Source organism: Triticum aestivum, chromosome 7D (assembly GCF_018294505.1).
Source record: "Triticum aestivum cultivar Chinese Spring chromosome 7D, IWGSC CS RefSeq v2.1, whole genome shotgun sequence".
NCBI classification, from domain to species: domain Eukaryota; kingdom Viridiplantae; phylum Streptophyta; class Magnoliopsida; order Poales; family Poaceae; genus Triticum; species Triticum aestivum.
In genome coordinates this window covers 287,133,558-287,205,646 of record NC_057814.1, presented here as the reverse complement: position 1 = coordinate 287,205,646, position 72,089 = coordinate 287,133,558, and the positions used below count along the sequence as shown (strand labels likewise).

Sequence of the window (72,089 nt, the reverse complement as noted above, 5' to 3'; positions counted from 1 at the left end):
CAAAAGAAGAAGGAAGACGCATACAACGATCTGGCTCGCTGATCTCTACTTTCTTTATGCGCTGCAGGTCGCAGAGACTAGTTCTCGCGGCGGGCGATGATCTCTTTCATCAATTTCATGTCCTTAATACGCTGCTTGGCAGCATCCATGGATTCCTCCACCAGCCTGTTGCGCTCGATGCGGAGCATGGCATTCTCGTCCATAAGTTTCTTGATGATGATTCCCGTCCTCTGCAACAAGGCAGCGGTCTCCTCCACCTGCTTCGCTCTTCCGGCGATCTTCGCCCTCTCGTGCTCGCCCCGGAGCTTCGCATTGCCCTCCCCTAGTTGCCGGATGACGCTGGTAGCCTCGTCCTGCAACCTCGCCTAGCCGGAGAACTGATCCATCTGGCTATGGACCATCGCATGCATGCGCCTATAAGAGTCCTCGCCTGCCCGCGAGAAATTTTCCCAGGCCGCCGCGGCGCGGCGTGACCTCCGTGCTGCTTCGGCGGCGCGGCAGGACATCTCTGTTGCTTCTGCGGCATGGTCCGACCAGTCTGCTACATCGACGGCGCGGCGGGACCTCCGTGCTGCTTCGGCGGCGCGGCGGGACCTCTGTGCTGCTACTATTGCGCGGCTGTACATGTCGGCTGCTTTCGCGGCGAGGCGGGATATCTCTCGTGCCTCCTCTTCCATGCTCACCTCTCCCTGGTGGAGATCTCTCGACCCAGAACTCACGCTGGCCATGGCTTGATTGACTTGATTGTTTTTTGTGGATGAGGAGTTGAGAAGGAATGTACAGTCATCTTAGCATAGTAGTATTTATAACCGAGTACTACTAATACGCTCCTAAGTGGGAAACCGTTTAGGTTGTGATCGGTGTGAACAAGTTTGCAATTAAATATAGCGTGGTAGTAGTAGTAGTAATTTGGAATGTGACGAGACGCGCTCAAAATTTATTAACGGTTCTAGTTTTGGAGTGCGGCACTATTCCCGGATGGCGTAACGTCGGCATGTTTTCTCGGCCGTGGTGTAGCATATGCCATGGTACTAGTTCTTTTTCTATTGCTGTGTACGTGCAAAAACTGGCGCTGTTGGATACATATTTTACGCTTGGCGTTCGACAGGAATAGCCTCGTGGCGAGCTATAGACTAGTCTTTTTTCCAGACGCATTACACCTATCTCTCGGGACTTCTCGCATGCACCATCACTGCCCCCTAGGTCGATGCCACCCACATACACTTGTACTCTGAGAAGAGGTGCACGCACGCACTCATCCTCTCTCACACATGCATCTATAGCTACGAATTGTAGTGTTCTCAACCATCCGATTGGCTCTATCATAGATTTCACGTTGCTCCTTGGCCTTGAGATTGAGAAGTTTAAAACGCGGAGGCTAAGATGGAGGCGCGAGGTTTTGGTTAATGTGCGGGCCGCACACGGCACCAACACGACATGAGCTTCGTCTGCCTGGTGCGCATGCAGTCGGGTGAGTTATCCAAGTATAGACACAACCAGGCCCTCGTTGGTATCCACGCCTTGACTTTGGCTGGTCATAGTGGAGAGTAACATAGACTAGTTACTAGTCTATGTTACTAGTTCCTTCATAGTTGGTAGTGTCATATAGTATATGCATAATTTGGCGACGAGCGCTCTCTATATGTACCACCTTTTTTCTTTAATTTCATCTTGTTAGTTTTGCTCCATGCCGCAATCCATCGATACTACTGTACAAATGTATACCATTTTTAAAAGGCTAGAGGGCGGGGCAGTCTAGCTTGGTCCTTTTCACGAGAGGCGAGGGCCTTTGTGATTTGACGGCTCATTACTGTTGGAAGGCGGGGCCTTGTGATTTGACTGCTCGTATAAATGTGTCGACGACCTGAGGAGGAGCAAAGAACCGTGCGGTATACTCAAGTTTTCCACTTGAGTAGTACTACGATGGAGGAGCACGAAACATGGCAGCCCAGTGCCATATGGCGATAAAAATGATCTAATTTGCTAGTCATCTCATTGTTAGCATTGTTCTATTCATGCCTCGCAGAGAACGTGACACGTGCGGCGAAACACCCGAAGCAAAAGAAGAAACACAGGAGCAAAATAAGAAGGAAGATTATCACCCCAAATGATCTAATTTGCCGTGGAGTCATAACTGCTTCTTCATCGCCTCCACGACCTCCATCACCTTGCGCGTCTCCTCCGCCATCTTCTTCATTCTGTCCATGATGCGGGATTTCTCGACGCGATCCTTCATCATATGTTCCACGGCCGCATTGTGTACCTTGACAGCAGTCGGGTGCTCGATGCGGAGCTTCGCCAACTCCTCCTTCTGTTCCATGATGAGGGCCTGCAACATCTTCATCGAGGAACTAATACTCTCATGTAGCTTCTTCCAGCCGCGTTCTTCTCCTTCAGCAGGTCGAGCTCGTGGCAGAGCTTCGCCTTGTCCTCCTGAAGTTGCAGGATTTCGCCGGTCGCCTTCTTCTCCGAGGCAATGCTCTTCTTCAGCAGCATCACCAAGCCGGCGGTCAACTCCCCCTGCTTATTGAGCTCAGTGGGCATGTCGTCGAGGCTCTCCTTCAGCAGTTCCACCAAGCCGTCGATGAACTCCTTCTGCTTATTGAGGTGCTTATTGAGCTGATCGGGCATGCCGTCGAGGGATAACGAGTCCAGCGCCGCCAGCTCGGCATGTTCGCCTCCGCGGCTAGGGCGCTCCTAGGAGCCATCACCAGCCCGTGAGAGATCTTTTGAGGTCTCTGCGTAGCGGCGAGCCCTCTCTTTTTTTCCGCAGCCTTGGTTGCCACTCCCTTGTTACGAGTAGTTCTCGACCTAGAGCTCTACGCACCAGACATGGCAAGGACGGACGAAGAAGAAGCACTTATGAGGAGGAAAGGTAGATTAATTTTCGGTTAGGTAGTTCCCCTTTTTATAACCTAAGTACTAGCACTAGTACTAATACCTGCATAGTGGGAACACGTTCAGGTTTGGTATGTACTAGTAGGTGTGAGCAGGCTTGCACTTAATTGTAGTACTAGTACTTTCGAATGTGCTGGGAACAAGGTAAAGATAAATTGATGGGTTTTGGTTTCAAGGCCCGAAACGGCTCCCGATGAGTTTAGTGAAACATAAATTTCAAGTAGACTACACTGCTCAGATGCGTAAATATTATGTTACTGTAAAAAATTGGCACAAAATACGAAGGAGACCAATGGAAGTACTACTGGCAACCCATGATTTAACTACTCGCATGCGCGCAGTGGAGTAGTAATGTCTTCCTTCCGCCCTCACGTCCACTCAATTTGCATGCGCTGTATTAATTGACCATCAATAAAGTGAAGGACTTTACATGCGTCAAATTATCACATGGGGTGGATCTTGGTACAAAATTGCGTCCGCCCGTGTACCCGCGTGTGCGTGCGAGGGAATGAGTGTGTGTGTGGCGTGCGTGCACATCTTCGCTTCGTGCATGTACCGCCAGTGTGGCTCAGGGAGGACGAGTACATTCTTCTGGAACCAGCAGCACGTCACTGTGATCAATCCACACAAGGATGTCGCGACAACGCCTCCACATGTGCCACGTGGCTTCATGAACTGTAAGAGAGACACTGTGTAGCGTGCCATTGTGTTTTGCACATACTCAAAGTACTAGTAAGGTACACGTGCATTGCACGCGTCAGATTTGCAACCAAATTATGAATAAATACCACACTATAGCATGTAATCTCTGAGTCATATATGCCTGATGTAGACCTTCGTTTAATTCTTATAGTTCATCTCATTCAAAATCAATTAGTTTTTATAAAAAAACCTAGGGCCTCTTTGATTCGTAGGATTTCCAAAACGCGGGAATAGGAAGAACATGGGATTAGAGTGGAATTTCGTCTTGAATCCTACAGGATTGTACGAGTGTTTGATTGTGCATAGAAAAAACACAGAATTCTTTCAAAGAGGTTTGAGTGGATGGGATGTTTCCTATGAAATCTAGTGCAAATGAATCATATGGAAAAATTCCTATGGTTTACAATCCTACAGATCAAACAACCAAGATAGGAAAAATTCCTAAGGATTAGAATCCTCCAAAATTCCTTTGAGAATCCTTTGAATCAAAGAAGCCCTTAATCTATTTTATGATTCATGGAATTGTGCGTTGTAAATCATAAAGTAAAAACAAATAATGGCAATTCAACTAGAAAAAAAGTTTGGGCAGTTATGATACGGAAGATTCTAGAACAAAGGAGAACCACTGTTGTTTTGAGATTTGTGCATTATGCTTAAGTTCAACCATGGAGTCTGCTAGATTGTACATGTGGCAAAATCCAGTGGGGGCTAGAAGATGGTGCGAGGGGCCGAGTGGAGGGAGACTATGAAGGAGTGCACAACTGCGAGATCGATACTTAGAGAGAGGGGCGAGAACGTGCGCTGTTGCGCGCAGTGGCGGAGCCATGAAAAATGCCCCATGAGCTAGGGGGCCAAGCATTGCTAATCCTTCATGAGGAGGGCCAATTCATCAACTTAAACCATTTTTACCAGCAATTGTCTAATGATCACATTCATATTAGCCTCGATATATAGTGATGTTAGGGGGGCAGGGCCCTTGCTGCCCCCTGTCTTCGCCATTGTGCGCACATCTGAGAGATGAAGCGGAAGGCATGGATGATGAGAGGGGGGCGTTGGATATATAATTAATGTGGGTGTATTAGCTATATATGTAATCCTATATAGAGAGGTATAGATTGATCGATGTGGACGTGGGAAAGAGGGTGAGACCTCACTAGATACATAGATTGATCGGTTTATGTGGAAAACTATGAAAGACCTAGCTATATACACACACACATAGAGGAACATCGATCGTTGCGCATGCACGTGAGAGATAAAGAATGCCCGATATGATGGAGAGGGGGATGTGTGTGTGTGTGTGTGCCTTCATGGGAGACCGACCTGAAGAAAAAATTGCATGTGTGCGATGGATAATGCCAACTGGTAGTGTGTGTGCATGCATGCACGAGAGAAAGTTAGTGGTACAATTATAAAGAGAAGACCAATGTGTGGGTGTAAAAGACTAGGTGAGGTCATAATCAATGTAAAGTTGAATTCAAATATTTGAATAAGAGATCATGATGTTTGAAACCCATGCATGCATGAATATAACGGAGATCTGCGCGGTGTGGTTTGGAAATGAGCATGTTGTAATGTATACACATTGAACAAGGTCAGACCGGTTTGAATTTGAGATACCGATGACAGACATCGTTTGGCCACATTGCATCCGTGCATGGACACACTATTCTAATTGGAGATGATGGGTGGCTTTCACATCACATATCTATATCCATACCCCTATATGTATTATATTTTATATTTTTTATATAGTGTGCGGATAACTTTAACTTTGAAAGATGGTCATTGGATGAGGCCAATCCGATGGTGCAGAGCTAGCAAATTTGAGCACTACTGGCCGTTGGATATCATCTAGATTCCACCAGATTTTGCCACATGTACAATCTAGAAGACTCTATGGTTGAACTTAAGCATAATGCACAAACCTCAAAACACAAGCACTTCTTCTTTGTTCTAGAATCTTCCGTATCATAATTGCCCAAATGTTTTTCTACATGATTTGTTTTTACTTTATGCCTTACAACGCACAATTCCATGAATCTTAAAATAGATTAGCTTTCTTATAAAAACTAAATGATTTTGAATGAAATGAACTATAAGAATTAAACGAACATCTACATCATGAATATATGACTCAAAGCTTACATGCTATAATGTGGTATTTATTCATAATTTGGTTGCCAAATCTCATGCGTGCAATGCACGTGTACCTTACTAGTCTAATGGTGTCTGTGTGTGTTGTGCGTGTTAAACACATTGTACGTAGTATATCATACTAGTCTAAATTGTCTTTTTTTGGGTACACGTTAAGCTTGTTCTCCCGAAATTTCAAGCCGCGCCTTGTTATGCCGAAATTTCAAGCTAGCGTCTATGTCTATCGTGCTGCGAAACTCCCGCCTCTTCAACCCGCGTCTTATTACCCCGAAATATTTAAGATAAATCTTTGTCTCGTTGTGCTCCGACAACTCCCTCCATCTCAACCCGCGCCTTGCTATTCCAAAATTACAACGCGCACGAAAACTCCCACCTCCTGTGAAATCCCGACACGCGAAATGCCCGTGATACCCCTGAACCGAAAGAACCGCCTCAAATCGGTGGGGGTACTTTCGTAACTTACCCCACATTTCGGACAAGCGCGTCCCTAAGCCATGGTTCCCCACTCCCATCCCATCCACCCACCCATTCGAACACCAAGGCCGGGAAAACCCGTGAAGCCCCACACCCTCCTCCGTCCGCCACCCAGCCGGAGCCTCTTCCCCGACGACGTCGTCCACAGCAACACCTCGACGTCCCTCATCCACCGTACCGGATGAGGACCCGTCGTCGATCTGGTCGTCCCGCCGGTTCAGCCACCCCGTCCTCCACCTCCAAGGAGCTGCTCTGACATTCCCCTCGTCTTTCGCGCCACCTCCATTCCCACACCGTCGTCTTCACTTGCACCACCGGAAGAGCATCATCATCACCGTTTCCTTGGATGAAGCTGCGGCCTAATCGACGCCACCAAAGAGGTTATACACTAATGCCGCATTTTCTTCTTGATTCGATCTCACGGTGTTGCCGGCGCTCGGTCCCGAGCCGACACGGCGCGGCTCCATCCACGGCGGCGTCGCCGGCCACTTCCTCCACGGTGTCGCTCCCTCGGTGGCGACGTCCACATCAGTAGGAGCTGCTACTGCTTTAGCTCTCGCTCGGGCTGCTGCTCTGCTCTTGCTCTCGGTCCCCTACTTTGTCTGCTCTTGCTCTTGCTATTGCTCACGCTGCTGCTCTTGCTCTTGCTCTTGCTTGCGATGCTGCTCCAATTTAGCTACACTTCAGTCGACTTAATCGACTTTTGGGTCAGTCGATTTTCAGGGGGTGGGGGACTCGCCGGAGTTAAGGAAGAACCAGCCGCAGCGGGGAGGGGGGCTTGCCGGAGAGGTACCCCACTATCTATCTTAGGGTTCAGGGTGGGGGCAGTGGTCGCCGACGGTGGTGGGGCGGTGGCGTGGGGATCGCCGAAGAAAAAGCTTGGCACGGGGGGGCCTAGAGGGATGGCCGGGGCGGCGGCGGACCGGCGGTGGGTAGTGTTTTCGGGGCGGGCGGGGCGGCGCACCACCGGCCGCGGGCGGCTGTTTGGCCGGTGGTGGATGGCGGCTCAGGGGGGTGGAGGTTGAAGATGAACTGCAGGCCCTTGATTTCGTATCCAACGGCTGCAAAATCGACTGACCAGAGATGAAAAAGTCAGTCGACTGACGTGTAGCCTCACCTCTAGTGCGCTCAGTTTCGACAGTAAAATTCAGTTTCGACAGCAAAATTCAGTTTTGACAGTCAAGTTCAGTTTCGACAGGTAAATTCAGTTTCGACAGTTAAGTTCAGAGATGAGCGGCTGATGTATTTTACATCTAGCACTTTGTGGTTATGTATTTTACGTCATCTATTGGAGATGCTATTAGAATTCCACTCAGGTTAACATTGTCTCTCTTGTCCTGCTTCAGCCTCGGCGTCGTACAACTCACCGGAGCTGCTCCAACGATGAAACCCTCCATCACAGCGGAGCAGTACCTCGGGCTCCATCTCCAGACGCCTAAGATCTTCTTCCCCTCCTCTGACATCCAAGTCAGCTGGAGCATCCTCCCCGGCCAACCCAATCACGCTGAGATCGACATGGCTTCGCCAAAGAGGTTGTGCACTTGTTGCATATCTTTTTTACTCTACATGTTATATATATTGTCCACTGAGCACACGGAGTAACGGGAAATATGATTATTTTATCCTACTATATGACAAGCAGTGAGGTACCAGGCAACTTAGCTATCCGTGATGGACTCTCTTGAACGCCATCATTATTTAGCTTTGCGCGTTTGAGCTGTGCATTTGTCGATGGCCCTGGGAGTTGAGCTAGTAGGGCAGTGGCCTGGGTCCAAAGTAATAGAAGTAGCACAAAAACATTTTTTTAGTGTAGGCTTTTCCTTGCTCAAGCCTGCCTACTAGAATCGTCAGTACTTGAAAGGAAAAGTGAATGAAAAATATAGGGATTGGAAAGTTTCATATGGTACTACTTTTCATTAATTTGGTGCAAAGGAATGGAGCAAAGGAAAACTGTAGGATTTGTTCCTTTAGTGTCTCCTTGAAAGAAAAACCGTAGGAATTTTAATTTCCACTTGTCCTCATTTTCAAATTCCTATTCATGAAGCACAAGACTAAGAGATAGTAGCATAATAGCATTATAACCATACATTTTCTTGTGGTTTGACTTAATCTCACCATGCTTCTTTGCATCCTGTGATCTTCCAATTCTTGTGAACCAAACACCCAAATTGGCAGAAATCCTGTGTTTTTAAATTCTCTGTTTTGCACGTGCATTCTATCCTATTCCTGTCTATTTCCTATCCCTGCACTGTTAGAATCCTCAAATTCAAACAAGCCCTTACACAATTACTTTTGTTACAGATATGTGTCAAAGAAAACCTTGTGTGGTTTGTCCTGCTCCTGCGGTGCTGTGTTCCACCCCAGCTCAGCTGCTCCAACGACGGAAGGGTTCACCACAGCAGGGATCTGCTCTCCAGACTGTCTTTCGCCGCCTCAGATCTTCTTCCCCGCCGCCGGCAGCCACGACAACTGCATTACCATCATCAACTGAGCAGATGACCTTGAGGACCACACAGGTCCGCAAGAGAGGTCGCACTCTTCCGTGTCTGCTTACGTTATGCATCACTTAAAATAATGACATGCTACTTTATCGTCGTGTTCACCTATTAGACTCCGAGTCAGGTCCAAACTTATGTTGAAACTTGAGTTTTTAAATGGTTGTGGGGTACATATTGGGGCAGCAATCAGCACTCTGTCTACTATCTGGTTAATCTCGGGTGTCTACTATGAGTTTCATGTTGGGTGCAAACAAACATTAAAGGAGCCATTATCTGTATTTTTTAACTAAAGCAATTATCTGCCTGTTATCATTGGTTTTGGGTCTATCCACAGTTTGCTACCATCACTCTGGATTTGTGCATGCACTCCTTACATAATCTCACTATGTTTTATTCCTATGCATGTCAGTTATTGTACACAATGGAACTGAACATGTAGAGCAAAAGAGATGAGCCTTGTGTGACAATAAAATTTCATGCAGACGTCGCTCCATGGTGGGCGCAAAGGCAGCCCCCCTCCACCCATTTCGGATCGTAATCAAGAGGAAGATAACTGTTCCGAGGGGGATTCAAAAGCAGAAGACCACTCATGTCTACCCCATGAGGTCTTCGCTTTAACTTGGCATGCTGATGTTGGTAATATCATGCATATGGTGCCTTGCATTGCTTACTGTATACATCAAAGATGTCATCTGCTTAGTTTAGACATGCTTTGTGTCAATGCCATATGTTTAGTTTATTTATCATATATGTGAATCATGCAATGCCACCTTGTTTAGCCAGGCATCATATATGTGAATTTTGCAATGCCACCCTGGTTAGCCAGTCATCTTATATGTGAATTATATCATGACATCATATTTTTATTACGTGTTAAATTTGTCAACAATTTTAGTACATTCAATTACTCTTTCTGTGCATCAGCCATTCGGCACGGTCACGGAAAAATCTGGAGTGGAAACAAGGTCTTCAGAGCAGACAATGCTATCTGACGAAGCGCATGTCTTGCTGGTTACAGATAGCTCCTCAGAGGAGGATTCAGAGATAGATGACCAGTCCTATCCCCCCCGAGGTGCATGCTCTAACTTGGCAGGGTTATGTTGCTCATATCGTGCGTATGGTATCTTGCATTGCTATGTCATTTGCTTAGTTTAGACATGCTTTGTGCGAATGCCACCTGTTTAGTGTCTAATTACCATATATGTGAATTATGCAATGCCATCTTGTTGCAAGACATTATATATGTGAATTATGCAATGCTATCTTGTTGCAAGGCATTATATATGTGAATTATGCAATGCCATGCTGTTTAGCCAAGCGTCATATATGTGAATTATATCATGTCGTCCTTTTTTTGTATTTCTCATTGCTTTCGTCGACAATGTTTGTATATTCAACTGCTCTTCATGTGCATCAGCCATTTGAATTGGTGATGGAGAAATCTGGAGTGAAAACAAGGTCTTCAGAGCAGACAATGCTACCTGCTGAAGCAGATATCTTGCTGGTTACAGATAGCTCTTCAGAGGAGGATTCAGAGGCAGATGACCAGTCCTATTATCCCCCTGAGGTGTATGCTCAAACTTGGCAGGGTTATATTACTCATATCATGCATATGTTATATTGCAATGCTTAGTTTTTACATCATATACACGATATTAAATGCCATCTCCTTAGTTGACACATCATATATGCGATTGCCCTCTGCTCACTTCCTTAGTATATGAATCATATATTTGAATTATATCATGCCATGATGTTTACATAGACAGCATGTATCTGAATTATGGCATGCCAACCCATTTTCTAAAGACATAATATAGTTATATCATCTCATCCTGTTCACATAGTCATCATATTTTGAATTATGTCATTCTATCCGTGAATTATATCATGCCATCATGTTTCCATCGACGACATATTTGTGATTTATGGCATGCCAACCACTTTAATAGACACATCGTATAGTTATATCATGTCATCCTGTTTACATAGTCATCATATTTTGAAGTATGTCATTCTATCCTGTTTAGTTAGCCATCATACATGTGAAATTGTGTCATGCTATCCTGTTTAATTAGCCACCATATATGTGAAATTATGTCCTGCTATTCTGTTTGGTTAGACAACATAAATGTGAATTATCTCATGCCCTGTTTTCTTCCCTACTATCCATTGCACCTGTCTATCTTACAATGTCTGTACATTCAATTACTTTTCTTATTTATCAGCCATTTTGATTGGAGGGGGTGATGGCAGTATCTGTGGGAGTAAAACACGGTCTTCAGAAAAGATCGTGCTACCTGTCGATGGAGATAGAACCACAGTTGTACTTGCCCAAGAACCAGCCCCACCACACATAACCCACGCAGATTGTACCCCTATCCAGTTGGACAGAGAACCAGCTACACCCCTTCTAACCCCAACCCCAGCAGATAGTAACCCAGTTCCCGTTGACACAGCACCGTCTCCATCACAGAGCACCCAAACACGAGCAGTTAGTAAGGCAACTGCAGTGCCCAAAGCACGAGGACCACCACTCCGAACCCCAAGTCAACGCTTAAAGCAGAAGAAGAATTGTTCTCAGGTCAGGTTCCGTAGCTATGGTTCATACTACTTTGCTCTTGCATCACTGTATTTACTCATACCAACTAATTTCAAATTTGAAGGATGCAATTGAAACTCCAATGGCGCAACAGGTATGTTTTAAACCTGTTTCTTTAACGTGTTTGCTGTTTTAACTTGCTCTATGTTGATTTCAGTTTCAATTGAATAAACAGTTATGTTCTCATGCCATGCACATTACAAGTGTTGTTATTGCTGTGTAGTTTCCCACACTTATATTCTGTCTATGCTGCTTTGTCTTAAATAGATATGATTCAAACTGTATCTATCTTGATTTGGCAACATAAACTAGAATGATATAGACCATACAGTGACCATACTACATAGATATATGTTTGTTTCATGCTGTTATCCTGTCCACCTTACTACTGAACTGGTTTACCAAAATGAGTTTCATATACTACATTGTAAACCTGTGATGTGTTTGTTTCTCTTTTAGAACGCGGATAAAATATTGGAGAAGAGTACCCCGTTATGCAATGGTAAAGGAAATAATGCAGATAAGGTTCAAGATAGTGAGACATCCCTGTTGGTCTCCAAGAAAGCTGATAAAAACTATATTGAAGACACTGAGACAACCCCAAAGTCATGTCTTGATGTAGTGTTCGAGTTACTGGCTACTACTGCTGGCATCAGCTCTTCGAACTCGCTGCCTGAATCAGTCCGGCTTCTTGATTATAAACTTCAAGTTGAAAGACATCGATAAGATGTTATGCGACAGGAAGCCGAAGGACTGAGGAAGTCCCTATAGAATTCAGATGCATACTTTCTGGTGCAACAGCAAGTGCTGGAGGATTTAAGCGCCAAACAAGAGAAAGTTAATAAGCTTGCTAAGCATCTTGCCAGCATTATGGGTACCCAGGATATTGTTTCTTGAGCTCTTCTGAAGTGGTTTCAGTTCTGGACTTGTTTTGCTGTGGCGTTTATATGCTGCTTTGTTCCCTATATTTGCACTGGTGGCGAACTTTGATGCCCAGTGGATGTAATATGTGTAATAGCCGTGATAGCCTAGCGTAAGTTGCTTGCTTATTTATTTCCTTATTGTCTTGTTTATTTGTTTTCTTGTAGGCAGTGCGGTTCTTTTTCCGCGGTTTGCTAGTGGCCGCAATAACCTATTTTTTAAAACTAGGCCATAATAACCATGGGCTACATATTTACTGTAGTTAACATGGGCCTCCTATGGGTCGTAGAAACAATGCGCCTTCTAAGGGCCGTAGAAACAATGGGCCTTCTGCGGCGTAGAAACAATGGGCCTTATACGGGTCGTAGACACAATGGGCCTTCTACGGGCCGTATCATCAATGGGCCTTCTATGGGCCGTATGATCGGTTGGCCAAACATGGGCCAATAACAGACCACATTATGGCCGTAAATGGGCTAGAGTTGAAATCGTCCGTTCATGGGCCGACCATAACGGGCCGTCGTTAATCGGCCGTATTTGATGACGCTATGAAAACGGCCTAACATATTAACGGGCCAGAAACGGGCCGACTGTAACCACGGGCTGAATTTGGCCCACAAGCAGAAAATGACAGTAACGGGCCGTAAGTAAACGAATGCTGGAAATGAGCCCAAGAATAAATGGGCCCTGAGAAGGCCGAAAGATAACATGGGCTGGAAACGGCCCAACGGAATATTGGGCCGTTAATGGGTATAAAGTGATACACTGTTCATCAGTTTTACCACGGGCCATTAATGGGCCGAGAGTTACTAAGGGCCTCATATGGGCCGAAAGACGTCATGGGCCATACATGGGCCGGAAGTTAAAATGGGCTGGAATTATATTGGACGGCCCAGATGACGATATTGGGCCTAATTCGGATAGGCCGTAAACGGGCCCTGGGTTAGCGGGCTGTAAATGGGCTATATGCGAACAGGCCGCTAACAGGCTTGTCATGGGCCGGCCCGCCATCTTTTGACCAAGTCAAACGGGCCGGCCTTTTCACAGGAATGGGCCTCTGTTGGGCCGTGCCACGTGTCGACGTATCATAGGCGCTTTGGGTCCAATGAGTGGATGACATCTGTCCCAACGGTGAGCCGACACGTGTTTCCTCCAGCCAATGATGATTTTACACGTGGAAAATCTCCATTGGTCGGGGCTGTTAATGGGTTATCGGATCCAAAACCGGACCCGATAGCTTAACGGCGTTCCGTTACGGTGGATGCCACGTGTCAGTCACCCTTGACGAAAGCATTTATGTGACGCGTGATTTATCGTCATGGAAGTGGACACTTCCGTGATGATAATTTTTGGTAATGTCATGGAACACTTCTACGACAGCACAGGTATGACTATCTTGATTCTGTCATAAAATTGTCATGGATGTACATGCATGACAGAAAACGTGACCTACTATGACAAACACGTATCATCACGGAAGTGTATTTTTTTTATAGTGACGCTACACAGAGTGATGCCCCAAACTAATATTACTTCAGCATTTACTAGACCATGTTTATTCAAAGACTAGTATGACAAGAACTTTTGCAGGCGTGTCCTTCCCTTGCTCCATGTTCAACGGAAAAGACGATCAATATGATTTTTGTATGTAATTTAATTTTAACTGGTTGTTTATGCCTTTTTGTCTTTTCATTGTATTGAGACTTAACCAATATGATTTTTTATGTAATTTATGTTTAACTGGTCATCTGAGACTTGTTGCCTTTCAATTGTACCTATTACTATTTTCCTTTAGAGTCATCAGATACTCTCTTCATTCACAAATATACGCTTGACCTACTACTCTTTTCTTTTTAATTACTAGGAAATATGCCCGTGCATTGCAACGGGAGAAAAAAAATAACTCAGCCTCTCCCCACCCCCGCACACACTGGTGCACGTCCTATATGTCAACACAACGGCCCACCTACATCGTCGCTTACCCTCCTTCCGCCCTCGCCGGCCCGTGGCAGTTGAACTTTGTGTAGGTGGAACGACGAGGGCGTCGGCCATCAATAATGGAATGAGATCATCGGGGGGATGGCTCTGCCGCGTTGAGTGGGTGTCGTCGGTTAGCGTCTCGCCTATAGACACCTCCTTCATCAACCGAACTGGTGCTGGCATTTCAAATATAATTTGCCAAGTAAATCGGCAACCAAAATTAGAGGCTTGGGCACTAAGAATTGAACAATGATTCTAAAATAGTCACATAGATTCTTTATGACCGCTTATTTTGTGAGGATTGCCGGAAAAATAATTCCAGAATAGCCCACACGAACAAAATATATGCAACTTGAAATATACTGTTAAATAGTTAGATGCATGAAAGTATATATAACTAACTTATTTCCAAAGATTGCCCACTTGAGGATTCCTCAAAAAATAGTACACACTTGAGGCATTAGACATGTACATTATCCAAGATTCTCTATAGTCATTGTCATTTTAGGTAGGGAAAGTATATATATGCAAAACATTAAAAACCTACACAAACTTCGACGTACAAAAGGCATTTCACAGGGAGAATTGCAGCAAACTAAATGACTGTACCACCGATTTTTTTATTCATATATATTCATAGATGACAATGTCATTGCTGTTAGTTAACTACATGTTGAAAGCAAACAACCTAAGCTATGAATTGTATTACCAGCATTAAAAGATTGAAAAACTCTGTTCTATATTATATTGCAAGGGGGCTTACTTTTCTTCTAAGGATTTTATTTTCTTTACATAACATCTGTCCTTGCAAAATTATTCAGTCTGTTGTTGGGAACAGTGAGAAAAATTATCAATACAAATTATGATCAAATTTATTTTGTTAAGAGCATACCTTTGTCTGGAGATCAATGGGCCGATCAAGCATATATATGCTATGTCTGCATGATCGAAATTTATCAGCATTTTTTGTGTTGCAACATATGCTAGCTAGCATAACCTGAGAAGAGATATCCAGGTTGACTGTGGCAATATCAAACCCTACATCTAGTAGCATATTATAGCTTATGATCATCTACCAAAGAAAGAAACACAAAGTAGAAATTACCAGGAAACACCCAAAGCTAAACAATGACATAAAATGACAAGGAACAACCTGTACTATTTTTGTGATAATGAAAGAGATAGTGAGATAGTTCTCCTAGCCTCTGCATCATGACCATACGAAAACTAATAAATATCCCGTGGCACTGCTTCATTTTCCATCTATCCAGCTTGTTGTTGCAGGTCATCACCACGAGAAGCATCAATCCAGTAGCCAGCTTTGTGCATGTACCAGGGAGCAAATCAATCTTTTTCTCACATATATGTCTCTCCCCGTACAAGTTTTCAGCACCTCACATAGTAACAATTTCAAGACATTCTCCCACATTGTCTCTTCAGCAGCAGCAAACTTGGCCAAGCAACTGCACAAAAGGCAGTATACACATGCCCGGAGGAGCAACACACAGAAATTCATCTCAACCTCTCTCACTTTCTCTCTTATTCTCTAGGGGCGTGTTTGGTTGCCTGCATATGGCCCCGCCTGGCCCGCACGGAAAGAACTTGGCCCGTTTGATTGCCTACGTTTACTGTGCGGCCTGCATTACACGGAACTTAAAGCACGTCCAGGCCAGGCCCAGGGGAAACGCCCGAATCGGCGGTAGCTCGCGAGCCTGGCTCGGGCGACGCGCTTCTCTCCCCGTGCGACCAGGGAGATGGCGCGAGCTTGCCCGCGTCGCCGAAAAATCGGCGGGAGGATTTCGGCTCACCTCCCGCCGAGTCCACCCTAGCCCCCTCCCTCACCGCCCCAACTCCCGCCACCATTATCCCTCTGTTCGAGCTTTCCCGCCGACGCGCATCGGCACCGACGAGCAGGTAAGCGGCGCATCTTCATCGGCCAGCGGTCCACGGCGTCGACGCTTCTTCACCGGTCGGCGTTGATCGTCCACGACTGTCCCCCCTCGTCCTCGAGCTGCAGCCATGGCCTCTGTGAGTTCAATACCCCTTTCTCTTTGTTCCTTCTAGATAGATCTGAGCTGCAGTTAGGGTTTGATCTAGATGCATGGTTGATTAGTGGTCTGATCTGTGAGCTCATATGGTTGATTGCTATGCTGCGGTTGCAATTTGTGATAGGGCTAGATGTTCAAGCATGTGGTAGGCTAGATTAGTAGTAGAGTTTGAAGTTGAACCTTGTGCTTGTATTGATTCGTGCTTAGATCTATGATTTGTAGCTATTGGTGGTCCATTTGTAGCATGTTGTTTGTTGTAGATGTATGTTCGTACTCATAGATTGTTTGGTATGCTTAATATGATAGCGATGAACCATATGTGCTTAGTATGATAGTGATGAAACATGTGTTTGCTATGATAGTGATGAACCATGTGCATGTATGCTCCTGCTTTCATGGATTGTCCGGTATGTTGTGTGCTATGCTTATTATCAATGCGTGCTACGATTGTAGGACATGACCACGCAGACGCAAGATCTTAGTCAGGCCCTTGTCCTGTCCGACAGCCAGTTTGCTCCATCGTTTGTCGAGGACTCGCATCCTATGTCCGAGATGGCACCTTATTCAGAGGTGTTCGCGTCTGATTCCGTCTATGTACCAGTAGTGCTCGTTGAGCCAACTCCTACTGCTGCTGCCGCTACACTCAAGGTAGCAACAGCAAAGGCAAAGAAGGATGATAGGCCGAACAACATGAAGTGGCAGCCGTTCATGTCCACGTTCGTGCTGAACAAGATGTGTGAGCTCATCTCTAGTGGAGTTAGGACTGACAAGGGCTTCAAGGAGGTGCACTTGAACACCGTTGCGAAGCAGGTGTTCGAGTTCTGTGGGCAGGAGGTGTCTGCCACCCAGGTGTACAACCACCTGAGGAAGTGGAGAGGTCGATGGATCCAAGTGTCCAAGCTAAGAGACCTTAGCGGCGCCTCATGGGATGAGAACACTTGCTAGGTAGAGCTTGCTATGCCGTATGATCATGCATGCTTTACTTCTTCTCTTCTGCTCCATTGTTGTTTGTGTGCTACTTTGCTTGCTATTTGTGTGCTCCATTGATTTGATGCTTCAACGCTTGCTCTCGTGCATTGCTAGGGCAAGTGGTATGTCGTGTTCATTGGTAAGGCTCCAGGGGTTTACAGTTCATGGGAAGAAGCCAGTGCACAAGTGGCATCGTATAGCAACAGCAGTCATAGAGGGTTCAAGACTAGGCAGGCAGCAGAACAAGCTTACTCCGACTGGGTGCGAAAGCACGGAGGCAGCAGTGTTGACAGTGGCAAGGTTGGAGGTGTTAAGGTGGATCGTCAGTTTGGGCTGAAGCTGAAGAACTTCATCATCTTCGCCCAGTTCATCGACATTGCTGTGTTGTAGCGTTGGTGTGCTAGGTGTGATCATTGTGGGTAAGCTCACCAACTAGGGTATAAGGTAAGCACAACATGTACGTCGTATGCAACCAAATGTCGTATTCATGTGCCGCTTGGGCCAATGCAGGCAACCAAACAAAGTGCACTTGCGTATTACTTAATGCAGGAACACTAGATGCAAACAACCAAACAACTTGCAGATGGCGTACTAGGGCATGTTTTTTGCTCAACCAGGCTGGGTTGAGAAGTGTATGCGATGCAGGAATTGTTCACAACGGTAACCAAACACGCCCCAGCTGATCCTCTTCTTTTCACCGCACAAAGCAGCACACAAAACAAATTCAGCATAGAAACAATAGCGTCGCCAAACTGAAGAGATCACACCATCGGAACAAGTATCCACTGAAAGTTTGTGAGGTTTCTGGGCTTGATCAATCGTGGTGGGCCAACGTAGCAGCATGGTCGCCATCTACGCCGATGCGACCCACCCGTCGACCCCAACATGGTCTTTGGATCCATCCAGTCGTCGTCCACTGTTGTACACCAAGGCCTTTGCCGTAACCATCGTCAGCGACCAACCTCACTGGGAGGCTGGGGCTGGGAACTCGCGCACTGCCGCCCACCTCAGGTCAAGAACGCCGCCCCCATCGAGTTAGTGCGCCCCTTCCAGAGCTTGTACGTGCAGCTCTCCCGCTACAGCCAACGCCGCCGCCTCGGCGATCGCCGCCAGCCGAGCTCTCAGGGGAGCAAGGCCTTCTCCACCGCCTTATTTTCCTTCCCTCCTCCTGCTACTCCTCCCTGACCTCCCCCTCGTCTCGTTTTCTCTGCACAGGGAGCCATGGCGCCGCCCGAGATGCAGCTTCGCCACCATCCCAAGCCGCTGCCGCCGCTCACCTGCAGGTCGCCCCATCGACCGGATTCAGCCCTCTGCCGCCCGAACCTGCCTCCTGCCACGGATCCCACCCAACTCGAACAGCTGCACCCGATCCTGTCGTTTCGCTGCATCACCTGGAGCCGACGCCCCCTCTGCATCGAGCCCATCCGCGTTGACCGGGCTGCATCGCCATGCCTCGCCTCACATGGGTCGCCATGGTTGCGTTTACAACAAAATTCAACTGCCATGACTGCGTTTGTGGATAGGTGAACCAGCGTGGCCTAGGAAAAAATCAGGCGTAAAGCCAGGAGGCATACTGTGCGTACGTGCAATAGGAGTATAGAGGGAGGACAGACCAAAGGAACCGGATGGAACTTAAATCTTCTTTTAAATACCATTCATCAATCTTTATGATCAACATAAAATCAACAGATATAAAAGGATGACGTATGAAGAACTATGAAAGCTTCCTACCTTTAATATTAGGTAAAAATAAAGATCAAATACTCCCTTCATTCACAAATATACAATGTTATAATTTTTTTTTTCAGAATTGAATGTATATACACATTTTAGTGCGTCTATTCACTCATCAGTCAATATATAGTCCATATTAAAATATCTATAACGTCTTATATTTGTTAATGGAGGGAGTACCTTTTAGTGTCTTTCTTTAAAACTAGAAACTATGGCTCGCCACAATTTGCTAGCCCATGGCTCACAATTGGTCTTAAATTCGTGGCCACAATTGGCACATTTGTGGTGACTATTTACCATGTGCTATGTGGCGGCAACAATTTGAATAACGGAACACATGAATCTGGGAATTTTATTAAAATTACGTCCAAAAGATTACACATTTACAACGATCAAGAATGAGCGTTTCAGTCAAAGCACTACAAATTTACAGTGAATGAGACAACAAATAACACATTACCTACACCATAGACATCAAAAGAAAAAACCAAACAGAAATAACAAAATTAACTACAACTACAAAGAAAGCCGAGAAAGATACAGTGAGACATCTGCCACCAGTTATAGCTAAAATCATCTTGCCCAATTCAATTTAATGACTCAAAATCTGTGAGATACGTCGTTCAGCATCCATTGGTATCTCTCTACCAGGTACATTGACCTTTAGTATGCTCAAGTATCTACACAAACAAAGTAACATCAAACTAAATATGGTTAACCAAAAAAAATGACAATGTAAATCAAAAATATTCGACACGCCTACTCTTTTGCAGAAAAAATATATTCCTGTTCAGCAATGAACCCAAGCAAAGACTGCACATTGAGGAATAGGGTGATTAAAGCTTCAAAGAAAAACACAACTACATTCGCAAAAAAAGAAAAAAAAACACGACTATGGGTGCGTGGTATTGTTATTAGTGTACCTCGAAAGGCAGGTTTAGTAGCTCATAGAATGTCCGAACACGATCTAATCTCTGTTGGACTGCCTCACTATCAATGGAAGGTATGGCTGCAAGTGCCTGCATAGAGAGAAATAATTTACACATGTGACTATGGAATCGGCCATCTACTTGATCTATCAAAAACTATTACTGCAAATGAAAGTACTACCTGTTCTAGTGCTATCGAGTTTCTGCATATTTGTTGAACTCCCAACAGGTTGATGGACTTCATTAGTGCGAGTGCCTTTCATAATTGAACAACCGTAAGTAGGATATCTGGAATCTGCTTTGACAGTACAGGCTTATAACAAGAAGAATAAGCAGTGATTCGGAACAAACCTTTATTGATGCATTAGCAGCAACACTAGAAATCCCACCAAATACATAGTTCCTTTTTGATTCTGCGATGTAAGGAGCCATTTCTTCATCCCTACGTGCAATCTGTCACATTGTAAAGCCCAGCACATGTTAAAGGGCCCAATAATATCAGTAAATTGAAGAATGCAGCATTACTTAATGTGCACTATGTGATGTGTGAGTACAAAATATAAACTTGAATTTTTATCTAGATGCATATGGATCCAAATCGATACTCCTGTTTCACTTTTAATAATGTACCTATTCAAAAATTTAGCCTAAACAAACTCTTATAAATTTCGGTAAGGATTAAATTAAGAACTAAGCCAACTACATCCTCTCACAGTGTTTTGAGGCTCTGAACCATTCGATCCGCTCATTTAACGCTCCAGATCATCCGATCACCCGATCCTCCCACCACGCCCCCGTGAGTGACGGCTTTGCACCACGCGGTCCTGGTGTCCCGGCCAGCCCAACTTTATTGGACTGCTGCTCCAGAAACTGAGTTGGGTGCCTTCTAAACTCTACGCGCAACACAGATCCTCCGAGACCTTTTCTGAGTCTTTCAGTCAGAGGCTGCACTGACTGGTGAGTGTTCCATGGGTCTCCAGCACCTTCCCAGATGTTGTCCTGCCAGCTGCAACGGTTCAACCCCATGGTATACAATGCCTCCTGAGTCAGGTAGCGGAAGAATAATGGCAAGGTAGCTCGACTATCCGACTTCCGTTGCAGTTACTCTTACTGAAGAGTGGAGATGCGTTACTGTCCGTCTGCCTCCTTTTTCTAGCTCCACCCAAGGTTTGCATCTGCCTTTCTATGTGATAATTTGGCCAAGAACTATCAGTGTAATCCATCTCAATTTTGTTTTTGTCCTCCTTTGTTTACTCAGGGTAAGGCATTAAGAGAGAAGTCTGGCATGCCTCCTTTGCTAGTGGAGGAGCATCTCCTATTGAAGCAACACAAAGTTTGTGGAGGAGCAACTCCACCTTGTATGTATCTCTTGCATATGTAGGGTTGGGTGCTCTCCGATATGCGTAGAGATTTGGCTCTTCAAGGGCATCATCATATTCTTCACCTTCAGAAGCCTCAACATAAATTGGCCTTCTTGAAGCACGTTGAACAACATGTTGTCGTGGCGGTCTTGCTTCAAGATTACCTCTCCTTCTTCCTTGATGAACATCTTCCTCTTCTTTAGATGAATCTCCTTCATTGGTAGCAGGGGGGACACCCTTTCTTATCATCTCAACCAGCTGGTCAAATCTCCTATTAAGATCTTCACGCAGCTCTTTGATTTGTTGTTCAGCAGCATCCATCCTCTTCTCCAATTGCTCCATTGCTTGCTGCAACTTACTCTCGAAGAGGACAGCAAGAACTAGTATGGGTCAACGAGACTCTGATACCACCTGAAGCAGCACAAAGTTTGTGGAGGAGCAACTCCACCTTGCTGCTACAATGTGTACAGCACAAGTGTTGAAGGAACAGCTTCAACGTGCTGCGCTAGATATCGCTCTAGAGGCGAATGTAGGTTGATAGGCAGCAAGGGTTCAATCCAGAACTCCTAGGGCACAAGATCTACTCCAAGATCTTAGATAAAAACAACAAGTTCTATTATAGGTAGGGGTACATAGTCTGCCTCCAAAGTAGAGGCGAGGACCTCTATTTATAGGGCTTTGGGAAGCCTTCACATACTTCTACTTATAGCTGGAATACTCTAGAAAACATTATGTAAGTTTCACCATTCTACTCATAGCTACTCACAACTAGAAGACTCTAGAAAACAGTAGATAGGATAGAAAAGAAAAGGAAAGAAATACTACACTAGAGTGGAAGCATCTAGAAGTAGCCAAACAGATCTGGCATGTGTTTTCTTTCTTCTCATCTAGTGTTCCTCATCACCTATCAACATGTCCGATGACGAAGGTGTTGATAAGTTGGGTGATCCTACGGGTGACATTGACACCGAGAGAGACATGAGGAGTCCAATATGAGAAGTTAGTGCTCACATTTCCTATACGTAATCCTTCGGTTGGGTGATCCTACGGGTGACATTGACACCGAGAGAGACATGAGGAGTCCAATATGAGAAGTTAGTGCTCACATTTCCTATACGTAATCCTTCGGTTGTTTCTGTACAAATATTAATCAAAACTAAAGCTAACACTAATGATGACTGGTGGAAAAAAGCCGGCGAAGTAAGTCATGTTCGTAAGATCAAACTGTGTTTTAGCTAATATTGCACTAGATTTTATTTTTTGACAAGTGTCAAACAATTTATTCAGTCAGGAAAACAAGGACTTCTTGCAGTTACGTAAATGTGGTCTGAAAATTTGGAGCAGTTGAGTATCATGTAGAACATCAATGTTACTATAGAAAGTTCTATGATGCCAGGTTGTGAGCATGCTGAAGTGCACAATGTTGAAGATGACGAAACCAAGGAGGAAGAAGTGCAAACTACCCAAGCCAAAAAGGCAAAGAAGGAGCCTGGAAAGATATATGGAAGCTCCAACAAAAAGAATCCTGTTCAAAGGTATTCAATCGCATGGTTGACCACTTGATTAGTGAGGATGCCGCAATGAACTCAAACAGAATAGTATTGCCATTGAAATTGAAAAGATAATGGAAGAACTTGTGGCATGTGGAGCAGATGAAGGAACTGATGAGTACTTCACAGCAACCAAGTTGTTTGCTAAGTTTGAAAATCGTTGCTTCTTTAACAATATGAAGACTAGCGAAATAGGTGTTAGGATCACACTTTAGACATGTGATCATGAAAGTGTTATTTCCTTCCTTTATGTTATGTCGCTTGAGATTTGTTGAACAATATTTCCCTTTATGTTATGTCGCTTGAGACTTATTGAACTATACTTCCCTTTATGTTATGTCACTTGAGACTTGTTGAACAATATTTCCCTTGACGTTATGTCACTTGAGACTTGTTGAACAATATTTCCCTTGACGTTATGTCACTTGTGTTTCACTTGCAAATTTGTGAATCTCTTTCAACATTATTGAATCTTACTAACAATTGCATAAATTTTGTGCCACCATCCTCACCAAGCTACTCCAAAAGCTTTATTTGTGTAAGTGTGAGAATTGACAAGATTCGGTACCAATTGTGCTATTTCCATAATACCGAATTGGATGATCATTGATCCATCTTCAACATCGGATAAGGTACATTTGGTCTGGTTCTTTCCTTTCTTTCACTAACATATTTGCTTGAGACGATGGATAGACCGAGTACTTCTACAAACCCTCTCTTCGACGAGCAAGAAGAAGAGCCAAACAACTACGTCACCAAGAATCAACTATTTGGTGCGCAAAGAGCTTTGTATCAACCTAATGAAGCTTTGAGCGACCGCGTCGAGCAACTCGCCACCGACTTGAGGCACTCCGAAGCAAGAACAAGAGACTACCTCGACAAGAAGCTGTCATCACAAATGGACGAGTTCCGCACCTTGATGGTCAACCGTTCTTCTACAACTTCATCATCATCATGACGGCGCCACTCAAGCCTACATTCTTCGGATTCATCTTCGGACGCAAGCCTCCCACAAGTTTGTTCGCCTCGTCGCCAAGCGCATCAAGATCATCAAGCTTCCGACAATCCTTTCCATGGCAATGGTTTGCAAGACCGCGTTAAGGAGCGTGAACGTAACCGTCGCCAAGAGCAAGTTCCACAGCGCCAAGAACAAGAAAACCAAGACGGCGACGCTCTACAACAAGAACGACAACACCGTGAGGAACAAGCCCTAGAAGCTCAACGTGCCCTGCGCAAAGCCACAAGAGCCGTCAACGACCGCAACCGCCGTGTGCGTGAACAACAAGAGCCCCTCCGACGAGAGCGACAAGACGAAGCCGCACGCCTTGAGGAGCGCCAAGAGTTGAAGAACCGTTCAAGAATTCCACGCCCTTGACGTTAAGTTAATCAAGCAGAGCACGAGGAGCAAGCAGTTCAAGACCCTCCACCAAGACGAGAGCGTCAACACCATCGTCACCTACACAATGAAGAGCAACGCTACGAAAAGCTCAAGTTCAACATGCCAAAGTTCTCAAGTAGCAACGACCCTGAAGACTACCTCTCATGGGCATTGAAGGACGACAAGATATTTCGCCTTCACAATTACGACTAAGAGAAAAAAATCACCATAGCCTCACTTGAGTTCCAAGATTATGTCCTCATTTGGTGGGAGCAAGTCATTGAGTGGCGTGAAGCAAAAGGTGACCCACCCATCACAACATGGAATCAAATGAAGGAGGTCATGAGAGCGCGTTTTGTGCCTACTTACTATAGTAGAGATCTCTTCAAGAAACTGCAACTTCTCAAGCAAGGCACCAAGTCCGTTGAGGAGTACTACAAAGAGATGGAGATTGCCATGATACGAGCCAATGTCACCGAAGATGTGGCACAGTTCTTGAATGGACTCAACCACCCTATCAAGAAGATCACCGATTTCCAACCGCACACAAATCTTCTCGAGCTAGTGCACCAAGCTACCAAGGCGGAACGACAAGTGCAAGACAACAACAAGTACGCCAAGTATTCCTCCAAGACCTACTGTTCATACAATCAAGCTTCAACGACTACGACGCCTTCTCCCTCGACTAAAGCATCACCAAGCAACGATGACAAGTCAAGCTACAAGAAACCTTCGACATCTTCAAGTCGTCCTCCTACTACAAGCAACTATAAGCCCTGAGCTTCATCATCACCTACTCAAACGGATGAGACCAGCACCTATGACTCTATGAGTGAGAAAGAAATGGAAGCACTTGAGCACATGATAATGCACCGTCAAGTGAATGAAGATGAAGACGATCAAGTCTTTTTGTGACAGTGACTTGAGCCCTGCTCTTGTTGTCTTCAAGGTCTTGACACTTCAACACCAACAAGACGAAGACCAACGTTGTCATATCTTCCACACCAAAGCAGGCATCTACGGACGCTCCGTCAAGGTCATCATCGACGGAGGAAGTTGCCACAATTTGACAAGCGAAGAGCTATATTCCATGCTACAATTGGTAAAGATAAGATATCCTTGCTCCTACAAGGTCCAATGGCTTAGCGACTCCGGCACCATTCAAGTGGAGCACACCGTGCAAGTATCATTCAAGATTGGACCTATGAAGACACCTCGAAGTGTGATGTGGTTCCTATGTCCGTGTGCCATCTCCTCTTAGGTTCCTATGTCCAACATCTCAACGGTGACGCAATTAAAACTTGGCCACAACAAACCAATCTGCAACAAGTGCGTAGTTTTCTTGGTCTAGCCGGTTTCTATCGTCAATTCATCAAGTACTTTAGCACTATTGCATCACCATTGCACGCATTAAGAAGAATGCACCATTTGTTTGGGGTCCTTCCCAAGACACCGCATTCCATGAGCTTAAAAACTTGCTTACGCATGCTCCATTACTTGCCTTACCCAACTTCAATAAAACTTTTGAAGTGCATTGCGACGCTAGTGGTAATGGCATAGGAGGCGTGTTGATGCAAGAGAAGCACCCTATAGCATACTTTAGCAGGGGGGAATCCGAAGCACAACTTAACTATCCCATTTATGACAAAGAGTTGTATGCTTTGATTAGTCTTGCATATTTGAGAGCATTATCTTCGTCCTCATGAATCTGTTCTTCATACGGATTATGAAACGCTTAAATACCTTAAGGGTCAAACGAAATTGAATAAGCGACATGCCAAATGAAGTGAGTTCATTGAGTCATTTCCTTATGTGATCAAGTACATCAAGGGTAAGGAAAATGTTGTGACGGACGCTCTTTCACGCAAATGCATGCTTGTAACCCAACTTGAATTGAATGTCATAGGATTTGAGCACATTAAAAACTTGTACGCGCATGATGCTTCATTTGTTATTCCGCATAAAACTCGGGAGCGATTTATACCAAGGATGATTATCTAATGCAAGCTAACAAGCTTTGTATACCCGAGTCTTCTCTTCATTTGTTGCTTCTGCAAGAGGCTTACGGCGGAGGACTTATGATAAACTTTGGACGCAACAAGATGTACGTAACGCTCTCCAACAACTACATTTGGGCCAAGATGTTCTGTGACGTCTCACGCTACACCAACCGATGCTCTACATGTCACAAAGCTAAGTCTAAAGCTCAATCCCATGATCTATATATGCTACTTCCTATTCCATATCACCCATGGGAAGATATTAGTATGGACTTTGTGCTTGGTTTGCCTAGAACTCAAAATGGAAAAGATTCGGTATTTGTTGTTGTGGACTGTTTCTCTAAGATGGCACATTTCATTCCGTGCAACAAGATAGATGATGCTTCACATGTTGCAAATCTCTTTTGCAGGGAAATCTTAGGATTGCATGGAGTGCCCAAGACTATTGTGTCGGACCGCGACGTCAAGTTCCTTAGCTACTTTTGGAAGACACTATGTGCCAAGCTCGGAATCAAACTGCCCTTCTCATCGGCATAACATCCGCAAACCGGCGGGCAAACGGAGGTCATAAACTGAACGCTATCTACTCTCCTCTGCGTGCTCATCAAGAACATCAAGGAGTGGGAGGAATGCTTACCCATCGCCGAGTACGCCTACAATCGAGGTCGAGCAAGACATTCTACTACCGGCAAGTCCCCCTTCGAGGTAGTCTACGGATTCAACCTGTTATCCTCATCGGACATTCTACCGCTACCACTACAAGAGCGCACTAACATGGACGTGAGGACATTCTATCGCTACCACTACAAGAGCGCACTAACATGGACGTGAGTGCACGAGCAACTTATCTCAAGAAGGTGCATGAAGAAACACGACAAGCAATCGAGCGCCAAGTACAACGACTCGCGACCAAGCTCAACATCAACAAGCACCCCATGATATTCAACCTAGGAGATCTTGTGTGGATACACCTTCAGAAGGACTGTTTCCCGAACGAGCGCAAGTCCAAGCTACTACCTTCCGCCAACGGACCCTTCAAGGTGCTAGCACGCTACAACAACAATGCATACAAGATCGCCATTCCACGCGACAAGTACAACGTGAGCGACATCTTCAATGTCAAGGATCTATCTCCCTTCCATGGTGATGAGATTTTCGATCCGAGGTCAGATCTTTCCCAAGGGAAGGGGGGAGACGACGCGGAGCATCCTACGGTCATCCCCATGGACCTACCTTCGTCTCCCCACACACCACGTGAACCAATGACTAGAGCTCAAGCAAGGGCTATCGAAGCCGAGGTGAACTCGCTCCTCTCCGAACTTACATACTCCACATGTGAGACATGGCTACTACCTCAAGCGGAGACCTTGTCTGTGATCAAGTACTTGGAGGAAGGCCATGAAGCTGCTACCACCAACGTTTTAGGGTTAGCATTGTGATAGCTCAACATTGAGATAGAGCTTTGCTCATCCACTTACCCCTACTCCCATGGAGATCAAGGCCTCCATGTGAGAAGATCTCCCAAGTGGATTCAAGACCCCCTTGTGGGAAGATCCTCCAAGGATTCAAGACCTCTCTCCTTCAAGGATTGGGATGAACTAGCTACCCTTTGTACCCTCTTGTGTTGACTTTGGATCTTGTATCTCCCCTTTGTGTATGTGGATCTAGCACATATGTGATTGATTTTTGTCTATTTGAGTGTTTTCCCTCTCGTGTTCTTCTTGGGATCCCCCTCAAAATCGTGAAAGATCGGCCTTAGGAGTTCCACTCCACATCAACTATCCCAATTGTGATGGATTTTTAGCTACATACAAAGGGCAATAGTACCATGTGTCGGAATTTAACTTTGCATATTCATCTCTACGCAAAGTCATTGAGCGTGCATTTGGTGTGTTCAAGATGAAATGGCATATTTTACTAAAAATGCCAAGTTACCCATACATCCCCAACCCATAGGCCATGCTTCCAACATTGTGGTTGGTGATGATGCGACCATGCAAGCAACTCGCGAGGCGATTGCTAATGGATTGTTGGCAGATCAAGTATAGTTTCACATATTAGTTGACAAGACTACGATGGTAAGTGTATATTTTGGATGATATGTGTACGTATGCAAGCCTATGATGGTTGGTCCATATTTTGGATGATATATTTCGTATATAAGACTATGATGGATGTTGCTTATTTTGGATGTTATGTGTCATTTTCATATATCGGATGGTATATTCCTACCATCATGACAATTCTAGAAAAAATAATCCGTTTTTTTTTACTGACATTTCACAACACCCATAGCTCCTACATCTGACCAATAACTGGGTAAACAAACAGCCAGATTCTGATTCTCAGGAATCCAGAGCCACAGCTGATTCTCAGGAATATAGAGCCAGGGGATTCTAGGGAATCTGCAGCCCAAACAAAGGGGACCTTAGTACATTGCATGTTGCCATATAGCCTAGGATATGCAGATATGGCCCTGGTTAACCTCTAGATGAATGGGTTACCGATAAATTCAGTTAAATGGCCGATTCACCGATTAATCCCTACTCAACACCCAACCAATAATGACTATTTGAGCGCAAATTCCTGTGAATACTAGGGTTCTATTTTTGAAGAATGTATTATCTGCCGATCTAACTACAGGCAAAGAACAAATAATCAATATGCATTCCTATGGCTTGCCTGTTGGCAAATTTGGACGTACCCCTGTGTCATGTTTACAGTGTTGAATTTAGCTTTTTGCAAGTTGCAGGGCTAAACTGATCACGGGTTCCTAGTGCAATTTACTCTTTTATATACAGTTTGGCATTGTGGTAACTTTTCGCAAGTGCTTACTTATTTCCATTTGTGGATATAACGGTTAGTTGAAAGCATCATCTTTAGATTGTTTTACTTAAGTCAGTAAATACTCCCCTATGTAATAAGATTCTACAGTAAAAACAATCATATGTTGGCTCTAAAGAACACTAAAGTTGTACTCATACTAACGTGGGCTGGCCTACCTGAGTTGTAAGAGAGATGATGAAGTCATCAGGATCTTCAGCGTCTTGATCTTCTACATATTCTCTTTTTGTCATTTCCTGAATGTTTGCAAGAAAATTATTGACATGTGATAAATCCATCAATAACAACAGAGTAATACCATCATAAACTTGAGTACTATTACCTGCATGTGATATATTGTCTCCAACTGCATTTCCAATCTCAAGACTCTAACACAATCAGTTGCTAGCCTTCTGTACTCATTAGCAAGAGACGCAAGGCTTTTCGGAATTGCACTAGTTGTGCGAGTATGGTGACTTTGGTGTATGTCACTTTTGTTTTCTGAGATGGTGGATGGACTTATAAATGACTCACCAAGCCTGAAAGTTCAAAGGAGGCAAAACCATAAGCATGCAGCACAGGAATTCTCGCGATGACAGATCATAAGCGATGATACAACCAAGAAGATCAGCAAAAAGGATTAAGTATTATATGATTGCTAACTACTCCCTCCGTCCCACAATGTAGCTTGCAAAAACAACTTATGTTGTGGGACAAAGGGAGTATTCTTTAATAGGGTGTGACTGGAATCAGATGTATTCGCACAATGTTCTAGTGCACTAACTGAATCTACCCTATTTGCCCCTCTAGTGGATATCAGTGGAATGGAACTGTAGTTCAACAAGATGGGTAGCTAAACGAGTGAAACAATAGGTTTACCTTTCAACTGAATCTGCTAAATATTCCAAGGAGTCGCTAAGAGATGCCAGCAATATCAATTTCTGGTCATCATGGATCAAGTTTTCCTGCATACCAAGAATAACAGTTAACAATTAGCATTATAATCATATACTGCCCAATGTCTCTCACATTTCAAGACTATAATAACACCTCTTGAAATAAAAAAGTTCAAATTGTCCCTTCCACAGTAAATATTATGTACAAGTAATAAGTATGTATCTTATATGAGACTGTATTTTGTGCATGTGTTTGAGCTCCTCAGCCACGCGGGTGCTTAGAGATATATGCAGAGATCTTCGGAACAGAGTAGAGAAGGTAAACATCAAATCAAATCAACGTGTGAAATTGGTCATCTCCGACTATCTTTCAGTACTAAAATATATAGAACCAGTGTACATCAGCACGAATGATGAGAAGGCCATGGCGTGTAGGTTCATACAATCTTGACCCCGCATGTAATTGAGAGAGAAGAGTACATCTTCACTATATAATACTCCGTATCAGACAAGACACGTGGGTCTGTACAACCAGTTAAAAACAAAACACTGCATGCATCTTTGTCCTCTCTTTTCTCCTGTTCTATTCTATTCCATCTCTCATTCATTCAAATCCAGAATCCCTTTCTCTCATTTGTCTGACCCTCACTCCAGGACATGCTCGCTGCTGGTACGCTCCTTCTCCACATTCTACAAGAGGCAATGCCTGGAAAGGTAGGCCATGTGAAGTGGCTATTGGGCTGAAGTGGGCTTTCTAGATTAGCAGCAATTTTGGTTTTCTATTTAAGAGAAAATGTCTCATCACTTTTAGAACTTGTTAAGCGTAACTAATCGGACTACCAAATGGGGAGCTACTGAATCAGAGTAATCTGATTCATGAATCAGTTATCAGATTCGCGAACCAGAGATGTATACCCCCCTCGAATCCGAATCCAATTCGTAGAAAGTGATGGATCACAACTTGCGAATTGAGCACACTGCGAATCTGGTAACATTGTCAGCTTTCAAAGATAAGGCGTATCAGCCAAAAGTCTAGAACATTATCAGCTTTGAAGACATGATCAAACTAGAATTGTGGTGTATATCTTCTTCTCTAACATCAACAACTGGAACCTGTTAGTGCATGCCTCAGGAGAAAAAAACCATGAAAATATATCGACTAGCAGAATAATAGCACATAACTTATGGATTAAAATGCATGTGCATGCAAATTCACACCCCCCCCCCCCCCCCCCCACCCACACACACACACCAAAAAAAGGAAAATGCATAAGTACTAAAAAGTTTGAACATGACAAAATATACCTGTTTTATCGGGCACATATCCAATAGGAGATCACTTAGTTCAATCTCCACTTCGATTCCTGCATCTGGAATGTCGTTATCAAGTTGACCAAAAGAGTTTTGCAAAGAAGCATTTGCAGGGTCCAGACACATTAAACTTTCAACATCACTCCGTGAGAGGAGAATATAACTTTGTTTCTCAAGAACAGCCTGCATTTTGCCAGAATATAAAAGGATCATGGAGAAAACAGAGAGTAGAAATACACTTGGACTGCAAAAAAAGGACTTATTTTTATTAATTTAGCACCAACGGAGTTGAGCTACAAGAGCATCCCTGCATCAAAGTATCCTGTGATTGCTTATAAAATTGCTAGCAGAACTCACCCAATAAGATTAGTTGTTAGCCATGAGTTACTAGTACGAACGGTAAATGTAGACATTGCAAAAAACACTTGCTTTGCCTGCTGATTTTGTTAGGAATAAGCAACTTGTATTCCCATGAGGCCATAGGCCGATATATATACATGTACAGGTGTGGTACATATGCAGGAAACCCCTTATACTACGGGATAAATACAAAGGGGTATACATGACTTATATTATAACTCTAACACCCCCCTCAAACTCATGGTGGAGGAACAACACTGAGTTTGGAGAGATGAAAGCCATGTTGTGCTCTAGTCTGGGCCTTCGTCAGGAAATCCGCCAACTGTAACTCGGAAGGCACATACTGAAGAGCAACGACCTGATCCTGCACAGCAGCGCGCACATAGAAAGCATCAACACCAATATGCTTGGTGAGCTCATGTTTCACAGGATCGCGCGCAATGCTAATAGCACCTGTACTGTCAGATAAGAGCATAGTCGGTGTAGTGACAGAAACACCAAAGTCCTGAAGTAACCACCGTAACCAAGTCACCTCTGCCGTCAAAAGAGCCATAGCTCGCAACTCAGCCTCAGCACTCGAACGGGAAACTGCAATCTGTTTCTTCGTCTTCCAGGCAATGAGAGAACCGCCAAGAAAAACACAGTAAGCAGAAAGCAAACGGCGATCAGAAGGATCACTAGCCCACGTAGCATCCGCATAGGCCTGAAGCTATAAAGAACTGGAGCTAGGAAAGAAGAGACGGTGAGAGATCGTGCCCCGAAGATATCGGAGAACACGAAGGAGATGACTATAATGAACCGATGTGGGAGCAGAAACAAACTGACTCAGAATATGAACCGGATAAGAGATGTCCGGACGAGTGACAGCTAGATAGACAAGACTGCCAACGAGATGACGATAACACGTCGGGTCAGGGAGAGGATCACCATCAGTAGCACGAAGGTGAACATTGAGCTCCATAGGAGTCTCAACAGCGCGCTCGTCAGAAAGAGCAGCACGAGCAAGAAGATCCTGGATATACTTTTCCTAGGATATAAAAAAGCCATCAGAGGTAGAAGAGACTTCAATCCCAAGAAAATAGCGAAGAGGTCCAAGATCAGACATAAGAAACTGCTCACTAAGACGGGCCTTTACAAAGGCAATATACTCGGGGTCATCCCCAGTGATGACCATATCATCAACATAGAGAAGAAGAAGAGTCCGGCCACGAGGAGAAAGGTGAATAAACAATGCGGGATCATGAGCACTTGCTGAAAAACCAGCAGTAGTGACCACAGAAGCAAAACGCTCAAACCAGGCGCGAGGGGCTTGTTTAAGGCCATAGAGAGAGCGACGAAGACGACACACCATGCCATCAGGAACAGAATACCCAGGTGGTGGCTGCATGTACACCTCCTCACGCAGCTCACCATTAAGAAAGGCATTCTTAACATCAAGCTGAGATATAGACCAGTGGCGTGCAGAGGCAACGGCAAGAAGTGTACGAATAGTGGTCATATGGGCCACAGGAGCAAAAGTCTCGTCATAATCACGACCATGCTCCTGCTGAAAACCACGAGCCACGAGACGAGCTTTGTGACGCTCAAGAGAACCATCGGAGCGAGTCTTAACCTTGTAGACCCACTTACAAGTGATGGGACGGACTCCGGGAGGAAGAGAAACAAGATCCCAGGTACCAGTGCGTTCAAGAGCAGCAATCTCCTCCGCCATCGCAAACTGCCATTCAGGATGAACAACAGCCTGACGGTAAGAAGTCGGCTCAAGAACAGCAGCACCAGCGGTGGGAAATCCAAAGCGATCAATAGGCGGACGAGGACGAGAACGAAAGCCATAAGTAGGCTGAGAGGAAGAGGACGACTCATCGAAGGAAGCATCCACAGGTCGTGAACGACGAGTGTAATGCTGAGGAAGAGATGGAACAAGGGAAGGACACCAAGGTAGAATCAGGGGGTGGCGACGAAGAAGTCACCGGAGATGAAGGTGTAGAATCCGGGGACATGCTGGGTGAGGAGACCGGGGAAGATGGTGGCGGTGAATCGACGAGGGGTGGAGAAGCAGAGGGAGTGGGACGAATAGGCATAGGCGCGACGGGAGTGATAGGGGAGTCAGGAAAAGTGAGAAAAGAGATATCCTCCACTGAAAAGACCGAGGAAGATGGGCGTGGGTAAAAAGGACGAGACTCATCAAAAGTCACATCTCAAGAGATACGCATCCGACGACCGACAGGATCCCAACAACGATAGCCCTTATGCTCATCACTGTAGCCTAAGAAGACACACTCAACAGACTGAGCGGTCAGTTTGGTGCGTTCGCGAGGGGCAAGAAGAACATAGCAAACACAACCAAACAAGCGAAGCATCGAATAATCGGAAGAGCGATCAAACAGACGCTCAAAAGGAACACCACCCTGCAAAGCAGCAGATGGCTGAAGGTTGATGAGATAGACAGAAGTGGAGATAGCCTCGGCCCAAAAATGAGGCGGAAGAGAGGCGGCGATCATCATAGCACGAGCCGTCTCAAGAAGGTGACGATGCTTGCGCTCAGACACACCATTCTGAGCATGAGCACCAGGACAAGAGAACTGGGCAAGAGTACCCTGCTCAGCAAGGACACCACGCAACATCTTAGAGATATACTCACCAGCGGAGTCAGCACGAAAAACACGAATGGGTGAAGAGAACTGAGTATGAACCATGGCAGCAAAACGCTTATAAATAGACAACACCTCACTACGTGAAGTCATGAAATAAAGCCATGTGTAACGAGAAAAATCATCGATGAAAATAATATAGTATTTATGACCACCTTTCGAAGTGAAAGGAGCCGAACCCCATACATCAGAATGGACTAAATCGAAAGGACGCTGAGACACTGACTCACTATGAGAATATGGTAGCTGAATCTGCTTGCCAAGACGACAACCCTGACACTCTAAAGAGACATCTCCTGAGACAGACCCCAGAAGACCTCGATGAACTAAAGACGATAATCGAGAACCACACAGATGACCAAGTCGATGATGCCACTGCTTGAAGGAACCAGTAACAGAAGCGACAGCAGCGAAGGAACTGGCGATGGTGGTGGCAGCGGAAAGAACATGAAGCCAGTCCAACTCCCAAAGACCCTGAGAATCACGGCGGCGAGGGCCAGCCCCAACCAGAGTGTGCGTGCGACGATCCTGGACAGAACAAGAGTCAACATCAAGGATGACACGACAACCAGAATCAGTAAGTTGACCGGCAGAAAACAGATTCATGGTAAGTCGAGGAACATGAGCAACATCAGGAACAGAATAAGGAGTAGAAAGATGGCCTCTACTAGCAACAGAAAGTGGAGTACCATCAGCAGTGAAGACATGAACAGGAGAATCCAGCGAGCGAAGAGAAGACAAAGCGGAAGAATGAGAAGACATATGAAAAGAAGCTCCAGAATCCAGAACCCATGGGGATGTACCTGACTGTGTAGAGGGCGGGTGCTCAGTGCGGGAAGCATCAGTCACAGAACCAGCAGTACCCGTCGAGGAAGAACCTGAAGCCGCGAGCAGACGCTTAAGTCTCAGAATATCCTACTCGGTCAAAGCAATGGCTGAAGCTGGCGAGGGAGATGACGAAGTCCCTGAGGAGGATGATCGCGCCTTGCGCAGGTGTTTCCGCTTTGTGTAGCACTGGGACTCAATATGACCATCATTGTTGCAGTAGTCACAATGTGAACGGGGCCGACCTAAGCCTCCAGAAGGAGTGGGCAAGAGCGGCGGAGCACTCGAGCGAGAATGGGGCGGTGCAGCCGGCGGAGTGGAAGAAACCCGAGTAGCGAGCACAGAGGGAACCTCCAGCAAACCAGCACCACGTAGGCGAGTCTCCTCAGCACGAATCTCTGAAAGCGCCTCCATGAGAGAAATACGGCCACGAGCAAACAACTGAGCACGCCGGGGCTCAAACTCCTTATGGAGCCGAGACAGGAACTCATAGACGCGATGAAACTCCAAATCGGCCTGGACAGCCTGGCAGCAGGGGCAAGTACGACAACCAGCACTGCGGAGAGAATCAAGCTGGCGCCAGATAGCAGAACTCTGTGCATAAAAGTCATCAACAGTAGTGTCACCCTGCTGAAGAGCATGCTCCTGACGAACCACAGAAAGATATAAGGCATCACCAGAGGGCTCATAGCGCTGACGAAGACAGGTCCACATCTGGAAGACAGTAGGAAGACCTAGAAACTCAGAAGCAAACTGAGGCAGAACACTAGCAGTGAGAACAGCTGCAGCACAAGCATCATCATCAAGCCACTGAGTGTAAACAGACAAAGCACCATGATACGTCTGAAGAGCCTCCTCATAAGCCAAAGCCCTCTCATCATAGGCACGATCAGCTGCCTCATCAGCAATCTTAGCCGCATCCTTGGCGGCCTGATTAGCATCCGTAGGAAGAACCAGTGGAGTCGGCGGAGTAGACGACAGCAGTAGACGATCGGGAGGAGAGGGACCTGGCGATCCACACAGCAGGAGACGCGGCTGCGAGCCTAGCGGGCCTGGCGAACAGCACCTGGGCGGGAACGACGTCCTGGCGGGAGCAGCGCTGGGCGGGAGCGGCGTCCTGGCGGGAGCGGCGCTGGGCGGGAGGGAAGGGCGCCTGGCGACCGCGAGCTTGCGGGAGGAGCGGACGACGGGAACGGCGCCGACCTGGAGCGGCGCCTGGGCGAGAAGGAACAACGCCTGGCGAAGAGAAGACGCGGCGGCGGCGAGATGGGATCGGAGCACGAGTTGCGTGTGCGAAAAAAAAGACCTAAAGCTCTAATACCATGTTAGGAATAAGCAACTTGTATTCCCATGAGGCCATAGGCCGATATATATACATGTACAGGTGTGGTACATATGCAGGAAACCCCTTATACTACGGGATAAATACAAAGGGGTATACATGACTTATATTATAAGTCTTAACAGATTTGACCCCCTTCATATAAGGTGTGAACATTCCCACCCCTATCCTCCAACTACCCGTGCCAGGCTAAAATTTCCGTGAATGGTTCCAGATGATTACGGAGCTGTACTTGCACATTGAAAACGCTATACAGGCCCATGACCCATACTTCAAGCAGAAAAGAAATGCGGCTGGGGAACTTGCGTGCGGAAATGTGATCACATATGGTGTCCCAGCTGATTCTATTGATGAGATCATTCAGGTCAGAGAGCACAACCATATTGAGTTTATGGAGAATGGTGAAAGCTGTGGTTGCAGTCTTTTGGGAGTACTTGCGATTACAAAATGAAGAGGACACCACAAAGGCTTACCTGTGATTGCTTATAAAATTGCTAGCAGAACTCACCCAATAAGATTAGTTGTTTGCCATGAGTTACTAGCACGAACGTTAAATGTATTGCAAAAGACACTTGCTTTGCCTGCTGATTTGACCCCCTCCATATAAGGTGTGAACATTCCCACCCCTATCCTCCAACTACCCGTGCCAGGCTGAAATTTCCGTGAATGGTTCCAGATGATTACGGAGCTGTACTTGCACATTGAAAACGCTATACAGGCCCATGACCCATACTTCAAGCAGAAAAGAAATGCGGCTGGGGAACTTGCGTGCGGAAATGTGATCACATATGGTGTCCCAGCTGATTCTATTGATGAGATCATTCAGGTCAGAGAGCACGACCATATTTACTTTTTATATATAAATAGATGGTGAAAGCTGTGGTTGCAGTCTTTTGGGAGTACTTACGATTACAAAATGAAGAGGACACCACAAAGGCTTATGACAATTGGTGCTTAAGAGGGTTCACAAGGATATGCTTGGACGCATCAATCGCATGCATTGGAGGTGGAAGAATTGCCATGTGCCATGGCACGACAGTTCTTTTGACATGTCCATTAACCAATAATCACTCCACAGTTACCAGATTCTCTCAGTTTGCTATTCGGGTTCATGATTCACGATTCACCAATTTCCATGAATCGAATTGACAGGGGGTATACATCTCCGATTCGTGAATTAGGCGAACTAAGGAATCTGTTAGAAATGTTTTGAAATGGATATTGTTCTCTCTTTGATCAGGGATTGCTATATGAAAAGAAGTGGAGTTTGAAAAAGGGAACGGCAAAAGTAACTTTCGAAGGTTTAGTTACGGAAGCCCTACCCAATGGAATGTTCCGCGTTCGGCTAGAGAATGACACCATCATCCTAGGCTATTATTTGCATGTGTATTTGCGTTCGGCTTTGCTACTTTCCTTCTAGAAAAGAATGTCCGCGGAAGGGAATAGTCTACGTGGCCCGGGGTAGTCTTTCAATTCCTTTATCGGGTGGCGTTCCGGGAGAATAAATAAGGTCATTTAGTAAGTTCATACGTAGGATTCACGAATCGGTTGCATAGGATTCGAGATTCTGTTCTATTTGTGAATCAAAGATGAAATACATTTTAAGAAATAAAAGATATAGAAAGAAATGACCCATCAGGCAGTTCGGCTGGCTCAGCTAGTGCCACTCCCTCTCCCATTATTAAGAACCATTGGACGCTCAAATAGTGACCTCCATTCAAATTAATCCCCTCCTCATTTCTGCCCTAACTCCTTTAGAAGCTGAAACCAAAACCACCAGCCACCACTCCTCACTTCCTTCCTCCAGCCAAGCCACACGACCTGCTGCTCCTTCTACTTTACTGCTGCTGCCTGCTCCCATCTTTTCCAGTGTCATCTCGATGCTACTCCATGCTGGCTGCAGCTCCCTCCCATCTCCTCCCAACAGCACGTCCAGGCTGCTCCTGGTTGGCTGCTACTCCCATCTCGTCTGCAATTAATTGCGATGATAGCAGAGTTGCAGCAGCAACAGAGGTGCCACATCAGGCAGCAACAATGAGGACACAAGGGACACCCAAGTTCCTGTTTGTTCGTCCTCCAATCACAAATCAGACAGCAAATCAGGTACGAATCGAATGAATTCAAACCCCAATCTACAATTGATCTAGATCAGAGTTCGACGATGGTTTGAGCGAATCCGGTAACTATGAATCATTCTTGAAGTTGTTGCTTTCCAGGATCTATGGATTTGTGAAGCAGCACAAAGGTTGTGGAGGAGCAACTCCACCTTGCTGCTACAATGTGTACAGCACAAGTGTTGAAGGAACAGCTTCAACGTGCTGTGCTAGATATCGCTCTAGAGGCGAATGTAGGCCGATAGGGCAGCAAGAGTACAATCCAGAACTCCTAGGGCACAAGATCTACTCCAAGATCTTAGATAAGAACAACAAGTTCTATTATAGGTAGTGGGTACATAGTCTGGTTCCAAAGTAGAGGTGAGGACCTCTATTTATAGGGCTTTGGGAAGCCTTCACATACTTCTACTTATAGCTGGAACACTCTAGAAAACATTATTTAGGATTCACCATTCTACTCACAGCTACTTATAACTAGAGAAATCTAGAAACAGCAGGTAGGGTAAAGAAAAGAAATACTACACTAGACTGGAAGCATCTAGAAGTAGCTAAACAGATCTGGCATGTGTTTTTCTTTCTTCTTCTTTTTCTCATCTATTGTTCCTCATCAATTTGGCATGCATACTTTGTGTTGTCGGGGTTTCACAATGACATTTCCTCTCTGTGCAAGGCTAGCAGCTAGCCACAATGATCTCACAATGACGTCAATGTTCCACATCTAAAGTTGACCGTCCATATCTATGGGTCTCGTCTAAACCAAACAGATGTGGGATATATAGCTCGGCAGCCGAGTTTCAGAAGTGCACAATTATTAGTTTGTATTTCAAGTCAGCAGAATTAGAAGAAGAAGAAAAGGATACGGCCTGCCATATAATTAGAACATAAAAGTAGTAGATTTAATTCACATATAAGAATTGCATGTTCCTGAAACCACAGACAAGTGCATAATTATACCTCCATATATGATGCCCGGCATCTTTCGTGTGTACGTTCCAGAAAGGTGCGAACATACTCAACAAGCTCAGCAGCATAGATCGGCATCAATTGAACCCAACCAAGAACCTAAGGAGACAATGAGAGAATAAATATTATTAAGTACAATTAAGGGTTTAAAGAAAATTCATGTTTCAATTACTAAGGCATTACCTCTTTGGCAATTATATCAACAGCCAGAAGCCCTTGTAGTACAGGGCGGCCATTCTCCACTAGTGAGCTATATACTGAGGTTGCATTTACACGTGGTCTAAATGCTGCTGGACCTGCCAAACGACATAATAAAGTTGTTCGAATGTGCAAGGATGAAAATTTCAGGAACAGGTTACTGCAGCCAGCCAGCCAGCCACCATACATGCAAACATAGTTTTGGACACCAAATTCCACACAATGTTTAAGCGCACTTCTGATGCACAATAGGGTCATGATATCGTGTAAAGGATGATTTAATGTTGGACTGTGTTATGTGGGGGATGTGCCCCCCAGTGTCTTATGTGGGAGACTACACTATAAACTTTTATCTCTTAAACCATCAACCCGATTGATGATCCGTTTTATCATTGGCTTCATTGTCGCGAGATCTTCAAAACTACATCCCGTGTTGTATGTTTTGACAACATTTTTTTGTCAGTAATTACGACATTAATTTCACTTACTTACCGGATTTATATACCCTTAGTTACCAAATTTATATAACTTAGTTTGCAGTACAGAGTGTCATTCATCCGGTTACTATAATATAGTAACTAGCCAGAGAAAAAACTGACGCGGATCTTTGGAACATGGGGGCCAATGCACCCAAAATGGAAAAACAATTTTAGAAAAATCAAAAAGAGTTGAAAATTTCTGAAACTTCTTTGTAACAAACATGGTCAGAGTAATACTCATGTGAAAAGTTTTGCAGAGGAATGACTCATGGTATCCTTGGTGGATCGACATTATAAAAGTTACTACTCACGCTTTCTGTAATCTCAAATTTGTTTTCTTGGTGAAGGAGTCGGTCGAAGCTTTTCACACGAGTGTAATACCTGATCAGGTTTGATTCCAAAACGCATCATGAATTTTTTAAGCTTTTTGAATTTTTCAAATTATTTTTTCCAATTCGGGTGCAATGGGACCTGAGATCCATTGGCTATTTCTGGAGAAAAAAATCTAGTTATCTCAGCATTTAATCTAAATAATCTGGCAACTGGTGGCCACGGAATAAAATCATTGAAACATGCCAACATGAGATCTTGTTTTGAAGCCCTCGTTGAGGATGAAGAAGGCTCGCTAAACAAATTAAAGATTTGTGAGATAAATCATTTCAAAAATTAAAAATTAGCAATTAATGTGATGATGCTAGCATGAGGTGGGAAATTCCTGCATGCATGGACGCGCTCTCTCCTATAGGGATTTCCCCACTAGATACCCATAACCCACGTAAGACTAAGTGGGGGCACATCCCCCACTTCGAATTCCACTTGAATGTCTGATGATGAATCTATATGTAAGCAATAAGAATGAGTAAGCAGGCCCTATCCTTCCAAATAAGGGAGCTGAAGTCTCTCATTAGTAAAGGGGTCATTTACTATTGTTCAGTAAGTGTGAATTAGTTAAGATTAGATACTCCCTCCGTCTAGGTGTATAAGTCACCTTACGAAAACCAAATAATCCCAAAACACTTGGGCGCGGTGCATTAACTCCCATCTGTTTCTTGTTTCTTGGCATAAATAAACGAATCAACCAATAAGAGATGTGGGGCATGTATGCATTTAATGACTTGAGACTAGCAAACACGACATGCAGTGGTCAGTTCATTGCATGCAATGGTATTAATTAGCAAATAACCATTAAGTTTTCTTGTTTTTCCCTCCGCCTTGGTCGCGGTGCACAACCTAAGATATACACCTGGACGGAGGGAGTAATACTGTTGGGGGTTAACCATCTTATAAGAAATACAAACTGCATTCTCCAAGATCAATCAATCAATCAATCAATCAAATATGCTCACTTCAGTTATCTCATGAACCTTGTCTCAACTACATGATCTGACGATCATAACTCATCTCATCTTTAACATATGTATATACAATTACTCATACGCCTCTAGCTCGCAGATACCAAATAAGACGTCGCTTAGGCGAAGATGATTTGGCGTCAAGGTGCCCTGCCATCATCGGACTCGCCTTTAACAACTTCGAAAGGCACCTTAAGCACTGAGGTATCTCGAGCGTCGGACTAGGTGCGCAAGGCAACGGTTTGGACCAAATCAGACGTCGTGGGGGCTTCTCGGGCAGGGTGAGCAGAGCTCCAAGCGGGAGCCAATGTCTCGCGGGGGAAACAGATGTCTCACGCGCAAAACGATAAGAGAGAAGGGGGAGAGAATAAAACCAGTGTACAGTCTACGCTTGGGAGGGATGGCTCTCTCCATGGATCTTGGCAGCGGCAGACAAATAAAGAGTGAAGATCCGACGGCCTCCTCACAAGTCTCCCCATCATCTGGCGTAGGCACGGAGGACTCCCCAGCAACTACAAGGTGTGGCTTCTCTCTTGTCCTCTCTCTCTCACTTCTCCCCGCCTTTTCTTCCCCACCTTTGCTTTTTCTCATCTGCATCTGGTGGCTCCTCCTCGGCATGTTTACTCACAAATCTGCTTCTCCACCCACAAGGTCGTAACCCCACCATCACTTCTCTCCGTCCCCATGTTTAATCTGGTTGCTCAGCTGACTGGCTCTTTTCTTTCCTCTCGCGGCCGATGGCCCTTCTCTTGGTGTTGCTGCTTTAGCCAAGTGTGACTGCTGTGATGGATCTTGTGGCTGGTACAGATCATGATCGGTTCAATGACCCTAGGAGAAGAGCTACATCCAATGATCCAGCTTGGGAGTATGGGTTATGGCCGAAGGAAAGTTATACTCCAATGTACATTTTTTATAATGCTAGCTGTTAAATCTCCTAATGGAAGTATTTCTAAGGCGTCGCCTCACCTTTCGCCTGAATGCTCCATAAACCTGTAAGTGCCTTGACATGTGTGGCCAGACACATGGAACTCTTCAACATACTCCTCGATAAAGTCATTGGTGTCAACATACAAGTCGAAGACCTCAATGTTGAAGAGTTGATCAGTGAGCACAACGATGACCAGGCGCAAACTAGTCATCGCAACTGAAACAAAGGTCTTGCTTGCAGCGTTCGGCAATCTCTGTGGACGAATTCAGTCAAAAGATGAAGATGTCATGGTAGGTGTCATAGAAGTTGCTAGGTGCCCCTAGACCTGACTTGGCCATGGGGTGCATACGGGCATGTGAATGCTCTGCAGGAAGAGCAAGCTTGAGGGGTAAGGGTAGCCGTAGGGTGAGTGCGCTCATAAGCAAGCACTAAGCAACTGTGAGGCTGATCACCTCATCCAGACCAGTTGGATAGGAGTGTTCCAAGTAGGTGTGTATGGGCTCGGGCCCCCATCATGAACAACTCAACTCCTGTTCCATCCAGTTGTGGAGGCGACGGAGTGCGGAAGGTGGGAGAAGCATTAGCTGTAGCAGACGACTGACTGGTCGAACGGGCAACAAGAGACCGCACCCAGCTTCTTGTTAGGGTGGACCAAATTTTGTGGTGCAGAGCTTCTTGAACAAGTCCCATGGAGGCCGTCCTTCGCTTCCGTGTACTAGTAGTACCAAAGGTGGGCATCACACGTCACATGGAAGGACACAAGCCACATCACATTGAATCAGCCAAACGAGAGGATCTTCTTTGCCATCAAACAGGGGAAACTCCAATATAGCAAACTTGGCCAGCACCAGAATAGAGGCAGGTTCGACATGTGGGTAACAGAGTAAGGTGTGGTAATGAATTGAGCAACGGGCATTCTAATTGGTGGTGGGTAAGTGTGGGGGTAGCAAATGGTAATGGTTGGTGGCGTAGGAAAAGCGTCTGATCTAGGTGGCAAGCCATGCAAGAGGTGGAGGAGGTGTTACAGGCTTGGCCCATGATGCCCGTGGCTGCGAGGCTAGCATGTTGTATAGTGTTGGGGAAGGCCGGATCTCGTACTTCACCATCCACCATCCGAGTGAACATGTAGGGAAGCTGCTCCCGGGTGGCTACAAGTGCTCACCCGTGCTGCTAGATGGTTGCAAGGGCTTGCACCCAAGGTGCAACAGCTTCGAGCGAAACGTCTTGGTTCACTTGGTGGTCATGGGCCTTTTCCCCAGGACCAAACATGGAGGCTTATACCAAATTGGAAGAGCCCTTGCTTCGTAGGGCTATTCCGTGACCTAGATGGGTTATAGGACCGGAGAGCTTCCAGCGGGGAGAAGTTGTCGATGGTAGCAAAGGGTAACAAGGTATAGAGACAAGAGAGGAAACTACTCCCTCCATTCGAATATCTAGTGCGTATAAGTTTTTTAGGAATATTCCAGTTTGTGGTGCGTATTACTCCATAAACACTTCTCTCGACCAAAATAACCTTCCGCAACACCACGGGCGCATCGCCTCCCTTTCCTCTCAAAAAGAACACATCTCCAGATCGAAGGGAAAAAGGTGCACGCGCTTCTTTCTTCTGTACGAAAAATCCAAATCGATCCCAATCTTCTCGTATCAAGCACCCTTGTCTGCCTTCGATGAGATAGATGCGGGGAGAAAGGTGGTGGAGGCAGCGCCACCGGAACGGTCAGGAGCATGGTGGACAGAGGTAAGGGGTTGTGCCCTGCTTCTCCGTGTCCACCGACGGCGGGCAACGTCACTGCATACATGGCCACGTTCTCTGCACCGTTGTCGGACAGCGTCACCACATACGCGTCCGGCTTCCCCACGTCCACCGATGGCGGCCGGCGGTGCCACGCCCACCACCTGCATCCCCACATCCATGGCATGTGTTTGCGTCTGCGAGGGCATGGGACAAAGCAACCGGGTGGGGCTATTCTCATCGAAGTTCGCCTCCAGCGCATCCGTTGGTATTTGAGCCCCATGCTCGCTAGATAGAGGAAAGAAGGGAGTGGAACGTTATTAATTCTCCCTACCTAGACTTCATGTGGCTGCCTCCTTATGTAGAGGTTTGCCTTGCAAACTCCAAATAGAAAACGACTTACGCTTTCCTAATACTGAATGATTCCAGTACCGCACAACTAGGACTTTCCATAAGTGATTATTACTTCCTTAATTAACTAGGACCAAAACCCTAACTAGATTTGCTGCCAGCCCTAGCCTGGCTCGTATGTCCTCCACCTACTCTTCAATTTCAAAGAGTTGTCAATGGCATTTATCGAATTAACTTGTAGTTATAACATTAGCAGACAACACTTTCTTCAGTATTATTGCCTACGCACTATTAGAGGGGGGGGGGGTACTAGCCTTATTTTCCCCAAATATCTCCATTTTTCGTAAGAATATAAACAGTTGTTCTCAAAAATTGGGCAAAACAGGGTACAGCTATGAACTTCAATCTTATGATCTTTCCCTGAATTTAGCACCAAATAAGGATTCCTTCTTCTTAGGAAGAAGGATATTTATCCAGTCTGCTCAAAACAAAAACTAATGTCTAATAGATGCAAAGCTTACTCAGTGTGACAAATATATAAAACAAAATAGAATGTAAATACCATATCACAGCTCCAGCAGCTGCAACCTTTCGAAGCATGGATAAGCATTGCACCAATGTTCTTAAGTATTTCACATTGAGGGGAGCATCTGCCTTTCTCATTGATTCCTAAAGCAGCATTAAAAATAAATAAATAACTCAGGTAATTTGACCCCAAAATAATGTTAACCCACAATGTACAGAGAATAAGCCATACAAGGAACTCGTCTGGTGTAGCGCAAGAAAGGAAAATCGGAATTTCACAAGAGAAACTTTTGGAATCCTTCCGACCACACCCACCACCTAAGCTACTATCATCGTCTGGGCCATCAAATGAAGAACTGAAAATATGTAAACAAAAAAAATCAAAAATTAGATAACAAGTACTAATTAGTTTATTCCATACATAAACAATGACCTTCTGACTATTTGATACAGATGCAAACGACAAGAAATGGCTAACATAGTAATATATTTCACTGAAACAACTCAACAAGGATAACACAGTAGCTTAGCAACTCCGTATACCTATTTTACTGTTTACATGTGCAGTTCTGGTAGATTCACTAAACATAAATAGAACTGATTCGAGGAAATAATTAATGAATTTGACGGACATTACTCTGAAGCGTATAATTGTTCACGTCTTGCAGGTATTCGGCAACTTATCATTTATGATAGCTATATGATATATAATGCATCAAAACTTTTGAGCACAAGGATGGAATTACCACAATCTAGTTTTTTACGTTATGAGATGCAAGGATATCATTAGCTCCATCATAACTTGGAATAAGCATAGGGAATGGAACATACCATCCAACAGAACTAGTTTTTGTTATCCCATCTGCAGTAGCTGGTCCACTAAAGTGATTTTCACCTTTAATAGACATTGTTCTCCTGGACAGAGGCTGCATGCTGTTTACTAAGCGACCAGTGGCTCCAGAAGTTGGTATGTCCTCACTGTCAACCATGCTTAAAGTCACCAAGCTGGAACATAAAAAAATACAGATGAAGAGCTGATGATCAATGACAGAATTTGAATCGAGAATCAGTTGACACGTATGGTGATCATTGCCAAAAGAGTTACCGAGAAGTCAAAATCAAAATAAAGATTCTCAAACACAACTTACTCACTGGTGTTCACACTGTCATAGTAAAGTGCGTGTAAAAATGTGATTGTAAAATAGTTATAAGACATAAGATGGCTACAGAAAAAATGGGGAATAATCAAAACAAGCCAAAAGGAATTGAGGACAGGAAATGTACCTATATTCACCATTGTTGTATAGGTGGCAATGCAGCTCTTCCAAAATTTTGTAGAACAGTGCACCACGCAGCTTTGTTAGATCAGATCGAACATCTTGAAGAGCACCTACCTTTAAAATTTTGTCAATATGTGAAAATGCTAAGATGAAAGAAAGAATGTGTCATCATAGGATAAAGAGCTATTTTGAAGTACAGAGTGTATTAAGAGGGTGACCAGACCAACAGGCATATAAAAGATAAACTTATTGATCTCTCATACATCACCAAATGGAACTGCACTTTTATGTGTTACCGACCGGAAGTGCATATTCTGATAAACTAGCACATGATGCAGACATTGTAAATTGCAGCAGGCATATTGCAAATAAGTACACTGGCCTGTTACAGAAGTACTTGCATGTTAAGACTAACCGCTTGAAGGCCTTCCCGCTCTAGCATCAGCATTGACTGAACATGCAACTGCACTGCGGCGTATAGCTGCTTCTCTGCCATCAAGTTTTCAATCCGAGCAGGAACCTGCAGAGATTCAGTAACTTAATACGGAAATAAACTCTTGGTAGTTGGGACATAAAACATGCTAAGGCTGAAATGAGCACTTAGGAATGTACACTGTAAAAGCTAGAAATTAGATACATACTCCAGTATCCTATAAGGAAATATTGCTTAAAATCTCTCCACTATGAAATTTTGACTGGACCAAATGATTGATGCATTAAGCAAACATTTCATTTCAAAGGCAAAAACAGCAAGGAATTGTGACTTTCACATGATTTGTGTCGAACAATACAGGTTTACTTCAACCTCCTTTCTACACTTCAGCTAACGATTCGAAAGAAACTGCCAACAAAGAATTACAGACCAGTCTCATCCAGTCACTGATAATTATTCGAGGTAAGGATGAAGGAGAAGCAAACCACCACGAAGACACAATTTTTTACATACAAGAAAAAATCACCGGGATTTATGTTCCAGATGTTTAAATAAAACAGTAAAAACACATATGAAGGGTACATGAAATAATAGCTTCGATTATTCTCGTTGAGACTTCAATCATACAATTCTGACTAAAGTTCAAACGCATCCAAATATGTCACAGGGCATGTGACTTCAAGATTAGTTTCTTGGGACGTCTTAAGATAATGGTAGGCAAGAAGATTTTGCAGCATTTTCGACATAGCACTATCCTACACATGCAATGCACGCTTTTTGCAACGTTATCCTACACATGTTGAATTAGCCACCGATGAAATAACCACCCGACAGATGCTTGGAAGAATGATACACGATTGACAAAAAAATAGCTCCTCCGGAATCAGCCTCGCTGATAATATTAATTTTCCTAAATTGGCACTAAAGCGTGCCATTGAGCAGACAGAGAAAGGGAAGAGCATCCGTCTGTCGAGAGAGATAGAGGAGGCCATTATTGTGAGGGGTTTTAATTTGGGAAAATTTGATATATGCCACTATAAAGTTTCCGGTTTTGAAATATGACATTACTATTTTTTGATTTAGAAACATGCCACTACAGAGTTCACATGCTTTGAAATATGCCATTGCATACCCTTTTGGAGGATTAGACATCATAATATGTATGTATACCTCTTCATAATTTGTACATGGACAAAAGTACCCCTTGGTCAACTCAACGACACCAGCGATTCATCAGATCAAAAAAGAAGAAAGAACAGCCCCGATCCCCTTTTCCTATTGTCTTTCTCTGTCTCCTCGCCCCTGCTCCCGGCCACTGAGCCTCCACTCCCGCCGCCGCGCCTCCGCTGCTCCCGGCCGCCGCACCTTGATTCGCTGCACCTGGCCTCCTCCTCCTCCTCCATTTTTTACCCCCGCAGCCGCGCCCAACTCTCATGAGTCCTGACCAACGCCCCTGCTCGTATCCTCTCTGTAAACCTAGACGAGCAACATGGAGGTAACCAGTGGTGATGGTGGTGGTGGGAGGAGCATTTGATTCCCGCAACTCCACGTGTGGAGCATGGAAGAATCCAGCCCCATTCCCCCTTCCTTGTGAGTTTGCTAATCCTCTCCTGCAGCAATTTGTTAATTACTTTAGTTGAAATTTGTGTGTGTGTGACAATTTTTTTGGAATTATTCATTCTTGCTCTGTAGGTCTGGACAGCCAGATTTGTTTGCGTTGGATCTTAAAGTTGAATCGTTTAGCACTAACCATCCACCGGGCTTGAAATCTTACTTCAAGGGCAGAGTGTTGAAATGGGTTGTCGACCGCAAGTCGTTGACTCTGGATGCTATGATATCCGATTTAGCTGGTGTTCTTAACTTTGGGGTTAATCAGAGGGCTCAAGTTTGGTATTCCGACAGGAGCAAGCGTGAATCTGTGTGTCTAAACCATGACTCCCAACTTCCTGCTATGTTTGACATGCATCTATCAGAGAGGATCATAGAGCTTGTTGTGAAAGTTTCTAATGTTCTTGCTCAAAATGATGAAACAATTCAGAATGAGACCACTCAAAATGACCCATCTACAGTAGCACATGAAGATATTTCTCAAGACAATCTAACTCTGCCAAATTCAGAAACTGAATACACAGACGACATTGATCCATTTGACTTACCAGAGGAGTATGTAGGTGTTGACGACGAGCACATATACAGTGTCGAGCCTAAGACCGTTAATGTGCCTGTTGTTCAGATGTTGGATGATGATGAACCAGTTGTTGATGGGCATATTCGGGAGGTGGCTATAGATGATGATGATGATCCTAGTGAGCTGATAATTGCCCATGACCCACAAGACCCACTTTGTCCATGAATGCTATTCTGTGGAGAGGTTCCAAGCTGCATATGCTGGTGTGATTGCACCAATGACAGATAAATCAGAGTGGCCGGAAGTTGATCTAGGATTTAAGGTACACCCTCCTGTACAAACGAAGAATGTGCCTGGTAGGCCTAGGAAGGTGAGGATTAGAGGTTGGATGGAACCTATGAGAAGAACAGTTAAATGCAAGAGATGTAAAGGATTTGGTCATCATCAGAAAACTTGCAAACTTCCTTTTAAATTAGACGATGAAGAGGAAGAAGAGCCAGATGATGGGAAGCAAGAAAAGCCAGATGATGTAGAGAAACAAGAAAAGCCCGATGATGGAGAGCAACAAGGACTAGACGGTGGAGAGCAAAAAGCAAGTGAGGAGGTGGATCCAGCCCCTAAAGAGGTGCAACCAGCCACGAAAAGGTATTAGGATTTGATCATATCTTTTCCAATTACATTCAGCTTGTCATGTGTATTTGGATCATATTTTCTAATTTTGCAGGAAGAAGGTTGCAGCAAAATCCACAACTCAAGGAGCTTCTCAAGCAAAAGGCAAGAAGAACATTGTATCAAACTCGACTAAAACTCCAGCTGAAGGCAAGAAAAAGGCAGCAGCTAAATCCCCATCAAATGGCAAGAAAAAAGTAGTTCAAACAAGCACAGGTAAATCCCCAACAAAGGGTGGGAAGAGAAAGCCAAAGGGTACTACACCTACAAAGGAAAATGGGTCTGCAACCATTACAGTGAGGACAGAAGTCGGAACCAAAAGGAAGTTGAATGATTTGATTAGAGAGAGGTAGTAGTTGCTTGTAATTTGTGTTTTTGTCTTTCAAAACCATCGCGTGACAATTGATTCTCTGAACTGGTCATGATTTGTGTAATGTTATTTTGCCCAGAATTGGGGGAATTTAGGATGTGAACTGATGCTATTTGGCCAAGTGGTGTGATATTTAAGTCAAGTTGCCAATTGATGCATTCCAGTACGAGCATGTGCTGTCAATTTTGCTTCATGTTGCTACAGACTTCAGGTTTTGCATCTGCTAATCATATACTTCTATACATCATCATTTCTATAGCTAACCCTAATTGGAACAGCAAGCAATGCATTCCAGTACAAGTAGATGCTGTCAAATTTGCTTCAGTAGCTACAGGCTTCAGGTTCTGCATCTGCCGGACAATGGACATTGCTACAGGCTATCTGTTTGCCCAACACGCATCACTGCCTGCCGCCGTCGTTAGCGTCGCAAACACCAGTACCAGCGGCGAGCCATGAACAGCGAGGAGCCGCACGCGACGTGCACACGTCCATGCTACCCTTCGCGGCCAGGCGCATCGCTGTTGTGCCGTTGTTCTCGGCCTTCATTAGTGCCAAGCCCAGCGACGAGCGGTGAACAGCAAGGCGTGCAGAATAGAGATGTTGGGCGAGGGCAGCGCTCGGGACCAGCAGCTATGAGGAACTGGAGGAGGTGGCGGCTGGGAGTAGCGCCGCCGCCGGCGGCGGTGGCGGGAGCAGATTTGAGAGACGAGAGAAAAAGGAAGCAGGAGCGGCAGGTGTTGACTTGGCCAAGGGGCAGCTTTGTCCATGTACCAAATACAAAAGGAAATACACACATGTTAGGGTGTCTAATCCTTCAAAAGGGTATGCAATGGCATATGTCAAAGCATGTGAACTTTGTAGTGGCATGTTTCTAAATGAAAAAATAGAAATCGCATATTTCAAAACTGGAAACTTTATAGTGGCATATATCAAATTTACCCTTTTAATTTTGCCAGACAAAATCAAACGAAATACAAAGCATGGGATTAATTTCATCACTTTATGGTGTTAATTGCATGGCTTAGTTAGCACTTCTTGCAATAAAGACAATTAAAACTAACTAGCAACCGCAAGAAAAGTTTCACCTTCTTTACATTGTTGACCAGATTTTATGGATGGTTAAGGTGACTAGTATCCCTACACACTCGTACTTTTATTGGTAATCTCTACTTTTAAAGGGGAGTTGGTAGGTTCGCCTTGCCTCCCCCATCCTCGCTTGGTTTTCTGTAGATTTTTTTGGTAATCTCAACCGATGCCGCACAAAACAAAAACCAACGTATATAGTGTAACTTGAAATAATCTGAACCAAATCGATATTTTTCTTTCCTTGTCCTACTCATTCCCTTGAAACAAAAAACAACATCTATTAATTTATGGAAAGTATCATCTAGTGTTGGACAGAAGGGTCACGTTAACTATGGAGAGCATCATTCTTTTCCGGTTTTGACTATAGCATGCTTAGTGCAGTTAAATACCTCAAGCGAGGATTGCCTTAATTTAGGGAAAGTGTCATTTATGTGGGCTCCTCCTAAAATCTCTCGTTCCCTTTCCGTCATCTTCACTTTCTGCCACGCGATCCTACCCCGAGGACGTCGATGTGGGACGGGCCATAAGGGGAAAAAAGCACTCACGGCGTCTCTATTGAGGCACTCGTAATATGTTTCCCACGTTGCAACGCACAGGCAATTAGCTAGTAAGTATAGATAAGCAGCTTACTGAACTATGATCATTTTTCCTTTCGTAATTGGTCAATATTTTTTGTCAGAATATCATAACCCACACATCTAGCAGTTTATAAGATTTTTCGTTCCTAGATTAGACAAACTGTCCTGGCATGATTATTAAATGTACCAAACATGAGTATGCAACAGCTGGGCTCATCTAGTGCATACGGATTTTTAACAACGCAAAGAAAATGGCTAACACATACTAAAAAATGATATTGTTGTTCCATCCCACAAATGTCCCTTTTTTTGCATTTGTGTTGATCATCAACGTCTGGTTGCAGAATACAGACAGAGCCTAATTACCAACTTCCGTTTAATGGAATGCTGCTGCCAAGTACTCCCTCCGTCCCAAAATAAGTTTAACTTTGTACTAACTCTAGTACAAAGTTGTACTAAGCTTAAGACACTTATTTTGGGACAGAGGGAGTAGTAAAATTGTAACGGGTGAAGTGTGCCCACTGACCTTGGCAACATCCTCAACCTGATCCAGCAGGGAGATCACGTGGCGCAGCGTGAGGGACCTGTACCATAGCTGCCCAAGGTGCTGATTCTTCCTCCCAAGCAGCTTTTTGGCCTCTGCCATCTCCCCCTTGAGGCCGGTGATGCTCTCGGCGGACTCGCTGAACAGCCGCAGGATCTGGCACCACACCGTAAAATGATAAAAATAAAATGCAACGGCGACTACACTCTCCAAAATGGACGGGGATGAATAATCCGCCAGGGAGAAGGAATGCGCAGGTGGTGTGGCGGACGGGCGGACGGACCTGGGAGTAGTTCTGGATGGCCTTGTTGAAACCATGGTGGTACGCGTGGACGACCTCGTCAACGACGTCCTCGATGAGGTCGCTCTGCTCCTTGAGGAACTGGATCTCGCCATCGCGGTCCTTCGAGGTGAGGATGTGCACGACGTGCGGCAGCGAGTCGAACCGCGCCGCGGCCCATCCCTCGTCGATCCGCGACAGCCCTTCCTTCAGGTACTGCACGCACGCACGCCCGGCCAGACCCCAATTTCAAATTCCATATAAATTCCAGGCGGGATGGAGGGATGTATTCGGGACTTACAGATTTGTCGGCCGGAATCGGGAGGCCGTCGAAGATGCCACGGCGGTGGCGGTTCATCGTTACCGACGGCGAGGCGGGACCCGGGGAGACGAGCGAGATCTGGAGAGAGTGGGCTATACGAGGGCTACGAGAGGGGGGTAGGGCGTCGGAACCGGTAAGACGGTCAGGTCGATGAGATGCCCTCGTGCTACCATAACGTATACTTCTATAAAATAAATTTTTTCCGTAAAAAGAACGTATATAAAATAAATAAATAAATAAAATTAGTACGTATAAAGGTCCTAATTTATTTATTTTTAACATCAGTACAGACACAAGCGCTCATATACACGCGCATACACTCATCTTATGAACGCACACACGCACACCCTACCCCTATGAGCACCTCCGAAAGACTGAGCCGACATCATCTTGAGATTTACGAAGTCACCGTAGGCGCCTCGTCGTCGACGGGAACATCTCCTCCCACTGAATGCGCATCGTCAGAAATCCTGAAATAAATCCAGTAATAAATGCGAGCACCAGGATTTGAACCCTACTGGGCTGGGATACCACAGTCCCTCTAACCATCCAACCACAGGTTGGTACGTATAAAGGTCCTAATGTTTTTTAAGGTGTTGTGTTGGAGCAAATTGGTTTAGAGTTCTTTGCAAGAACGCGAAGGCTCTAACGAAACGGATCTCGTAAATCTTGTACTGCAGATCTTATATATCTACTCCACTACCCTATTTTATGGCTTCTCGTGCAGCCATGTCATCACTTTTTCCCCACCGTTCAATCTCTCATTAACTCCGTGACTCAAAACTTCTTCCGCATGGGCCATAAAAAGGTCAGCGCTCAGTTTCCACGCCTGGGCTGCCCCGAGCCAAGCTTATGGGCTCAATGGCTTCTCCCCGCAGCCCACCCCAAATTAGGCCCAACGTTTGCATTATATATGCCTCCTCATTTTTAGGACAGTAAAACCGAGTCTAGAGTGAGCTCTCTCACGCCCTCAACGTTTTCGACCGTTGGATTTCGTGTTCAGGTCATCTCTAGCCATTCGATCTGCCCTCAGACGTCACTTTTCTTGCTTCGTGGGTTGACTGTCCTAAGTGGACGCTGCTTTGGAAGAATTTTCTAAGCCATGTGGTTGATTGGGCCACTCCCTTTGAAGCCCATCTCAGCATCACGAAGGAAGAATCGATGAGCCGCTGGTCAGCGACGTCTCTTCCTAACCTCCCATCGCTCAGGCCCCTTCCTGCCCCACTCTCGGCCCAACCCTAGCCGCACACCCTTCTTTCTCCCGGCTTAACCCTAACCCTAGCCGCACTTGAAGGACTGATGGCAGAGCGAGCATCGGGCAACGACTACGGTGAATCATCCCCCTTCCCAGCACCCTGGATCAGCCCCATGGCGACCTCCCGTGCTCCCTTCCCAACCTTGACCTCGAAGAACGGCTTCCCGTACATCGCTGTCTCTTTTGTGTATAATTTCCTTCTTACATCAAACAATCACTCCTGATGGCATCTCAATCTCAATTTTGCACAGGTGTTGCTATATTGGATGTGGTAAACTGGTTTGGGCAGATCTTGAAGATAAGGAGGGGAATAGGTTGTGGCGGCAGGCAAACACAACCGACAAAGGTCACTAGAGTATGATTTTTAAGTTATTTTCCCTATACCAGATCAGCTAGATGAGGTCGAAGAGAACCTTGAAGATTCGCATTCATCACTCAGAAGTTGTACCTTACATGAGTGTTGATTCTTAATTTTTCATTTGCAAGGCATGGTGCTTTCCGCTGGTTCTACTCCCTGATTGAACAAGCTCATAATCCATGTTACAAGACATGTAGAATTCTTTTCTTTATAAGACAGGTAGAACCATTTTACTTTTGCCTCCTCGGTTTTTTCTTTGATAAGCACATCATTTCACAATTCGTGTTGTAAAAATTTAGTGGTCTTGGACTAGATGGTTATGTTATAAAGGTAACTATTATTAGCACCTGACCACTTGCTTGCATATGATTGAAACTACTATCATTAGCAAATTCAATATGTATTATTGTCATGCACTACGGAAACAATTGGAATGAACAGATGAGGTTAATTATATTTCCAACATGTCACTAGTAGGAAAATGCTTATACACAGTAGCATAGTAGTAGCGCTTTTTATAACAAAACGCTGCTACTACTTATCAGTAGCGCTTGCTCAAGACAAGCGCTGCTACTATGCACTTACCAGTAGCGTTGTTTTAATAAAACACGCTACTACTACAATTGCCAGGCCGTTGCCGGTAGGCCAGGCATAGTAGTAGTACTCTTATGTAGGAAGCGGCACTGCTACTGGACGTAGCAGTAGCGCTTTCTACATAAAAGCGTTACTACTACGGGCTCCTTATCCACCCCAACGGCCCGCGCTCGACCTCTCTCACTCCCCCGGCCCTCACACTCTCACTCTCGCGCGCCTCCGCCGTCGTCGGCGCCGCCCTCCCCCACGCACCGCCGTCCCCCGCGCTGGAGGTCTCACATTTCGAAACAAAGAAAATTCACCTAAGGACCCATCATGGTATGGATTTTGAAGTAAATCTGTACAATTCTGAGAGCGTAACCCATTTTGGTTGCACAAATTGGGAAGCACTTTGCAAGATGTATGGTTTTTATGAGGGTATGCTTGTCACCATGGATCTTGGTGATCCTGACATCGACCAAGACAATATGGACATTTGGGTCCTTGTTGATACGCTTCCAATTCTACCGCTATGTGAGTTTCTCAAATATAGTTATTAACTAATTTATATTATTCATTTCAAAATAGTTGACAGCTTATTTGCATTGACAGCTTATTTTCATTCTTCAAACAATGTGCGGAAGATGGTAGATAGAACCTACTACACTGATGGCTCTGAGTTAACTTATCAAGAGAAAAATCATCTGGTCGCATTTTGTACTGATCTTGAGAATTACAATATCTATTATAAAACTCCTCCACATTATGGTCAATACGTGTCACTAGTGCACGTGTTGAACTACGGTAACATCCATGGAGATGCCATTGTAAGATTTTTACTATTACGACATCCGTGCATCTTTTGCATAAATTCTTTTAAAACTTAACTACATTGTTAACCACGAAGTTATTACTATGTTTTTCAACAGAAAATCCGGAAGGATTGTGTGCCTCATCTGATGTATCAGAATGGTCGCCTTGATGTTTTGAAGATACTATTGGGGAACGTAGTAATTTCAAAAAAGTTCCTACGCACACGCAAGATCATGGTGATGCATAGCAACGAGAGGGGAGAGTGTCGTCCACGTACCCTCGTAGACCGTTAAGCGGAAGCGTTATGACAACGCAGTTGATGTAGTCGTACGTCTTCACGATCGACCGATCCTCAGTACCAAACGTACGACACCTCCGCGTTCAGCACACGTTCAGCTCGGTGACGTCCCGCGAACTCACGATCCAGTAGAGCTCGAGGGAGAGATTCGTCAACACGACGGCGTGGTGACGATGTTGATGAAGCTACCGACGCAGGGCTTCGCCTAAGCACCGCTACGATATGACCGAGGTGGATTATGGTGGAGGGGGGCACCGCACACGGCTGGGAGAGATAATGATCAACTTGTGTGTTCTAGGGTGCCCCCCTGCCCCTGTATATAAAGGAGCTAGGGGGAAGGCGGACGACCAAGGAGGAGGGCGCGCCAAGGGGGGAGTCCTACTCCCACCGGGAGTAGGACTCCTCTTTTTCTAGTAGGAGTAGGAGAAGGGGGAAGGAGGAGAGAGAGAGGGGAAGGAAAGGGGGGCGCCGCCCCCTCCTTGTCCAATTCGGACCAGAGGGGGAGGGGGGCGCGGCCTGCCCTCGCCGCCCCTCCTCTTCTCCACTAAGGCCCATTAGGCCCAATATACTCCCCGGGGGGTTCCGGTAACCCCCTGGTACTCTGGTATATGCCCGAAACCTCCTGAAACACTTCCGGTGTCCGAACATAGTCATCCAATATATTGATCTTTACGTCTCGACCATTTCGAGACTCCTCGTCATGTCCGTGATCATATCCGGGACTCCAAACTACCTTCGGTACATCAAAACATATAAACTCATAATACCGATCGTCACAGAACTTTAAGCGTGCGGACCCTACGGGTTCAAGAACTATGTAGACATGACCGAGACACGTCTTCGGTCAATAACCAATAGTGGAACCCGGATGCTCATATTAGTTCCTACATATTCTACGAAGATCTTTATCAGTCAAACTGCATAACAACATACGTTATTCCCTTTGTCATCGGTATGTTACTTGCCCGAGATTCGATCGTCGGTATCTCAATACCTAGCTCAATCTCGTTACCGACAAGTCTCTTTACTCGTTCTGTAGTGCATCATCCCGTAAGTAACTCATTAGTCACATTGCTTGCAAGGCTTATAGTGATGTGCATTACCGAGAGGGCCCAGAGATACGTCTCCGACAATTGGAGTGACAAATCCTAATCTCGATCTATGCCAACTCAACAAGTACCATCGGAGACACCTGTAGAGCACCTTTATAATCACCCAGTTACGTTGTGACGTTTTGTAGCACACAAAGTGATCCTCCGATAATCGGGAGTTGCATAATCTCATAGTTACAGGAACATGTATAAGTCATGAAGAAAGCAATAGCAGTAAACTAAACGATCAAGTGCTAAGCTAACGGAATGGGTCAAGTTAATCACATCATTCTCCTAATGACGTGATCCCGTTAATCAAATGACAACTCATGTCTATGGCTAGGAAACTCAACCATCTTTGATCAACGAGCTAGTCAAGTAGAGGCATACTAGTGACACTACGTTTGTCTATGTATTCACACATGTATTATGTTTCCGGTTAATACAATTCTAGCATGAATAATAAACATTTATCATGATATGAGGAAATAAATAATAACTTATTATTGCCTCTAGGGCATATTTCCTTTAGTCTCTCACTTGCACTAGAGTCAATAATCTAGATTACACAGTAATGATTCTAACACCCATGGAGTCTTGGTGCTGATCATGTTTTGCTCGTGGAAGAGGCTTAGTCAACGGGTCTGCAACATTCAGATCCGTATGTATCTTGCAAATATCTATGTCTCCCACCTGGACTTGATCCCGGATGGAATTGAAGCGTCTCTTGATGTGCTTGGTTCTCTTGTGAAATCTGGATTCCTTTTGCCAAGGCAATTGCACCAGCATTGTCACAAAAGATTTTCATTGGACCCGATGCACTAGGTATGACACCTAGATCGAATATGAACTCCTTCATCCAGACTCCTTCATTTGCTGCTTCCGAAGCAGCCATGTACTCCGCTTCACACGTAGATCCTGCCACGACGCTTTGTTTAGAACTGCACCAACTGACAACTCCACCGTTCAATGTAAACACGTATCCGGTTTGCGATTTAGAATCGTCTGGATCAGTGTCAAAGCTTGCATCGACGTAACCATTTACGATGAGCTCTTTGTCACCTCCATAAACGAGAAACATATCCTTAGTCCTTTTCAGGTATTTCAGGATGTTCTTGACCGCTGTCTAGTGATCCACTCCTGGATTACTTTGGTACCTCCCTGCTAAGGTAATAGCAAGGCACATCAGGTCTTGTACACAGCATTGCATACATGATAGAGCCTATGGCTGAAGCATAGGGAACACTTTTCATTTTCTCTCTATCTTCTGCAGTGGTCGGGCATTGAGTCTGACTCAACTTCATACCTTGTAACACAGGCAAGAACCCTTTCTTTGCTTGGTCCATTTTGAACTTTTTCAAAACTTTGTCAAGGTATGTGCTTTGTGAAAGTCCAATCAAGCGTCTTGATCTATCTCTACGGGTGAGAAAGTCCAATATGTAAGCAGCTTCACCGAGGTCTTTCATTGAAAAACTCTTATTCAAGTATCCTTTTATGCTATCCAGAAATTATATATCATTTCCAATCAGCAATATGTCATCCACATATAATATTAGAAATGCTATAGAGCTCCCACTCACTTTCTTGAAAATACAGGCTTCTCCAAAAGTTTGTATAAATCCATATGCTTTGATCACATTATCAAAACGTTTATTCCAACTCCGAGAGGCTTGCACCAGTCCATAAATGGATCGCTGGAGCTTGCACACTTTGTTAGCTCCCTTTGGATCGACAAAACCTTCTGGTTGCATCATATACAACTCTTCTTCCAGAAATCCATTCAGGAATGCAGTTTTGACATCCATTTGCCAAATTTCATAATCATAAAATGCGGCAATTGCTAACATGATTCGGACAGACTTAAGCATCGCTACGGGTGAGAAAGTCTCATCGTAGTCAACCCCTTGAACTTGTCGAAAACCTTTCGCAACAAGTCGAGCTTTGTAGACAGTAACATTACCGTCAGCGTCAGTCTTCTTCTTGAAGATCCATTTATTCTCTATGGCTTGCCGATCAGCGGGCAAGACAACCAAAGTCCACACTTTGTTCTCATACATGGATCCCATCTCAGATTTCATGGCCTTAAGCCATTTTGCGGAATCTGGGCTCACCATCGCTTCTTCATAGTTCGTAGGTTCGCTTTGGTCAAGTAACATGACTTCTAGAATAGGATTACCGTACCACTCTGGTGCGGATCTTACTCTGGTTGACCTACGAGGTTCGATAGTAACTTGATCTGAAGTTTCATGATCAACATCATTAGCTTCCTCACTAATTGGCGTAGGTGTCACAGGAACCGGTTTCTGTGATGAACTACTTTCCAATAAGGGAGCAGGTACAACTAACTCATCAAGTTGTACTTTCCTCCCACTCATTTCTTTCAAGAGAAACTCCTTCTCTAGAAAGGATCCATTTTTAGCAACAAATGTCTTGCCTTCAGATCTGTGATAGAAGGTGTACCCAACAGTTTCCTTTGGGTATCCTATGAAGACACATTTCTCCGATTTGGGTGCGAGCTTATCAGGTTGAAGCTTTTTCACATAAGCATCGCAGCCCCAAACTTTAAGAAACGACACCTTGGGTTTCTTGCCAAACCACAGTTCATAAGGCGTCGTCTCAACGGATTTCGATGGCGCTCTATTTAACGTGAATGCAGCCATCTCTAAAGCATAACCCCAAAATGATAGCGGTAAATCAGTAAGAGACATCATAAATCGCACCATATCTAGTAAAGTACGATTACGACGTTCGGACACACCATTACGTTGTGGTGTTCCAGGTGGCGTGAGTTGCGAAACTATTCCGCATTGTTTCAAATGTAGACCAAACTCGTAACTCAAATATTCTCCTCCACGATCAGATCGTAGAAACTTTATTTTCTTGTTATGATGATTTTCCACTTCACTCTGAAATTCTTTGAACTTTTCAAATGTTTCAGACTTTTGTTTCATTAAGTAGATATACCCATATCTGCTCAAATCATCTATGAAGGTGAGAAAATAACGATACCCGCCGCGAGCCTCAATATTCATCGGACCACATACATCAGTATGTATGATTTCCAACAAATCTGTTGCTCACTCCATTGTTCCGGAGAACGGCGTTTTAGTCATCTTGCCCATGAGGCATGGTTCGCAAGTACCAAGTGATTCATAATCAAGTGATTCCAAAAGTCCATCGGTATGGAGTTTCTTCATGTGCTTTACACCAATATGACCCAAACGGCAGTGCCACAAATAAGTTGCACTATCATTATCAACTCTGCATCTTTTGGCTTCAACATTATGAATATGTGTATCACTACTATCGATATTCAACACAAATAGACCACTCTTCAAGGGTGCATGACAATAAAAGATATTACTCATATAAATAGAACAACCATTATTCTCTGATTTAAATGAATAACCGTCTCGCATCAAACAAGATCCAGATATAATGTTCATGCTTAACGCTGGCACCAAATAACAATTATTCAGGTCTAAAACTAATCCCGAAGGTAGATGTAGAGGTAGCGTGCCGACGGCGATCACATCGACTTTGGAACCATTTCCCACGCGCATCTTCACCTCGTCCTTAGACAGTCTTCGCTTAATCCGTAGTCCCTGTTTGGAGTTGCAAATATTAGCAACAGAACCAGTATCAAATACCCAGGTGTTACTGCGAGCTCTAGTAAGGTACACATCAATAACATGTATATCACATATACCTTTGTTCACCTTGCCATCCTTCTTATCCGCCAAATACTTGGGGCAGTTCTGCTTCAAGTGACCAGTCTGTTTGCAGTAGAAGCACTCAGTCTCAGGCTTAGGTCCAGACTTGGGTTTCTTCTCTTGAACAGCAACTTGTTTGTCGTTCTTCTTGAAGTTCCCCTTCTTCTTCCCTTTACCCTTTTTCTTGAAACTGGTGGTCTTGTTGACCATCAACACTTGATGCTCCTTCTTGATTTCTACCTCCGCAGCCTTTAGCATTGCGAAGAGCTCAGGAATTGTCTTATCCATCCCTTGCATATTATAGTTCATCACGAAGCTCTTGTAGCTTGGTGGCAGTGATTGAAGAATTCTGTCAATGACACTATCATCCGGAAGATTAGCTCCCAGTTGAATCAAGTGATTGTTATACCCAGACATTTTGAGTATATGTTCACTGACAGAACTATTCTCCTCCATCTTGCAGCTGTAGAACTTATTGGAGACTTCATGTCTTTCAATTCGGGCATTTGCTTGAAATATTAACTTCAACTCCTGGAACATCTCATATGCTCCATAACGTTCAAAACATCGTTGAAGTCCCGGTTCTGAGCCGTAAAGCATGGCACATTGAACTATCGAGTAGTCATCAGCTTTGCTCTGCCAGACGTTCTTAACATCGTCAGTTGCATCTGCAGCAGGCGTGGCACCCGGCGGTGCTTCCAGGACGTAATTCTTCTGTGTAGAAATGAGGATAATCCTCAAGTTACGGACCTAGTCCGTGTAATTGCTACCATAATCTTTCAACTTTGCTTTCTCAAGGAATGCATTAAAATTCAACGAACAACAGCACGGGCCATCTATCTACAACAACAAAGAGAAGCAAAATACTATCAGGTACTAAGTTCATGATAAATTTAAGTTCAATTAATCATATTACTTAAGAACTCCCACTTAGATAGACATCCCTCTAATCATCTAAGTGATCACGTGATCCATATCAACTAAACCATAACCAATCATTACGTGAGATGTAGTAGTTTTCAATGGTGAACATCACTATGTTGATCATATCTACTATATGATTCACACCCGACCTTTCGGTCTCAGTGTTTTGAAGCCATATCTGCGTATGCTAGGCTCGTCAAGTTTAACCCGAGTATTCTGCGTGTGCAAAACTGTCTTACACCCGTTGTAGATGAACGTTGAGCTTATCACACCCGATCATCACGTGGTGTCTCGGCACGACGAACTTTGGCAACGGTGCATACTCAGGGAGAACACTTTTTACCTTGAAATTTACTGAGAGATCATCTTATAATGCTACCGTCAAACAAAGCAGAATAAGATGCATAAAGGATAAACATCACATGCAATCAATATAAGTGATATGATATGGCCATCATCATCTTGTGCCTTTGATCTCCATCTCCAAAGAACCGTCATGATCACCATCGTCACCGGCGCGACGCCTTGACCTCCATCGTAGCATCGTTGTCGTCTCGCCAACTATTGCTTCTACGACTATCGCTACCGCTTAGTGATAAAGTAAAGCAATTATAGGGCGGTTGCATTGCATACAATAAAGCGACAACCATATGGCTCTTGCCAGTTGCCGATAACTCTGTTACAAAACATGATCATCTCATACAATAAATATAGCATCATGTCTTGACCATATCACATCACAACATGCCCTGCAAAAACAAGTTAGACGTCCTCTACTTTTTTGTTGCAAGTTTTACGTGGCTGCTACGGGCTCAACAAGAACCGTTCTTACCTACGCATCAAAACCACAACGATAGTTCGTCAAGTTAGTGCTGTTTTAACCTTCTCAAGGACCGGGCGTAGCCACACTCGGTTCAACTAAAGTTGGAGAAACTGACACCCGCCAGCCACCTGTGTGCAAAGCACGTCGGTAGAACCAGTCTCGCGTAAGCGTACGTGTAATGTCGGTCTGGGCCGCTTCATCCAACAATACCGCCGAACCAAAGTATGACATGCTGGTAAGCAGTATGACTTGTATCGCCCACAACTCACTTGTGTTCTACTCGTGCATATAACATCTACGCATAAACCTGGCTCTGATACCACTGGTGGGGAACGTAGTAATTTTAAAAAAATTCCTACGCACACGCAAGATCATGGTGATGCATAGCAACAAGAGGGGAGAGTGTCGTCCACGTACCCTCATAGACCGTTAAGCGGAAGCGTTATGACAACGCGGTTGATGTAGTCGTACGTCTTCACGATCAACCGATCCTCAGTACCGAACATACGGCACCTCCGCGTTCAGCACACATTCAGCTCGGTGACGTCCCGCGAACTCATGGTCCAGTAGAGCTTAAGGAAGAGATTCGTCAGCACGACGCCGTGGTGACGATGTTGATGAAGCTACCGACGCAGGGCTTCGCCTAAGCACCGCTACGATATGAACGAGGTGGATTATGGTGGAGGGGGGCACCGCACACAGCTGGGAGAGATCAATGATCAACTTGTGTGTTCTAGGGTGCCACCCTACCCCCGTATATAAAGGAGCTAGGGGGAGGCGGCCGGCCAAGGAGGAGGGCGCGCCAAGGGGGAGTCCTACTCCTACCGGGAGTAGGACTTCTCTTTTCCTAGTAGGAGTAGGAGAAGGGGGAAGGAGGAGAGAGAGGAGAAGGGGTATTGAGTTAGTTACGGGATTCGATTGTCGGTATCTCAATACCTAGCTCAATCTCGTTACCGGCAAGTCTCTTTACTCGTTCTGTAGTGCATCATCCCGTAACTAACTCATTAGTCACATTGCTTGCAAGGCTTATAGTGATGTGCATTACCGAGAGGGCCCAGAGATACCTCTCCGACAATCGGAGTGACAAATCCTAATCTCGATCTATGCCAACTCAACAAGTACCATCGGAGACACCTGTAGAGCACCTTTATAATCACCTAGTTACGTTGTGACGTTTGGTAGCACACAAAGTGTTCCTTTGGTAATCGGGAGTTGCATAATCTCATAGTTATAGGAACATGTATAAGTCATGAAGAAAGCAATAGCAGTAAACTAAACGATCAAGTGCTAAGCTAACGGAATGGGTCAAGTCAATCACATCATTCTCCTAATGATGTGATCCCATTAATCAAATGACAACTCATGTCTATGGCTAGGAAACTCAACCATCTTTGATCAACGAGCTAGTCAAGTAGAGGCATGCTAGTGACACTATGTTTGTCTATGTATTCACACATGTATTATGTTTCCGGTTAATACAATTCTAGCATGAATAATAAACATTTATCATGATATGAGGAAATAAATAATAACTTTATTATTGCCTCTAGGGCATATTTCCTTCAGATACGGCCAGGTCATCCTATGAATCACACATGTCCGTATTGGATTTCTAAAACCAGTGAAGACATGAAAATCAAAGAATGGAAAAAATGTATGGACAGTCGTAAGGAGGTACTTGGAAGCAACTTATGCGAAAGGCAAGAATTGGAGACAAGATAATCTCCATTCTCCATAATGGAGAGTCAGGGCCTATCTTGTTTTATGCTATTTTACCTAAGAGAAGGTAGTAGGTCGTAGCTAATAATACTCATGATCATGTGCTAAGAACAACTAAGTAGGATTCGTTAGATTACTATGATGATGATGCGATATCGAGTAAGTTGTATGATCGATGATGATGAGTATGACTTCTTATTATGATACCAATGATGAATTATTTATTATTATGATCGATGATGCATGATGCTAAGTTGTTATATGAGCATGATGAGTTATTATATATCAGTGGGTGAAATGAACATGGATTAGATTCAAGTGGAGGCAACATGTGGTGCACATCGAAAGAGTAGTACTTTCGACATGCACCACATGTTGCCTCCACTTGAATCTACTACTTTCGACATGCACCACATGTTGCCTCCACTTGAATCTACTCCACGTTCATTTCGCCCACTGTTATATATAATAACTAATCGTGGTCATAAAATCATATGATGAAACTACTGTATATAAAACCACAACGAAAATAAGCTGTATTTTTAAAAATACAGGAAAAGTTAGTAGCAGCGCTTTTTAGAATAAACGCTACTGCTACTTACTACTAGCAGTAGCGCTGTCCCAAGGAAAGCGCTACTGCTAACTAGGTATAGCAGTAGCGCTTCCTTTCCAGCGCTACTGCTACTAGTTAGATGTAGCGCCTTAGTGGTAGCGCTAGTACAAGCGCTACTACTAGCTATAAAACAAGCGCTACTACTAGGGTTTTCCCTAGTAGTGTGTTACTTACTGGTCAAAAATACCGACACACTAAATGCTTAACTGGCAAGTACATGTTGCACAGACTCTTATATATTATACTTTAGCATTTACCGCTAATAGTGTGAGTGTCCGTACGACATATTTTATGCTTCACCAGGTATCTCTCAGCGATGTAAAATCTAATAAATTTCCCTAAAAGAATAAAAATCACATGATTATGGCGGTACTAATTTATTCATTTACTTATTTTATATTCTGCCTATCTTGAGGCAAGTACCTAATTTTACTCTAGCAATAGCATGCACATAGGTATATGGGAACTTACACGTGCACACACATACACTGAGACTCAATTACATTAGAATATGTCTACATTTTTATTTACCTAGTTTCAAAGATGTAGCAAAGACATGTAAGTAATAGCCATGGAAATTTTTTAGCTGTGATGAAATTAGGTAAGTATCTTTTTTTTGCGGGTGAATTTTTTTTTGACTGGAAACTGTGAGGCAACAGCCCCACAGTACTTTATTAAACTCAAGCAAACAACAAAGTACAAAAGGTTCTGGTAAGAAAAGTTAAAACTACTCACCTAAAGAATCAGGCTACTTACCTATGGCCCTATGTACAAATTTACAAGGTGGGCAACATAAATACAAACAACCAATTAGGGCAAAGAATTAATCCAATGCAACAGCAAAGGTTTTAAACCAGGAATCTGTGGGAGAGCAGAGTTATATCATGGATGAAATTTCTCCTCCATGCTGCGAAGGTGTGCCTCTCATTTCTGAAGATTCCTCCATTCCTCAATAACCAGACATTCCAAGCAGCAAGATAAACAACCTCCTTGAAGAAAGGCTGACCAAAACTCTTCCTGGCAGCAATGAGACACTCAGAAGGAGACAGGCCAGCAAGCCATTGAATTTGCAAATAATTCCAGACTCTTGAGCTGAATTGGCAGGTGAAGAAAAGATGATTTCTGTCTTCATGGGCTTGAGCAGGACATAAGGGACAAGTGTTGTCCTCCTGCGGCGATCTCCAGTGCCTCCTAACCAGGAGATCACGGGTGTTGAGTCTATCATTAAGCATCAACCACGCGAACACCTTGATCTTCATTGTTGATATACTCTCCTAGATCCATTTGGCCGGCATATCAATAGGAATATGGGCATGCATCGTTGCATAGTAACTCTCGGCAGAAAATTTTCCTTTGCCAGGGATCCATGACCAAGAATCATTGAGACTATCATCTATATCCATATGAACCAAGCCATTCTGCACTGTGATCATTTCCTCCATTGCTTCTGGTGATAAAGGCAGATGGAAGAGCTCTGACATATCAAGAGTGTTGAGGACATCTCTGACAGAGACCTTATCATCAATTGCAAAAGAGAAAAGCCTGGGAAACCTTTCTTTAAGAGGAATAGAAGATCCCAAAAAAACCAGGCATCAAACCAGAAGAGAACAGAGTCCCCCATGTTGATCGTCACCTCACAGTGAAGTCTGAAAATTTCATTTAGTTTAATTATATCCCTCCACCAAAAGGAGCCACACAACACAGTTCCATGGGGCACCACTCGATCATAATAAGTGTTCCAAATGAGAGACACCCAGGGGATATCAGCTTTGTTATAAAACTTGGACAGATGTTTGGTAAGGAGGGCTCTATTCTGGATATTCAAGTTTATAATCCCCATGCCACCTTTATCTTTAGGCTTACAAACTAAAGGCCAAGTTGCCAAGGACTGTCTGGGAGTGTCAGAGTTTCCCCTCCATAAGCACTGCCTCATGATTCTTTCTAGTTGCTTGATGATACCAGCTGGCGGGCATAAACTGCAAAGGAAGTATATGGGCAAAGAGGATAATACAGATTGGAGCAATTGCAATCTTGCTCCCTGATTAAGGAGACATGAGCTAGTAGACAGTCTTATTTCAACCCTATCCACCACTGGGAACAAATCTTGTATCGTTGGCTTAGTGGTGCCCACAGGAAGCCCAAGATAGGTAAAAGGGAGGGTCCCAACCTGACAACCAAAAACATCAGCCAAGCGTGCAGTTTCTGCCTCATCCACATTAATAGGCATAATACATGATTTATGAAAATTGACTCTAAGACCAGTGGAAGCATGAAAATCCTGCAGCATATCTTTAAGAGCCAGGAGTTGTGAGTCAACCGCATGAACAATGAGGAGAGTATCATCAGCATACTGAACAATAGGAAATTCTTTATCATGTGTTTCAATAGGTAAACAAATCACTCCATTTGTCAGCATATTATTCACCAAAGTTTGTAACAGATCTGCAGCAAGAACAAACAGGAGGGGTGATAAAGGATCCCCCTGCCTCACACCCATTTTACAGATAAATTGTTTTCCAGGAACTCCATTCAAAATAACAGAAGAGGTACCAGATGACAAGAGCTCTTTAATCCAGCCAATCCATTTGCTATCAAAACCTTTATGATGCAGAAGTTTGAGGATAGGGTCATGCTCCACTGTATCAAAGGCCTTTGCAAAATCCAGTTTGAGAATCAAAATGGGTTTTTTGGATTTATGGCACTGATGGATGTACTCCAGAGTCCAAGCAATGCAATCCTGTATAGACCTAGACTTAAGAAACCCATATTGATTTTTGTGAATGCATCTCAGGATAACCTGTTGCAACCTGTTGGCTAGGAGTTTTGTCAGGAATTTCAAGCAGGTGTTTGTCAGAGAAATGGGCCTGAAGTCATTGGGACCCTCAGGTGAGAGTTTCTTGGGGATTAAAGTGACCAGAGACCCATTAATGTTACTAATTGTAATCTTGCCATCATAAAAATCCTGGAAAAGCTGCAAAAAATCCTGCTTGATGATGTGCCAACATCTCTTCACAAACAAACCTGTAAAACCATCAGGACCAGGTGCCCTATCTGTGGGTAGAGATTTGAGAACTTCATTTATTTCATCCTCAGAAAAGGGGGCAGACAAGTTGTCCAGACCCTCCACGGGCTCAATCAATGAACCTAGATCAAACCTCATATCAATCCCTGTAGAAACACCCATTCGCTCTTTAAAAGTGCCCCATAACATACCAGCCATTTGTTGATGATCAGAAACAACATTTCCATCAGCATCTTGCAGGAAAGAAATAGAGTTTCTCCTAAACCTTTCAGTGGCCATTGCTTGAAAGAATTTTGAATTCTCCTCCCCAACTTTGATCCATCTGATAGTGCATCGTTGTTTCCAATAAATGAACTGCAAATGGAGAAGGTCCTCAACATGGAGCTTCACAATTTTTCTGAAATTGAACTCAGGTCTTGTTAGAGCCCTCAATTCTTCCATGTTATCAAAGAACAAAACCACCTGATTGCAAGCTTCAATGGCCTTCTTGAGCTTAGACAGACTGATGTACCAATGCTTAAGAGCATATCTCAGTCGTTTGAACTTTTCAGTTAACCTGACTGCAGAATTAGATTTCATTGTGGGAGCATTCCATGACTGCTCCACACATTCAAAGAAACCAGGTAAATCCACCCAATAGTTTTCAAATCTAAAGAGTTTTGCCTTGGGTATAGTTGTTGCAATTGAAACTACACAGGGGACATGACCAGAGGCAGTTCTTGCAAGAGGGTGGACCATTGTGTTGGGATAATCATTGATCCAAGTGGAAGAAGTAAAGAACCAATCCAGTTGTTCAAGCAGGGGATTTTCTTGCATGGTGGACCAAGTGTAAGATCTTCCTTTTAAAGGCAGCTCAAGAAGGCCAAGATGACCAATTATTTCATTAAAGAGGAACATATCATTAATATCTCCACCTGGAAAATTTCTGTTATCAAGGGATCTTATGAAATTAAAGTCTCCCACGAGAAGCCAATTATCATCCACTGGGATATCTAAGTTGTAAAGCCACTGAACAAAGTCATCTCAAGCTGGTCCTTGACAAGGTCCATAGACATTAACCAAAGTCCAAATGCTTGCATTGTGCACAGATGTAAAAGAAACTATAACACCAAATGGCTTTGTATCCACCAGCATGCCAGATAAAACACTGGAACACCACAACACAAGAATGCCACCAGAGGCCCCAACAAAGGGTGAGTACACAAAGTTATCAATCCGTCTGGGGCAAAACTTTCTTATTGCTCGCTGATCAAAAAATCGCATTTGGTTTCTTGCAAACAGATAACAGAGCATTGACTTTCCTCAATTTTAGCTCTAACACTTCTCTGTCTGTCATCAGAATTTAGGCCTCTCACATTCCAACAAAGCACTTTCCAGTCTCTTGTTTGTTGTGAATTCATTAATAAACATTAATGGAGAGGCAAATATAATAGTTCACTGCATAATAGCGAAACAAAAGCCTAATATATAAAGTATCATCCCAGGATAAAGTGCAGGCAGCAAGCAGAGAGGAAAGTACGTTCAGATAACTGGCATGACAAGGGACATGCCTCCCTATATGACAATAAAGAAGACTAATCATCATTAGAAACTGAAGAGGGTGGGGCAGCATCTGAAGAAGTCGTCAGCTTCTCCACTGTCATCTTCTCCGGAGGCACTCCAAGCGCAGCCCCAATCTGCTGGAGCAAAGCAATTGGCGTCGGTGGTGGAACTTGACCATGAGGGTTTGCATCTTCTGGCTGATTCTGATTGCTAGGTGTGGCGCTCTGAGTGTCAGGTTTCAGCTTCTTAGCTCTAGGCTACCTGAGAGGCCTAGGCTTGGGTGACAGAGGAGCGGTAGGTTTAAAACCTTGTGATTTTGCTGCACTTCTGGTCATCCTCCTGTCAGAGAAGTCTGAAACAGCACGAAAAATGGGTGCCTTGGACTTTCTAGCACGGGGCTGCTTGCTCTGCTTGGTGTTGGAAGAGAAAGTGAAACTCTTGTTGGCAATGTCCTGAGAAGACTCAATGACACTGTCAGCTGTCCCTGTCAGAGAGATCTGGCTTGTGCTGTCTTCCAAAAACAACTTTCTTGCAACATGTTGAGAGGGCTCAGAATCGCAATGAATTGAAGGACTGAAAGAAACTGGAAGATCAAAAGCCACTGACCAAGATCTTTTGTGTAGAGCAAACCTGGCAGGAGGTGACAAATCTCTAGGGATTTGAGCAGTTAGGAAAGTAGGCATGAGTGACTCAAAAGATCTTCTCCAGATAAACTCACGGGGTAGAGCTGGCCCCATAACAACTCTGACTAGACCAACATGCAGAGGAGGTTGCACCACAATTGGGTTATATGGGACAATGGCAAGATTGTTCTGCTCATTAGGTAAGTCACCAGCAAGCAAATCCATCACATGATCATGCTGAGGATCTTCCAAAGCCACTGGTTGCTCAGGTTGAACCAAAGGTTGAAGTGGCACAATCTGTTCAGGCTGAGGCACTAATTGCTCTGGCTGAGGTATATGAGGGACAACATCCTGAATATGCTCATCAAACAAGTTTGGGCCCTGGACCACAACATTGTTAGGCCCATCCTGAACAGCAGGCTGAACTGGCCCGACAACATCACCAGAGTCGTTAGAGCCCATTGAGGGATTCAAAACCATTGAGTTTGCTTCCTGGACATGTGGTTGTACCTGCTCAATGTCATTCAGATTCTCCTCATTGCCCCAACCATGAAAATCTTGGGGGTGTGGTTGTTGTGGTTCATCTGGAGCAGCAGGTTGTGGAACATCATTCCATCCCAGAGCGGGATACGATGGCAAAACCCAAAAGTTTTCAGGTGGCTGGAGCTGGCCTGACATTGGGTGGGGATTACCATCGATCGGCATGACGTCCTCATCAGGTGGAAGTTGTTCCGCAAATTCAGCAGTGAGGATTGAGACGGACGCAGTCCATGAGACAACTGCACCTCCAACATTCGCAAACTGACGGAAAATCACATCTCTTGGTACTAATTGGTCATCAGAGAAAGAAGCATAAACCAGTGCTCGCACCTTCCGATCATCTTGATGATTCCAATAGTGGAACTGACCAAAAGTGCCCACAACTTCAGACAAATTCCTCATTACGATAGTCAAGGGGTACACCAACAAACATCAACCAACCAGTTCGGTGTCCTTGCAAAGCTCTATAACCCTGAACATCATCATGCCTGATAAACCTAACGAACATCTCATTGCCATGCTGATCTAAACCAAGCGGCCAAGGAGGGTGAGCAACTAACGCAGCACGAATAACTGGATCTTGCATCTCATAGAGGCCAACTCCCTGAAACCAAGTCTGAGCAGATCGTACCGGTAACTCCAGGTGGTTGGTGATGAAAGCATGTACTTGCTGCCGACGGATAGCAACATCTTCAGGCGGAGGAGGAGGTTCAACGATGCCCACCATGTAAGATTCATGGCGGCGGGGAGGAGCCTGAGCTGGAGTGTAGTACGTCCTCGGAACGCGGAAAGGCCCGTCGTCGATGATGTCGTGGCCCGCCAGAAGGAAACGACGAGGATCAAGTTCATACACCGCCATTGAGGGAGGTGGCGATGATCCGCGGGGCGATTCGCTGTTCGTAGGTGGTGGCATTGGTGGTTTTGGTGGGGAAGCAGAGGAGTCTGGCAGCTTTGGTGGAGATGTGTCAGGGTTGGCAGGGGGCGGTGGAGCTCGAAACGTCAAGCTGCTTGTTGATGGCGCGAGGCTCGACGCGAGGCACTCCGGTTTTGGGAACCCAGAGTTTAATATTAGGAGGAGACCGGGTGCAGTCCTTTTTAACGTGACCGGACCGGAAACATTTTTGGCATCTGACCTTATTGGTGCAACGTGTCAAACAATGACCCATACCAAGGCAGTTGGAACAATCCCAAAACATGTCTGCAATTTCCTCCACAACTTGATCTAGACCTTGCAAATCACGCACGATATCTTGCGGAGACTTAGAAGAAACATCCTTAGACATACCAGAAGATTTAGGCAACTCAAGTGAATAAAGCTGGCTGGATTCTGAAACTTGATCAGAGTCATCGTCCAATAATTCCAACGGGTTTTGGGCTGAGCCCAACAAGGCAGGCCGGAGAGAGAGGCTGGCAGGTCCAACATGGGATGCATGGGAGAAAA

The 72,089-nt window shown here is 44.6% G+C and overlaps 1 protein-coding gene across 1 annotated transcript; it reads right to left on the bottom strand.

The window, feature by feature from the left end:
* Positions 1 to 19,314: 19,314 nt before the first annotated feature.
* On the bottom strand, positions 19,315 to 54,168 carry LOC123171074 (exocyst complex component SEC8). The gene is made up of 22 exons (XM_044588732.1): positions 54,071 to 54,168; positions 52,721 to 52,925; positions 52,423 to 52,635; positions 52,122 to 52,295; positions 46,747 to 46,851; positions 46,336 to 46,445; positions 45,883 to 46,056; positions 45,284 to 45,407; positions 45,089 to 45,195; positions 44,096 to 44,339; positions 42,516 to 42,696; positions 39,670 to 39,782; positions 39,478 to 39,585; positions 31,226 to 31,414; positions 29,904 to 29,989; positions 29,368 to 29,563; positions 29,204 to 29,281; positions 20,264 to 20,365; positions 20,094 to 20,168; positions 19,907 to 20,002; positions 19,747 to 19,796; positions 19,315 to 19,663 (listed from the first exon to the last, which is right to left on the bottom strand). The coding sequence occupies exons 1-22, from the start codon at positions 54,166 to 54,168 to the stop codon at positions 19,576 to 19,578; spliced, it is 2,916 nt and encodes a 971-aa protein (XP_044444667.1). The 3' UTR covers positions 19,315 to 19,575.
* Positions 54,169 to 72,089: the final 17,921 nt, after the last annotated feature.

Excerpts from the sequence above, each read along its gene's own strand:
- LOC123171074 (XM_044588732.1), bottom strand. The coding sequence starts at position 54,168 with ATGTACGGGAAGCCGTTCTTCGAGGTCAAGGTTGGGAAGGGAGCACGG. Across the intron at positions 46,852-52,121 it reads AGGTTGAGGATGTTGCCAAG|GTTCCTGCTCGGATTGAAAA; the intron begins GTCAGTGGGCAC and ends GAATCTCTGCAG. Across the intron at positions 20,366-29,203 it reads TCATCTCTCTTACAACTCAG|ATTGCACGTAGGGATGAAGA; the intron begins GTAGGCCAGCCC and ends ACAATGTGACAG.